At 32.7% G+C, this 72089-nt stretch overlaps 2 protein-coding genes across 2 annotated transcripts; one reads left to right on the top strand and one right to left on the bottom strand.

Moving 5' to 3' along the window:
* The first annotated feature begins 5821 nt into the window (after positions 1-5821).
* Positions 5822-10118, top strand: LOC127708903 (uncharacterized). The gene is made up of 2 exons (XM_052214060.1): positions 5822-9168; positions 9624-10118. Exons 1-2 carry the CDS (start codon positions 5822-5824, stop codon positions 9652-9654), a joined length of 3378 nt encoding a protein of 1125 aa, XP_052070020.1. The 3' UTR covers positions 9655-10118.
* Positions 10119-12345: 2227 nt separating this feature from the next.
* Positions 12346-59875, bottom strand: LOC127708901 (multidrug resistance-associated protein 1-like). Its single transcript, XM_052214057.1, has 32 exons — positions 59717-59875; positions 58291-58410; positions 56635-56775; positions 53431-53553; positions 52384-52454; positions 51741-51872; positions 50920-51072; positions 49369-49549; positions 44982-45150; positions 43805-43890; positions 40908-40973; positions 39913-40050; positions 38365-38511; positions 37100-37184; positions 35408-35474; positions 33186-33312; positions 32284-32460; positions 31718-31885; positions 30292-30484; positions 26897-26963; positions 26195-26584; positions 23463-23574; positions 22807-23017; positions 22170-22480; positions 20808-21007; positions 18497-18623; positions 17709-17810; positions 15291-15437; positions 14627-14785; positions 13952-14118; positions 13551-13745; positions 12346-12589 (listed from the first exon to the last, which is right to left on the bottom strand). The coding sequence occupies exons 1-32, from the start codon at positions 59855-59857 to the stop codon at positions 12475-12477; spliced, it is 4788 nt and encodes a 1595-aa protein (XP_052070017.1). The 5' UTR covers positions 59858-59875; the 3' UTR covers positions 12346-12474.
* Positions 59876-72089: the final 12214 nt, after the last annotated feature.

The raw sequence follows: 72089 nt of genomic DNA on the forward strand, positions 1-72089 counted from the left end.
TTTTTGTTCATTTTTTGTACATAAATTAGGCCGTTAGTTTTTCTCGTTTTAATTGATTTACATTTGTTATTTCGGGACCTTTTATAGCTGACTATGCGATATGGGCTTTGCTCATTGTTGAAGGCCGTACGGTGACCTATAGTTAATTTCTGTGTCATTTGGTCTCTTGTGGAGAGTTGTGTTTTGGCAATCATACCACACCTTCTTTTTTATATTTGATGGTTTTTTTTTACAAATTGTGACTTGGTTGAAGGGTTGTCTCATTGGCACTCATACCACATCTTCTTATATCTAAAAATCAAATATCAACTCCTCACTACCCATGCTACCGTATAATTCAAATATTTATTGATAATAAATCACGATCATATTGTTTATAGTGGGGACCAGAATCTGTCAAACGCATTTGCTCTTTTATTTTTGTTTGCAATATAAAACTCATTAGATTGGTATGGTTTTATTCTGAATTTAAGTCCTAGTGCATGTGGTTTTAATCTATAATAATTCACAAACTCTAAACAAACTCTAAATACATTCCAACAACTTTCTGTCTTACTGATGCTGAATTGCTCATCAAATGATTAGATTGTCTGTAAAAATGACAACCAAAATTTGTAGGTAACGTTACACATATTACAATAATAAAATGTTTGGTTTTTTTTTTTTTGTGGTGTTTGATCCAATATCCACACAATGTGGTAGTGCTACGTTGGTAGTGTTAACGTTTATTCAACACCGAGTTTATTAGATGATGCCTTTATCGTAGGAAATCGTATATTATTTGGAAATATAAAAATGTCAAAATATAATTATTTTAAGAGTCACATTATCAAATAGAAAGTGATACAAAATATTTTTCATCACTAGTTGGTAGAATGTTATGGGCAATATGTGCATTGGATGACCAGGGTTATGTAACCACAATCCTGTCCTTTTTCCTCGAATGGGACATCACAAAATCCGACTTATCATCAGATTGGGCCTCACATTAGCAACACGAAGGATATTTCATATGGAATATGATCTGTTTATCCTTCTGCGGCTGCTGATATTAACCCCAGTTAGGTAGGGATCCATGGTGTTGTGTCTTGAGTTTTCTGTGTATTTTTTTTTACTGCTGTGTGTTTCGAATTTATAATAAAATCGTATAATACATCCTCTAATGTCAGCTTGAGAGTATCATCATTTTAGATTGTTTCTAATTTTAATTGATACGATTTCATACCCCCTGTGATGCTGTTTAAATTGGACCGATCAAAAGTAACGCCGAAATTTTTTTTTTAATTTATTTATTTAACTTTTTAGTAACGTCTTTGTGAGAATTATTTGCAAGTATGTTTGGTTGTTTTATTTCAGTTGTGTTGTATGTCTGTGAGGTTTGTTTACGCAGATTAGGTTCCTTGGTCCAATTATTGTCCCATTATCACATTAAACACTTATGTTTGTTTTGGGCGGTCTCCCAATATTGTCAAAAAAGCGGAGCTATAAATAACAGTTTAACAGATGAGAGCAATAAAACACAGCTAAACCTTTTTTCTTCGGAATATGCTGGTAGCAAGACCGGACGCTGACATATTGGTTTTCCAGTTGTTCGTTGATATAGTCTTACGTTTGATTCTTTCAGTTTTTTATAGACTTCCCCTTAGTCATAACAGTCCTTATTTGATTCATTTCATAGTTTGAAGGTTTGTTTATTAATATTACTATAATTTTACTACTTGACAGTTTCATGATATTTGTCTTTATCTATATCATATTTTTATTGACCATATTAATAACTTTTCATTCTCATGGAACTCAACTGTGCTCCTCTTCTTGCCAACTTGTTTCTTCATACATATGAGGCTCACTCCATCCATAAGCTTGAAATATTGAACATTGTAAATACGTTAGTGACACATCTCCATTAATCCCGATATACTGTATAGTCTAGCCCCAAAAATCTCACTAGTTACTAGGGAGTATCAGATTTCTAAAATTTGTTATGGTTATTAGCAGACAGTTTCTGCAAATTGTTATCTGTAGCACCCCACTGAGCTTGTAGTATGTATAAGAGTGTCAGTGTCAAATATAATCTAACGGTTGTTTTGACCTGATATTATTATAAAGAAAAAGAAAGAGAAAGAGAAAGGCAGATACAAGGAGAAATTAATGATACAGGTTTAAAGACAGTTATTAATTGGTATGTATTGATTTAAATTTCATATACATGAATTATGAATGAATATATTCTGATGAAAAAATTAATAAAATTATATTTTATGGTACATCTACTTTACTTTTAGAGGAATATATATATATGTAAAAATATATTTTCTGTTAATTTTTTTACTGATATATTTTTGCGGTAATTTGGATTTTTTTTTGTTTTTGGTATTTTTTAAAACAATTAAAGAAAGAAGTTGGATAGGTGCTACTAAATATATAAACTATGTGATGTTATTTAATCATTTCGAATTAAACATCTATTGATAAAATATGACTGTTTCATCAATGTATACCTTAAATAAAGGGGGAGAGAAGGTGTAAATTTTTTAATTGAATCACAAAATATTTATTAGACATTACATGTGTGTTTAGTCATTGTTATTCTGTACTATTTTTTTTTATTGTAGTTGATATTGTTCATAGTTCCAAATATTATCTAACTTCGGAGCCAAAAAAGACCATGCAGATGTTACATGTAAGTATTTTTTCTTCTTTTTATTGATGAATTATCGGGCATATAGATGTATAGAATTTCAAACACTTTTTCTGTAAAGTGACACAAGTATTAAATCCAGTTTTAAATTATTCAATAAGGAACAAAAATTCCTATTCCTTTTATGTCACTCAGATTCTATACAAGATATGAATAAATACAACCTAAACAATAACCCTTAAACGTACAAACTAAATTGATTGAACTAAAAAAAAGGGGGGTTGCACTAGTTTATCTTTGCCAAATGTTACTGAAACTCTTAAGTCTGTGCTTATTGTAACACTTTGCGGGGGACATTGAAATACAGGGGCATCCATCCGTTCCCCCGTATGTCCGTCCGTCTGTCCGGCCAGTCTTGTTAGCGCTATCACGGGAACAATTCTTGTCAGATTTTCATAAAACTTATACAATAGGTTAATATCAGCAATATCTCTATATTTATATCATGAATGTATTTTTTATTGTGTTTAAACTCAATCTTTTCCCGACTAGGAAAGATATATATAAAAACTACACAATAAATATCAAACAAGAAAAAAGGTCACAATTCAATTTTGAATGTATGTCATAATACGGCAGAAATAAAGACGTATATTGTAAACAAAACAACGAATTAATAGTTATTTTTGGGGGCAACTAAAACAAGCTCAACGTGCATAATTTGTTTTATATCAGGACTCTAGAGTAAATACATGTAGCACAGTTATATAAGGAAAGCTGTGTTTAGTGAAATTTTAATGATACAAATGCTGAAGTTTCCCATACACTTGAATAGTTTTTAAACTTTAATTCAATGAGTGTTTAATCAAATTATTATCAGACACAAAAATAAAAAAAATTAACAATGAGTTTTTTTAATTACATTACAGAATGTCGTCTGTGATTGTTCCAACATTAAAAGGTCTTGCATTTACTGAGGAGGAAGATAAAATTCTGTTGTTGCTCTCTGATTTCATTGGGTTTCTTCGTAGTAAAAGAGAGGAAGGGGATAAAAGCGTACGCCCAGATAATTTAAAAGTGGAACTATCAAAGAGGAATCTTTTGAGGACAAGTAATGGTCAAGTTTATGTAACATTTCAAGGTATTCTTTTATATACTGCAAATCATATCAACGACTTTGCCGTTTGTAATAATGTTATTGGAGAAATTTCAAACATTCTCTGCACCAAAAGTAAAAAAGAAGACAATATTTCAACACTAGACTTGTACAGAGAAATTTCTGAGCTGAATATATTTGGATCATATAAATATTTTCCAAATGAAAAAGCCATTCAAACTCTTTACGTAAACTATAAAACAGTATTTACTAATGAAGAATGGAGCAAAATAACAATATTTGAACATCAGTTTTGGAAGAACAATGGAACTGAATTAGAGTATGAAGAATCTTTAAGGAGAAAAAAACTTTTTTTGCTGAAACTAAAACAGGCTGCAGATGTCGGAAAAAAACTCTCATTTGATGGTTCACGCTTAATCTATGAAAATCAGAGACGCAGAGAAGCATCGGAGGTTATCAATGGAGAGACCTTAACACTGCATGGTATTACACATACTTATGATGGAATCACAAAGATTGATTTTAACGATATTATATCTAATGAGTATACAGTTGTCGCTGCAGAGTGTATCGAGTCTTTATGCATTGACCATAGTCATGGAATTCATATTTTTGTTGAGGTAGAATCAGCAACAGATTTTCAGACATACGATGACCATGCAACACTTTTAAGATCAAATATGCATAAAAAACATGGAGTTGTTGTTCCAGAAATTATATTTATGGAGGAAAATACACTTTCAGCATACAATTGTAAGAATTGCTCACTCAGCGCAGTACATAAGTTTCACATACGTGATGATTACTTTTCAAAAAAATTAGGAGACAAAGTACTTTATGTATCTAGAGAACTTGAAGAGAGTTATACAGACATCTTTACCCCTGACACAATTGATTGTAATGATTTAATCTATTGTGAACATTGTTTTAGAGGTATTGCAGGATACATTGACAGGCCTTTGAACTGGCGACAATTTGATTTACTTAAAGAATGGTATGTAGAAGTGCCATTGGAATTTCAAATTATTTTAGGCAGTTTGTTTATAAATAAGGAGAGTCTCCGGAGATCAGATGAAGGTGACAACTATTTATACAGTAAAATTGGACGTTTGTATGCTCTTCTTGATTCCGGACTGAACATTCTAAACAGAAATTATAATGGCATTGTACAGCAGCTTAACACTGAAGAACTTATTGTAAATTATCATTCAATATCAACTGTTTTCTCTGTAACTGGACAAAGTGGTACAACTAGAAGTTTAAAGTCAGCATCACGATGGCTTCAATCATTGGCTGATGTAGACAAAAGATACTATGAAACATTCCTCAAGAAGTACTCTTTACAGTATACCACCATAAACGATGAACTTTCAACAAGAAAAGTTTGCATGAGAGACTGTCATGCCATTTTATACTTGGACAATCTTGTTAGATTAAGTGTACATGCTGATCCAGATCCTGGTAAGAATCGAACAAGTCAAATTTGCACTCTGCCGATCACTATAAAAGGGTTACCTAAGGATTCTTGGATTGTAGAAACATGGCACGAGAAAGACTGCACAGGCGGTAATGACTGTCCATGTTTTGAAAGAAAACAACTAGACAAAGATGACCACAACCTTCTTTTCAACTGCACCAAAGATGAACAGATTGCTCTGTACAGATTAAATGTTCAAACAAGTTTTGGTCCTGCCATGCAAATTCCAAACATAGAGAAACTGATAGAAGACTGTTCACAATACTTGGACATGAGCTTTCACATTGCTGACAAAGAATCTAGTGACATAACTATTGATGATTTAAACAAATCCTTGCAAGCAATTTTCCTGCATGAAGAACAATTTGCTGATGAAAATGAAAGCGAAGATGAAGATAATGCTATGGAAAAATCAATGAATGATTTAGATGTATCAATGATGTCTGTTCTCTTACAAGACCATTTAGAACAGGAGGAGGCTGATTTTTTGCCAACACTGTCAGATAACTATGAGTCTGACAATGAAAAGGATGAATATTTGGCAGAAGATGAATATTTGGCTGAACTTTAACCAGAAGATGAATTTATGGATGGCATCAAACCGTTAGACATTTCTTTTGAGGAAGCTGATATTTCCACAATCTCAAAAATACCTCAAACACCAATGAATGTAACTGAAATGGAAACTGTCCAATCACCGTCAGTTGAAAAGAAACCAGCAGATCAAAATAACATGTCAGCACTTTCAGATGAAACAAACTTGAAACTTTATGAACTGGATGAAGTAAGCTTAAAATTTCAAAAATTTATGGTCCCACCTCTACTTTGCAAGCATCCTACGCCAGCACAAGGAAGAGATGACGATATAGCTCACCTGAAAGAAATCCTTCTTGATATTTTGGTGAAACTGGGGCGATATCCAGGAAATTTCTTCAAAGACAGAATTCTTTTTGCACCTGACCACAAAATTGCAAAGAACCTACTGACTCTACTGAATAAAGATCCAGTGTTTCGGCAATTCTTACCAGAGTTCCCAGTTCTCCATCTAAAAAAGTCCAAAATCACTAATTTGTTCTCTGGATACAAAGATGCAGGAATACTTCACCTCATGAAATACATGAAAGATACAGATAAAGAAGCTGACTGGGTAGATTTATTATCGTCAAATATTGAAACAGCAGCCCGATATATAAAACGACTTGCACTTGCAATACATCTAGCATTTTTCCTGAAATTTGTGTCAACGTTAACAAAGCAAGAAGCCAACAACTTAATACAAGACATCAAATCAACTGACCTGAATAATCTGCGAACGCAATGGTATGACCGTCTCAGCTCTTTTATGGCAAAGGGGCGGGAAAATAATGCCACATTTGCTTTGCATGATGATTTAATGCGGCATTGTGAAGAAGTTTTTGGAATAAGCATTGCAGAGCGAATGGGGGGATCCAGTGGTTACAACCTTCTTCTTGGATGTGTGAAATCTTCATTGCCATTTTCGTTCTTAAATGGTGCCACATCATATGCCTCTTTTTGTACTGATTTACTCCATGTTCACTACACAGCTGGAACGTTTCACCAAAATATGAAGCAATCCTTGTTTTCAACACCACACAAGGACAGTGATGTCAACTTTGCCTTAGATACACAAAGAGAAATGGACCATCAGGATGCAAGCAAGGGTTTCAGACCTAGATCAACTATAGAATCAGTCATACCAAGAATGGCTATAGTAGATCATTTTACTGATGTGCAGTCCGCAAGGAGAGGTTTGAATACATCTCAATTAAACACAACAGCCATTAATGAACAAGAGGAGGACATTTCTTTTGCTTCTACATCTGAAGAACAAAAACAGCTTAACTTCAATATCACGGAAAAAGACCTGAAATTCATTGTACCTGTTGCTAAACTGATATTAAGAGTTGGAGCACTAAGTTTAGAAAAAGATTCAATTCCTAAAAATGTCTATGGACAAACAAAGCGAATTTTATCTGATGCTATTTTAGACAAGGAGTCATATAGTGCTGGAAAGTACATGGTCAAGAAGTATGCCTGTCAACAAAAATTGTTTAATTTAACTACTGATGATCTTCCTAATTTAACAACTGTCAAGGGACCAGCATCTCTTCTTCAAAGATTGAAAACATCTAAAGGAGTCACTATCAGAAGAGCAAATATAAAGACAAAAATATTATCAGAAGCTCAGAAGAAGGAAGCAAAAAGAACAGCATTTGTTAAGAGACAAAAAACAATAGCTGACTGCATCAGTTCTGAGATGAATACATGCCAGGCTATAGTCAATCCAGACTGTTCAAAATCTACCATTCAGAAATCTCCAAGTATCAAGAGAGCACTGCAAAAAGTATTGTCATTATGCATACCTTGTATTGAACCGCACAAATTAGAGGAATACCTTGCAAGTAATGACATTATTTTACTTAATGTTACAGAAATACCAGCCCAAATACAACAAAACATCAAATATGCAACTGTAGAATTTGCAGGGGTAAAATTTAAGACAACTGCAACATCAGGTGATGAATATTTATCTCATGTTGAGAATGGAATAGTTAAACGTTTTCTGAATGCCAACAATTTCCCAAACTTGCAGAGAATAGTAATATGTGAAGAAAAGTACAGCTTTACTCCAGATGACTTCAAGGCAGCAACTAGACAAAAAAGGCAAACCATATCATCTTCAACCATTTCACATCTAAAAATTGGATCAGAAATGATATCTGAGCATAAGCTTTCAAAGTCAGCTGTTATACAAACAGATCTTGGAAAAAGGCTAATAAGTAACTATCTTGCCCGAAATGTTAAGAACCTGAACATTACAAAAGATGTTGTTTTGGATATAGATAGTGAATTATTCCTAGAAACTTGTACTAAACACAAGATTGATGAATGCTCTTGTCCATACAAGTTACACACAACTCCTGTACGAGCATACTTTTCAAAATCAGGCTTCATAAGACATGAAATGTTAAACCATATTAAACAAAGAAAAGGAGAAGCAGAAATGGCACAGGTTGATTGGTTGTCTGATATGAACGAAAAGTTAAAAGAAAATGAAGCAGTTGTCAGCATCGTAACATCAGCAGATGTTGACAGTCTTATAATTCATTTATTTGCATTGTCCATTCACTGGACGAGACGAAGTGACGGTTCATTCAGAAACAAAGTTTATGTTTATCTTCAGAAACAAAAATCTGAACTGTACTGCATAACTACTATCCTAGAGATTCTAGAGGCACGATTTAGACGACAGTATGTCTTAACGCTAGTGATTGCACTATGCATTGGTGGAAATGATTTTCTTCCAAAATTTCAAGGCATTTCCCACGAGAAATGGATATCTGCAATCTTTGAAACACCAGAAGCTCTTGAAAAATTGGTTGCATTCAACAATGATCCAGGTTCAATGCAACCAATTTCTGCTGCACTTAATGAGGAGGTGTACTTTGAAATAGTCAAAAGGTTGTATGCTACAGCTAGCATTAAATCCGAACAATTGAGTTTTGAAGCTATTCGTCAAATGTCGATTAAACCACCAGGAAAGCAACAAAAACATCCCAAATTTTGGATGCCACCAAAATCTGCACTTATAAAAGTTACAAAATTAATAAACTGTCAAATCAAATACTTATTCACAGTTTGGACTCATGATGCTGTGTTGCCAAATTTTCTTGCTGAAGGTTGTTTGAAAAAGGACACCACAGGAAGTATACAATATGACTTTGGTGATGAAATACAAATTAAGAATATCGAGACTACCTTCACCATTCAAGATGGCGAACTAAAAAGACTGATTGATGCTGCTTCTATTTCTAGAAAAAGGGAAAAGAAAACAAAAAGAGTCAGGTCCATTGAATCAACACCAGTGAAGCCAGAGCAAATAAAGAAAAAGCCGATTATGTCAACTCCCATGTAAGTATTAAAGAATGTCTTATTTTTTTTTAATTAATATGTTTATATATAAGTGTTTTATTAATAAAACATGGACATAAGATGGCATAACAAACAGTGATAGCTGGTGTACACAAAAAAAAAATCTGTAGAATATCGTTTTAATAAAATACTAATCCATACGGACTGAAAAAAAATTCTCAGACATGCATACTATACAATTATAGACAGACACTAATATCTACATATGCCCCCTTTTTATAAGAAAAAATATTCTTTTTGGGGTATACATTCATAAATTATACTTGACAGTAATTTTGTACCATTTTGTACAAATACCCCCCTTTTTTCCCCCATAGAATCCTAAATATGCCCCTGGAATACTTATACCCGTTTTTACTTTTTAACATTTATATGATTTATTCCTAATGCGATACAAAATGTGTATATATAGATATTTCGGTTTTTATTTTCAGAAAAATGAAACTACAAAAGAAAGATGTGTGATTTTCAAAGGAAGATACAATTCATTATGAACTTTGAATCAGAGACAACATCAATTAAAATATCAAATCATTAGCATTTTATTAATGATTGCAGTATTTGATTTATTTATATTCATAACAAAATTTTAGCAAAATTATTTGTAATATTTCAAGCTTTCAAACCTTTTTTTTAAACTATTGTTGATAGATCATTTCTAATATTCTTCATGTATATTTGTGTAAGCATAAAATTAGGAAAATAATAGAGAGAAAACAATTTTTTATCTTTGTTTATATAATTATTAATGAAATGTAACTAAACATGTTTTTGTGTGTTTGAAAAGAGACATGTTTGTGAAAAATCAAATGTACATTGTAGTATATAGTAATATACAATTTGGAAAAGTGATATTTAAGAAGTTAAATTTTAAATAAACATTATTTAATATAATGATATCTTTTCTACAAAAAATTATATTTGAAGTTATGTTACTTTTAAATATTGACCTGTATATAAATATTTGCTTATGAATGTGTTCATCACTTTCAACATGTGTTTGTCATATAATCAGTAGATAATCTTAACTTTATCTACAAGGTATCCCACTGTGCCACTGACCATAAATTGTTTACAGAATTCATTAAGCAATTATTTATAACAGTAATTAATGTCATAGTTCTCCAGTACAGATAAAACCAATCCAGGGCTTGTCCTATAAGTAGATAGGGAGTGTACACGGATTCCACTGTACCCTCGCAGCTCTCGAGGGATCTACGTACATACAAACATACATGAGCTTCATTAGTAGAATTATAAGATGCACGCAAGTACCCATTAACTGACATTGTAGTAGAATAGAGAATGTACACGAGGAATGTGTAAAAGAGACAACAACCTGACCAAAGAGCAGACAACAGTTAAAGGCCAACAATCAACGCCATTAATCCTTCTATCACATGTGCCAATTAATTCGTTGCTCTACAAGAGATTCCCAAGCCTGCGAGGGCAATCTGATATTGGAACTCTGCCATAGGTTTACATGTTTTCGATGCCAATCTGACATTGTTATATCGCAACATATCTACATGTCCACGATGTCATTCTGACAAAGTTACTTACTTTAATTTACATCATCTAAAGACTAAATGAGTTTTTTTCTAATATATTCAGGAAAAGAAAGCATCAGTTGGAATCAGAATGATTTTATGTATTGTATTTACCAAGGTTTTTTCTACTATTTAACAAAGTGACAGCCTATTTATAAGAAAGGTACATAGAGACCATCTATCTTTTGGAAGGCATTTACCTTTCAAATAGTTGCTGTATTTGCCAAATATACAAACAAACAAACAGAATAAAAAGCAAATCAAAAATGTAAACAAAGTGGATATCACCCCTGGTGGTAATTGTGTTACTCAGTCTCTATTTTGTTATGCTGTGCTTTGTAAACTGGTTGTCTTTTAATCGTGTTTTGTCTTTTTGCAATGGCACTGCCAGTTTGTTTTCGACCTATAAGTTTAACTTTTCCTTTGGTAACTTGCGCATCTTTTTAAGTTGGTATTTTCTACCCGCTATTCAAAAGCAAAAGATAAAAGTTTAAGTTTCTGTTCGTAGGTAGGGCAAAATCTTTCTTTGAAAAAAAAACCTCTGTGATTCAAACAAAATATTCTCTGAAACTGACATTATTAAGAAGTTTGATGTCTTGATTGACAACATATTTGTCACGTTTGGAGGACGTGTTTTTTCAATCCCATGGAATTCAACTGTAGTCCTCTTCTGGTGATTTGTTCCTTTTTTCATATGAGTCAGACTTCATATAGAAATTTCTTGGGAAAAATGAAAAGTAGTTAGCAGTTGCCGCTATAAAGATGATGTGCTTTCGCGTAATAATTCAAAATTCAAATTTGGTGACTATGTTGAACTCATCTATCCCATCGAACTTATGATAAACGATACATCAGATAAAGTTAAGTCGGCCTTATATCTTGACTTACATCTAGAAATTGACAATGAGGGTCGGTTGAAAACAAAACTTTAAGACAAAAGAGATGATTCCAGCTTCCTAATTGTGAACTTCTAATTTTTATGTAGCAGAATTCCAGCAGCACCTGCATACGGAGTATATATCTCCAAGTTGATACGATATTCACGGGCTTGTATTTCCTATCATGATTTCCTTGATAGAAGGTTACTGCTCACTACATGCACTAGGAAGCTATTAAACTGAGAGTTGCAATTGGTGAAGTTGAAATCGTCCCTCGTAAATTTTACAGACGCCATAACGGGGTGATTGACAGTTATGAAATATCCGATTCACAGACGACAACAGATATGCTCCAAATGTCGTAACTACAATCCCGTCCCCTTTTCCCGGAATGTAACCTACCGAATTGGACTTATCACCGGGTTTGTACTAACATGAGCAACATGACGGGTGCCACATGTGGAGCCGAATCTGCTTACCCTTCCGGAGCACCTAGGATCACTCTCATTTTTTGTGGGGTTTGTGTTGTTCAGTCTTTAGTTTTATATGTTGTCTTTTGTGTACTGGTGTTTATTTGTCTTTTCCTTATAAGCCATGGCGTTGTCAGTTTATTTTTGACCTTTCAGTTTGAATGTCCCTGTGGTATCCTTCGCCTTTCTTTCACATAAATCAACTAATGGCAGCAGTTGATATGATAGTCCAAATTATTCATAATGTAAACGTTTAAAATGAATCCACACGATGACATTTATTATGCATGATTCATGCAATCAATTAGAAATTATGCAATAAATGCATCTGTTTTATATTTGACGTCAAATATGAATGCTTTCTACAATTTGAACTCTTCTCAAATTTCATTTTACCAGTCCAGCATTTTTCGCCATACTGTAGAAGACGCTGTCTTTGTTCTGTAGTAAATTGGTGGGGGAATCAAACTCCTTTATTCTTCCAGTTTCAAGTACCATAACTCTGGAATAATCAAATACATGAACATGTAAAGATTCAATATGACAAAAATATAAAAGCAACTTTTGTAAATGCGCTTGACTAAATCAAGTAGCCATTTTATCTTAAAGTCAAAACTAAAGTAACTACCATAAATATAATGCCATCATAACAGGAAAAGAAGAATAGTACGAGGAATATCTGATAAAACAAATCGTGAAGAAATAAGTTTAAACACATCTGATTACAGGTTTTTTTTTACAGAAAGAGCCTACACTCGACTGAACCATTAAAAGAATTATAAAACTTATAAAATACCAGTTTTGAAATGACACTTATTTACGTTGTTTATGGATGTTAACCGTTTGTCAAGGGATAACGGTGACAACGGTATATACAGTGGTTAATGCTTCATCGAAAATGACTTGCATTTGCAAATACTAGATTGTTGTGTTAATTTTGTTTATTAACGGAACATTATATTCTATTCTGACCCTCAGGAATGTATTCATTAGTTTTTATACATTTATTTTTAGGCGAAGCTTTCCATAGTTATAGCAAAATTGGTATAGTGTCTGAAAAGTTCAAATTTATTAATCAATCGAACAAAAGAATTAAGGTTGTGTATCATTTGGACAAAGGTAATCTTTAAAGCTTTGTTTAAGAGCTTTTTAAGGTTCATACTCTCAACTGGTTAACATTTGTGGCTTTCAAATATTTGTGTTTACTTAATACCATGAATCAAGTGTATAGGTAAGACATGTGTCAGGTGCACGTTACACGATACGATTGAAAATCAGTTACATATAAGTATAACAGTTTTTTTTTTCATTTCATAAAACTTTCATAATAGAATTTAAATTAATTTCTACTGTATTGACCATCAAAAAATTCAGTTATCATCCTGCAACTTCTCATATCGCTTCGAGCTGATGTATGCATATTAAAAGTGAACAATCAATGGGCATCCTTATAAATTCCTCACCTGGTGTAATCCATAATTGTGTTTAATCTGTGCGCTATGGTCAATACTGTACAATCAGCAAACTCTGTTCTAATTGTGTTTTGTATAAGTTCATCTGTTTTTAAATCAACGGCAGCAGTTGCTTCATCTAGCACCAAGATTTTTGTCTTCCGTAGTAAGGCTCTTGCCAAGCACACCAACTGGCGCTGACCAACACTGTAACATGTGTTAATGAAACTAGGTTGTATCATGTAAAGGCAATATATAATGAACATTAAGACTTAAAAGAATATTTCTTTAACTTTTGACGAAATTTTAAACATCCGCTTATCAATTACGCCTGTAGAAAGTATAAGGCATTTGATTCATGTTTGTTTTCAAGTAAAAACTGTTCCAACATTGAAAGATTATTGTTGTCGTACCTTAGGTTTTCCCCGCCTTCAGAACATTGGTGATCCATACCGTCTTCCAGTCCTTGGACGAAATCTTTTAAATGGGCATGTTCTAGTGCTCTCCAAATGTTTTCAGTCGAGAAAACGTCAAACGGGTCCAAATTCATCCTGATGCTTCCACAGAAAAGAACTGGATCCTATGTATAAATAGATAACGGGAATAATATGATGTCCATATCATTAAATAAATGAACATGTTTTTGGCAGGAAATTCATAAGGTATGCCTACGGAAAACGTCAAGATAATCGTTGTGATTATGGAAACAACAGTTTATGAATTTTCTCCGCTCGAAGCTTGTATTTTTTTTTATTTTTCTTAATTGAACTTCATCAGGAAATATCAAAGTCTAAATTTTAAAACTTACAAAACAATTAACCTCAATAAAACTCGAGAAGCTTTTATGAATTAAAGAAATTTAAAAAGAAAAGTCACATCCATATGAGGTCTGCTTTGCCTGAGAGATTCTAACCACAAGTTTCTTTCTAATTTAGTTTTTTAGGAAATAATTTAACAAATGTTTATCAGAAATCATATCATGCATATCTGTAGTGGAACGCTGGCTACTGAGAGGAGTAATATGAAAGTTGAAATTATGATTATGGATCATCAGATGATTCCTGGTCTTATTTATAATAAACTCTCACCTGTGGTATGATTGTGATCTTTGATCTTAAATCGTGAAGCCCAATTGTGGAAATATCGACACCATCGATAATTATATTGCCTTGTGCTGGTTCAAGTATTCTAAAGAGGGCCATTGTCAATGACGACTTTCCTGCTCCAGTCCTTCCAACTATCCCAATCTTCAGTCAAGTAAAAATAAAAATATTTTAGAGTAAAAGAAGAATTGACTTTTATACTACACTCGTGTGTAGGATGTTAGGCCAGAAAATGAGTTTTTTTTTCAAATCCCAAGCGTGTTGTTGTTTCAAAATTTAAACGTGCATTTTATACTTAAAAAGTTCATCATGGAAGCCAAGCTTAAACTTTAATATGCTATAAAAGCGTTGCGTCTACATTATTCATATCAGCGGCACTCAATTTACAATTTGAAATGCAAACTAGAATGCAAACATACACTTAACATTATATACATGTAACACTCAATATGCAAATGCAAAACATTGTCAAATTAAATATCATATGCAATCTTAAAATATAAAACCACATTATGAAACAAAGAGGTGGCATTGCAAAGGTTTGATTTATTTCAATTCAAGTCTAGCAAAACATAGGATATTGACACCATATACATGCAACTAGAAATATCTAATAATGACAAAAATGCATACAATAAGCAGTTCCTACCTTTTCACAGGGCAGTATTTTACTGGTTATTCCTTTTAATACTAAATCAAGGTCCTCTCTGTAGCGAACACCATAGTCGTTCATCTCTACACGACCTTCATCTGGCCATGTTGGTTTTGGCTTTGTTTCTTGAATCCTCCATAACGCCTACATATTATCAGATTGTTTGAGATAACTTGTACACAATAACATAATACCACAAAATATATATTAGATAAAATTATTTTTTTCACAAGAAAATATTTGAAGAGAAATGGTTGCTTTTACTGATAGGAATCCTTAATATATCATCTAATTTCATATGTTTGTAAGTTTGTGTATGTGTTTGTTTGTTTGTTTGTTGGTCTATAAAGCTAATCTTGAGAACTTTGACAGCAAGGTATGTTGGTGAGGAAGATGAAGTACCTACAAAACTAACAATCCTTGATAATAAAGATCACAGTCGAATACAACTCGCGACGAGTGGTGTTCGAACTTACAAACTCAGATGTGACAGGTTTGTGTACACTAACCACTAAAGATGAACATCTAAGATCGTTTGGCTCTTAGTGTGCGTGCGACTGATAGGATGTGTATTTTTTTTAAGTCAACTGGGTTCAAAGACAGTACGGCTATGTTTTGTTGCAAAATTTAGTCCATAGATGATTAGCAAAAGTATGAAACTTGGAAATATTGTTGAGATGTTATAATGCATTCCTTCCCGTACGAAATTATAAGGCTTATTACGCCTGGAAATCTGACGTAAACCAGGCGTAAGTGGTAGTTACGTGTCCGGATCCAGGCGTAATGGAGCAGGAAACGTAAATTTGTAGCATTTACAGGCGTAGAAAAAAGTGGAAAACCTGGCGTAAATTGAAATAAGCCAGGCGTAAATTTTCCTAAGGGCGTAAAACTGTTGGAAGGGCGTAAATCATAATACCCATAATGCTTTGTTAAAAGGATCATGGGAAATTTTTCAAAATTTGGCTCTCTGGTATTAGCTTGCAAGTTGGACATATGGCAGCTTCATATATATTCAGGGGAAATTAACTTTTTTTGTGCTTTTTGAAAAAACTTGAAATTGTAACTATGGAATCAAATTGATGAATGAAAATTGTGAAATGAAAGGAAAGTAGTATACATGGCCATGGTAACTAATAATTATGTGAGTAACTAAGTTATTGATTTTTTATTTTTTACCATTAATTTCTAATCTGGAAACCCTCATCCTTGGATAATAACATTTAAATCTTTCACAAGTTTGATTACAGTATTATCATTGATTTTTTTAGTTTAAATGACATTAATTTTCAAAACAACTTAGTCAAAATGCTAGTTTTATGTCAAGAAAAACTAATCGTCATAATTCTTATTTAAACTTAAACTTATTTGAGACATTGTCTGTATAATATGTATTTATTTATATAGCTTCTTCAATGGTTAATATTTCAAGTTTTATGTCAAACAGTGAGAACTTTAAGCAACAGTACAAGTTTGTATCTAATACACAAAGTACACAGCTAGGATAACACACTGATTTAAATTAAGTGTAGTATTATGTAAGGACATTACGCCTGGTTTATTTATTGACCAGGCGTACTCATTTGCATATTACGCCTGATTTTCTGTCAACCAGGCGTACTCATTTAAATATTACGCCTAATTTTACGCCTGGTTTCCGCCTCAGTTACGCTTGGTTTCCGCCTGGTTTACGCCTGGTTGACGCCTGGACATGCATTCCTTAAACACTGCAATGACGCCAGGATAAAGTATGATTTCTACGCCTGGTTTCCGTGTCATTTACAGGCGTCACATATTGTACAGGTTATTGTCAAAACTTGAAATGTAATCAAACAGACATTCCTTAACCGTGCAATATAAGCATCCCACTGAAGAAAGATTCAAAACACATTTGTGTTACGCACTTTTTGAAAAAGTTGCATATTTATTTTTAACAATTGTGGTATAACTGGTAATCAAACACCAAGTTAAAACTACAATGATGTAAATGTTAACAACTTATAAAATAGAAAAAACAAAGGATATTGGGTAACCATCCTTGACACAAAATCAGTACATGCACAGATAAAAAAAACACAAAAAGCAAAGGAACAGCGCTTTTTTTTTGCTGTTCTTCATCTCAAAGTCACAGTGAGGCCTTCAGCAGGAATCACACAAACAAACAGTAACATCCGGTTTTTATTCGGGTTCTCATTAGTCAGTCTATAGTTTCTTATGTATTGGTTTGTGGAATCTAGTTGTGTCTTTTGTCATTTTTCATTTGTTGTGTTCGCTTCGACTTAAGAGTTTTGATAAAACATTTTGGTAAATTAATATTTTGTTCTGGTTTAAAGGCAAACGAATAAGAAGATGAAAACGAAAATTTGTTTTGTAATTCTCTCTAATATCAATACAAAATTTCAATAAATCTAAATATACCTCTTTTGGAGTTTCAATGAATTCAGTGACTCTTTCTATACTAACAATGTTGGTTTCAAAATTGGCGTAATTCATCATAAACCATCGAATAAGATCCTTCATCTAAAAATATGAAAAGTTGTTATTGCGCTTGAAGTCAACATTGAGTTTTAAAAAACATGTCAGAATATGTGAGTAACAAAAAACACTCATGTTAAATGGCAAATAAAACATCATTATTTAAACGCTAGTAGATGTACAGGCATATGTATAAAGAATAACGCAAAATCAATAACAGAAATACATGTAATATATAAACCAACAATACAAAATAATCGATAAAAAACATCAGGAAAATCAGTAACAATGAGAATTGGGCATGAACATATACCCACAAGAAAATTAACTTATGTGTATCAACAATGTAAAATGAAGGACAATCGAAGTGCAACAGGACCAGCTCACTTATTCAGCACAGCACATTTCTTTTTTTGTATTTGGGTTCGCTTTGCTCAATACTTATAAGTCTGTGACGAGTGTAATTTTGGACTATTGTTTGTTTTTAAGTTATTTTGGTCGTTCTGTTCATCTACTACTCCCTTTGTTGTGTTGTTTTTTGTACGGTTCACTGTGTTGTGCTGTTTTTGAGTAAGACTTGACAAAATAGTTTATTTAGGTAACATTGACGTGCTGCCTAAAGGTCTTTTGCTTTTGATTCCTTTTCTGTATAGGGCAACTAAAAATTCAAGATAAGATATTGTAGTGCAAATTTAATTTCAAATTTAGCTATTTATTATAGTCATTCTTACTTTATAGGCATATGTAAATGTCAAAGCGACAATCCCTACAGTGAGATGATCTTTACCAATCAGTGAAAACATACAGGCACAAAATACTACAATCGCTCCAAGGAAATCATTTCTGATATGTGTCCATCTAGAAGAAAGATCACATTTACATAATGAAAATATTGTCAATTAATGTAGATCAAATATATACAGAGATATATCCTGCCGAATTGACTTTAAATAAATCTAATACTAACAATGAACACTGCCCTTCCTGAATCTTGATATCTTTATCTTTAACGGGAAGCTTAATACCAAAATTTATGATAAAAGAGATGATTTTTCATTTCCTATTGTTAATTATCCATTTTTAGATGGTGACGTTCCCTTGTCGCCATCTTATGGTGTTTATATATCTCAACTTGTTCGATTCGTTCGTGTTTGTAACAACGTATTTGATTTCAACGAAAGAAATCTCTGTATAACTGAAAAATTATTACACCAGGGTTTTCGATATCACAAACTAGTCAAAACATTTACTAAATTTTATCATCGGTACAAGGACATCATTCGTAAATATAAATCAACACGCAGACATCTTATACGTTCAGGTATTTCACATCCAATATTTTATGGTAATATTCTTTACAAAGCACAAAAATGTCGGCATTCACCTCAAAAGCTAACCAAACCTTTAAACAGACTTATTCGGAAAGGATATAGTTACGATACTGTTGTCAAGTCATTAAGGATTGCATATTTTGGTATTAATGTTGATTCACTCATAGGGTCTTTGCATCGGAAATAAACACATTTATTCTAAAACCAGTTGTTGGTATGATACGGGTTATGTTCTTCTCATATATTTTATGATGGTATGATACTAAACCCCTAAATGGAGGGATTGTACTTGATTTTCATATGATGAAGACATAATCTTTCAATCAGTTTAATTGAGTTTTGGAGCCGGCATGTCAGTAACTGCTAGTAGTCCTTTGTTCATTTATGGTTCATTGTCATTTTGCTTAATATCTTTTGTTACCTATTCTGACATCGGACTCGGATTTTTTTTGAACTGAGTTTTACTGTGCGTATTGATATGTGTTTCTTTATTCTACATTGGCTAGAGGTATAGGGGAGGGTTGAGATCTCACAAATCATGCTTAACCCCGCCGCATTTTTGCGCCTGTCCCAAGTCAGGAGCCTCTGGTCTTTGTTAGTCTAGTATGTTTAACTTAAGTTCATTTATATGTTTTGGAATTTAGTGTGACGTTCATTTTCACTGAACTAGCACACAATTTTATTTAGGGGCCAGCTGAGGACCACCTCCGGGTGCGGGATTTTCTCGCTGCATTGAAGACCAATTGGTGGCCTTCGGCTGTTGTGTGCTCTTTGGTCGGGTTGTTGTCTCTTTGACATATTCCCCATTTCCATTCTCAATTTTATGTATAGAAGAATTATGTTCTCTAACGATTCCCTTGTAACACAGATTCCATAACATTAAATTGGTCGCTTGTATAAAGAACTGTTCATAATTTATGACTACTGATTTTTTCTCTTTATTAGATAGTTATTCTAATCATGCAAGATGTGCAAGTTATTTCTAAACAATGTATTCATAAAACTATCATTTTCAAATTATGACAGTGAACGTTAAGCAACCAACAATCAACCAATCAAAATTATGGTAGTTCAAAAGTATTATGCAATTCTTATGATTCCCTAGTTTGTGAACTCTGAGATCAAAAGTTCAAAACCTTGCTTTGGCCAAGCGCATTTGACTGTAATCTTATTATTGATCACTATCATGTCAACTCAAGATATTTGCTTTGGCCATGTGAATTTGACTCCGATCTTATCATTGATCACTATCTTTCCAACTCTAATAATGTACGTTCAAAATCTCACTTTGGCCAGGAGTATTCGACTCCAATCTTATCGGTGATCATTAGCCTGTCAACTCCGAGATTGTAAGTTCAAAACCTAATTTCGGCTACATGCATCCGACTTCAATCTTAATAGGATATTGATTAAATTTCCAATTATCCTGTCGAAGGTTTGTTCTCTCCTGGTATTCTACAGATGACTACATCTATAAAACTGGTCATTCTGTAAGTGGCGTTAAACACAAACGATCAATTAACGCATCAGTTGTTTTTATAGACTACAAAAGTTGAAGAAGATTCCTTATAAAATCGGGACTGAAACTGTCCTATTGTATTTGACTGTGATGTTAGGCAAAAAAAGGGTTAACGATATTTAAAAGTTATTGCAAGTTACAAATACTTTAGCCTAAAAAGTAATATAAAATTATGCAAATATATTAACTCACTTTCCTGTTGACCAAATAAGATTAATACAATTACTATAATCATCGCATCGATTTATCAACTCTTGGATAAATCTACTCTCCTGTTGGTATGCTCGTATGGTTGAACACCCTGATATGGTTTCACCCATATGGGAGTAAATTGGTGATCGCGCAGCTGAACTTAGTCTTTGCAATTGCCGTCGGGTTGGTACTGTTGTTTGCTGGATAAAAGAAGGGAGATAACAAAACATGTACTATAATTCATTGTTTTTATGATTAATTGTGACAAATCTTAAACATTGCTAAAGTTGAACAAAAAAAATGTTCATGTTTAAAAAAATTCTTGCCTAAGCCTTTCTTTGTGTTCTACACTTATAAAAAGTAGACAGAATTCTTTGTTACAAATTTAGGTAAACAAACAAAAATTGACTTCATTTTTCTTTTAATAGGAAAATGATGATATTTCTTTGACATGATTGGTTTTTTTTTGTTATGATCAACTGGTGGTTCGCCGTGACTTCGGATTTGTTCCGTTGACCGTTCATGCAATCTCATCTTCCTTCCTGTGATTATTACTGAACTACCTGTTATGATCAACACGATATATGGCACTTCTACTGATAATCCCTCCACAGTAGGTCAACCCAAATTTTAGTTGGGTTTGTGCAGTTCAGTTTTTTTTTTTGTAATTCTGTGCATTTTTTTGCTCCATGATAGTGGCAAGTCTTAGTGGGTTTTTTTTCTTTAAAGGTCATGATTTTGACAGAATTGATCATCCTATCTACGTTTTTTTCATTCCCCCTATGTAACTCTTTTACGTTTTACGTATAATATGACATATTAAATTAGAATTTGTTTACAGTGAACTCAATCGAGAACATATGTTGTAAATAAACAAAAAACAAAAAAAAAACTAATACATTGTGTGCAAACGCTTTTTCTGACTTACATTAATCAGGTAAAATTACAAATTTATCATTGGATAATTTAAGAACGGCATGTCCTATGCATGTCAGAGTTGCTACATGTACGGACTTATGAACCGATGATACCAACGAGAACTAGTAATCTAAAGTTTAAGAAGAATAAATCGTTACTCTAGTTAACCTTTTTTGTCATTTGGTTTCTGGTGGAGAATTATCTCATTGGCTATCATACCACGTCTTCTTATATTTTTTTTTTATCATACTAGAAAAACTAAGGATATTGGTATCAATCCATGACACAAAATCAGTACATGCACAGCAAAAAACACACAAAAAATAAGGACCAGCACTTTATCTGTTTACTTTTGTAGTCGGGTGCATTCATTTGTGAACACGTTTAGACAAACTATGTAGAAATCATTTATAAAATTATGTTAAAATGTATAAAAGCACTTACCTGGATGTACCAAAAAGCCATACTTATTGGTACCACGACCAAAATCATATGAGGTGTCCCACTGCACATGGCCATTACAGACATGATAAAATAGAAACCGCTGACTACTACATCTTTGAACATAAATACAATGTCTTCATCAATAGACTCAATATCTTTTGAAAATCTGTTGATGATTCTACCAAGTGGAGTTGAATCAAAAAAGCTCATCGGTGACATGAGAACGTTGTTTAGTAAGCTAGTATGGAGCTTTCTAGCTCCATTTATCATAGCGATTTCTACCAATTGTTCTGTTATCAGGATAAGTATGCCTAAAATTATTAAATGTAACGTTCAAGGTTTAAAGTTATATTTTTACATGTATATTTCAAATCACTAAAAACAGGTACGACCGAATATTTGTTATCATTATCACAAATAAGAAATTACACTTCAGGTTTGCTTTCGAAGGGCTTTTCTGAAATAGTCTCTTTCAGGTAAATTAAAAAACCAAATATTTTGGAAACTTAAAACAAACTTCAAGAAATACCCAAAATATCTACCCAAGTCAACAATGTATGAGAAAGTGTAATAGCTTTATGATATAACCAAATGAAACAGTATGCAAATCTTGTTTTTCATTTATGTTTAAACTTGCCTCTTATTAAGCCTATGGCTCCATACACACCAACTCTCATTTTGATAGATGGTCGGTCCTTTTCGTCAGAACTAGCATCATCAGTGATTTTACTTAGCCACACGTCCAAATATATTTCCGCTACGTAATGTGCCATATTGAATGCTAATGCAATTATACACAACTTAATACCAATAGCTCGCACGTAGGACATTATAACACTGACCTTCACCTATTGAAAACAAAAGTATTTTTATTTATGCATTTATGTCAATACAACGTTTTTAAAGCAATGATAGTTAATTTGATTTTTTTTATTCACTCTTAACCACAGAGTTTTTTTAAGTTAAGTCTTTAACAAACTTATGCAATGTTTTTTATGTTGCTTTTTGAAGATATTTATGTTGACAAAATCTTACAAAGAAATATGAAAAAGTTGAATCTTGGGGAAGTAAATCCATGAAGGATAACTAAACTGTTTAACGCAATGTTTATAAAAGAAAGAAATTTTGTGAATTAGTGGTCATAGTTTAAACTGACAATGTTGGATAAGTTGAAATATACGAGTGTTCTTGTCGTGCTGTATTATCAATGAGCAGTGAATGATATTTTATTTGTTTTGAAGAATTAATTAAATTAAAAATGTTCATTGACATATTTTAAGATAAATATGATACCGTTCCTGATTCAATGGTTTCATCTTCTATCAGTGTTGCTTTGGTGCATTTTTCATTATCATTTGTGATAATACACTTTGATGCTTGTCTTGACAAACAACGTGAGGATTGTCTGCAAAATAAAAATAAAATAACAAAATACCAAACTCCAAGGAAAATTCAAATGGAAGGATACTCAAAAGCTCAAACACATCAAACATGTCATATGAATGAAAAATCACTGTCATATTTCTGACTTGGTACAGGCATTTCCTTAGGTAGAAATTGGCAGATTAATCCTGCTTTTATAGCTAGCTAAATCTCTCACTTCGTATATAATTCAATATTGCGTCCTTTTAATTTTACTCATAGTGTCAGAATGTACAGTGCGATTGAATATGCTATTGAATGAATCTTGCCTGTCATAAAATACTACCTACATGAAAACGATATGATCGAGATGAACGACTGTTATGTAATAATGATATCTTTTGTCGAAATGTTTAGTGAATACAATACAATTGTGTGTGCATTGACCATTTTCACAATTTCAAAAATGTAGTATTTATAATGTAGAACTGGTCATGAATTTTTTCAGCAAATCAATGTAATTTTTTTTTATCGCTATTTACATGTAGTATGTTTTTCCTTTGATCTTTTTCGGGATAATTTTGCAGATCATACTACTCGCTTAAAATAGAAAATTATCGTCTGAGACTAAAGGCTCACTTGTCGTTGTTAGGTAAACATCAACGACGTCATAGGCTAAATAGCGATAAACAGATCATCAATGATGGCCTTTCAAACTCGAAGGTTTTTCTCGACTACATCTCATCTCAAGGCTGAGATCTTATAAATACTAGTCAATAAAAACAGAATCAGATAATCTGAAATTTTAAAATAAAGTCAACAGACCTCGTTCCTTTGAAGTTGATGCAATTTTGTTTTGTTTTTGTTGATTTGTATCTGCTAAATGAATTAATAAGATTTGACAAGTGCTACATGCGGAGTTAGATCTGGTTACCCTTCCGGAGCTCCTAAAGATCAACATCGATTTTTAGGGGAATTCGTGTTGCTCAGTTATTAGTTTTCTATGTTGTGTTTTGTATACCATGTATACTGTAACGTTTGTCTTTTGATCCATAATTCTTTTACCATGGCGTTGTAAGTTTATTTTCGACCAATGAGTTTGAATATCCCTTCGGTACAATGTATCTTTAGCCTATTTTTGAACCTTGCTAAACAATTGTTGCCTCTTATTTACTATTTAGCAACACGACGGGTTCAACAAGTAGAGCCAGATCAGCTTACCCTTCCAGAGCACATGAGATCACCTCAGTTTTTGATTGGGTTCGTGTTGATCAGTCGTTGGTTTTCTATGTTGTGTTTTGTGTACTGTTGTTGGTATGTTTGTCTTTTTCTTTTTTAGTCATGGCGTTGTCAGTTTTTTTTCGACTTAAGGTTTGAATGTCCCTTTGGTATCCTTTATTTCCATACAAACTGTATAGTGCCTCTGTATTTTAAGTAAGTTTTTTTTCATAATCATAATAATTAATTCTTAGTTTGTAAAAAATGACTATTTTAATATAAAAACAAGAATGTACACGGATGCCCCATTCGCACGATTATTTTCTATGTTCAGTGGACTGTGCAATTGGGATCAAAACTCTAATTTGGCATTAAAATTAGAAAGATCATATCATAGGGAACATTTGTACTACGTTTCAAGTTGATTGGACTTCAACTTCATCAAAAACTACCTTGACCAAAAACTTTAACCTGAAGCGGGACAGACGGGCGGAAGAACGGACGAACGAATGAACAAACGAACGAACGGACGCACAGACCGAAAAAAAATTATCGAATTATCTGTATAGATGCAATGAAAGTCTCTATTTTCACTTCCGAATTCATCGATTTTTGATTTCTTTAGTAATTAAAAAATAAACACAAAAAGCCTCTTTTTTTGTCAAATTAACCTATGTTCAAAAACATACACGATACACCGTATCTTATAAGTCTACCACTAACATTTGATATGAAAGCCATCCCATGATGTCAAATTGATCAACACGAATGAAACATGTGAAACAAGTGAATCTGTGAGCTACTGCTCACTAATGATACCCCCGCCCGCTAAAAGTATAAGGTAAACAGGAAGTTGTTGAGGGATGAATCTGAAAACGCATCACACGGTATAGCTGACTTATGTAAACCCTGAAACCAAATTTCAGAAATCCTTGTATTGTAGTTCCTGAGAAAAATGTGACGAAAATTTTCAACTTGGCTATCATGTGTAAAATGAAACAAGTGTTCGATTAACAGAAAGTTGTTGAGTGATTAATCTGAAAACGCCTCACACGGTATACCTGACTTATATTAACCCTGAAACAAAATATAAGAAATCCTTGTATTGTAGTTCCTGAGAAAGATGCGACGAAAAATATTCATGGGACTGACGGACGGGCTGACGGACTGACGAATGGACAGGCAGAGGTAAAACAGTATACCCCCACTTTTTTAAAGCGGGGGTATAATGACCAACATTTCACAGTCAACCAATAGTGACATCGACAGAGGGATAAAAATGTTATGTATAAACAATCAAAATTACAAGAATAGTTAAACGAATACATTGAATAGTGTATACCGATGTCAAGTCAGCTACAAATATTCGATTATTCAAGAGTATTTACAATATGTTTTGTAGGGTGCCTCTGTGTAAACAGCTCATTGTGTATAGAAAATCTTACCTATTCATAATACTGTGTTCACTTTCGTCTTCAACGCATATATCGTTTATAATATCATCTAAGGGGTCAGGGTTGTATATGTTTCTATCTTCTAACCACTGCAAATGTTGATTGGAAGTATGATGCAATTTTTCATGCAAGGAACTATTCAAATATTTTGTGGTAGAATGAATATCTGCTGACTGTTGTCTCAGAAAATTTTTCTTCAACACAAATTTTTCTACCGTTTCATTTTCTAATCCATATTCAATCGTCTTTTTATATATTTCAGAGTGACGTCTAAGTAATGTGGGTCTTTCAGAATGACGACTTAGTAATGAGGGTCTAGACTTGTATGATTCATCCTCGCTTGATTCCATTCTTTTCAATTGTGCTATCTCTGACAGCTGTCTATAAAGAATATTAACATTGATTAACTATATACTAAACACTTCAACTTTATGATATATTTATATAATATGATAAAGTTGAAAAAAAAAATTATGCATGTATTTAATGGCCATGAAAAGCGCATTTTAAATCGCAGTTTATTCATATCTTGTTTGGTTATTAACATAACTTTGTTTGTAAATGGTTAGTTATTGCAGCACAAATCCCTTTTTGAATGATATCATAGTTATATTGGAATTAAAACTAAAATAATTTAAAAAAAAAAAGGAAACAATGTTAACAATGACAATTACATTAATAAAAAATATAAACCTCATTAGAACTGATGAACTTCCACTTCTCTCTAGTTCGGATGCAACTTCTTCTGTTAATGCAAGAGCTGTAAAAATTGAAAAATACTCATTACTAAAAAATATAAACAGATAGCGTTAAAAGAAATATTAAAGGGTATGCATTTATATGAAAATAAATAAGCTTTAAAGAGATGCTGGTTAATTTCAGAGCAACTATATCATAGATTAGACGACAAAAAAATCTACAGTCAACCTCTTCCTTAAAGGACGGGCAGACAGCTGTAACACAGTGTATTCCTCTCCCATGCTACAATTAATAGCCCACAAAAAATATAAGAATTAGAAAAACCTAAACAATCAAATGTATGATATATGTAACAATGAATGTATGTCCATTGATCAATTACAAAACACATGACGATTTTAATGTTTTCAAAATAATTGCTTCAGCCCTAGAATGTTAAAACCTTCCCAACGAAATTCGTATGGTGTAATGGTTTAATGCGTATGATTGAATGGTTTAAGATGTATGGTGTTAAGGTTTAAGGTTTAAGGTGTATGGTGTGATGGTTTATGGTTTATGGTATAATGGTTTAATTTGTATTGTAAAATGGTTATAAGTGCATGGTAAAATGGTTGAATAGGTATGGTATAAAAGTTTTAAGTTGTATGGTGTAATGGTTTTAAGTGCATTCTATTATTGCTTAATGCGCATGGTGTTATGGCATTAACTGTATGGTGTAATTGTGTAAGGTATATGGTGTATGTGGTGGTGGTATGCCGTAAATACTACACGGACGTTCTTAAGAATGACATTTTAAATTCACCTACATTCAAGTCCGTGCGCTCCACAGAGAGTCATATAGTAAACAAACATATCATAACCACATCATAGCTTAAGGCTTCTTCTGAACATTTGTAGGTTCCAACTATGTATTGGTAACCTATACTACACAAAAAACAGTTAAATATCGTTTCATCTCGGCCTCTAGTAAGTGTTCTACAACTGATCTTTCAGTGCTTTTAACAAGTTCATTAACTACATGTACTATCAAAAAACTTACTATAAACTATTGTAATAAAATATATGAAAATAGTGGAATTAACTTTTTTTGGAGTGTAAAAAATTGTTTGGATGTTTTAGATAAATTAAGTGCTTTTGATGGTCCTTTTGATTCTGGTCACAGTTTTAACTTTTCTACTCTTTACACTACACTTCCTCACAATCTTATCTCAAAAGTTTTCCTATTTAATTAAATGATCGTTTGGTAAATCTGAATGCAAATATATTTGCTGCAATTCATTTAATGCCTTCTTCTCTAATGAGAAAAGTAAATATGCTAGATATACTTACTGGGGGTGTGATGAGATGATTGAAGCTGTTAATTTTCTCCTTGATAATAATTATGGACGTTTCGACAACAAAGTTAATCGACAGTTTGTAAATATTCCAATGGGCACTATTTGCGCCCCTTTAATAACAGATTTGTTTGTGTACTGTTATGAATCACAGTTTATGACCAAACTCAGTAAAGACCCGTCTATTTTGCATTCAATTGATAAATAAACAACACTTACCGTTATCTTGATGATATTTTTTCGTTAAATAATCAAGAATTTTCTAAATATACTGCCGAAATTTACCAAAAGGAACTTACTTTGAATAAATCAAATTTAAACGGTAATAACTGTCCTTTCCTAGATTTAGATATTTCGGTTTTAAACGGGAATCTCCACACTAAAATTTACGACAAAAGGGAAGATTTTTCGTTCCTTATTGTTGATTTACCCTTTTTGGATGGTGATGTTCCTTTGGCACCATCTTACAGTGTTTATATTTCACAACTAGTTCGCTATGCCCGTGTCTGTTGTGACGTTTTTGATTTTAACGAACGTAATCTATGTATTACTGGTAAATTATTAAGCCAAGGATTTCGTTACCACAAATTACTTAAAACCTTTACTAAATTCTTCCATAAATATAAAGATTTGGTTTTGAAGTTTGGTTGTACCTGTAGAAAACTTATTTCAAACGGGATAGCACATCCTCATATTTACGGAAATGTTGTTAACTGTTCCCGGAAATTCATAACCGATCCTGGTAAACTTATCGATCCTTTAAATAAACTTATTCTAAAAGGTTACCAATTCAACACTGTAATAAGATCATTGAATATTGTTTTTATTGGTATTAATATTGATTTTGTTATCAGTAAATTAAAAGGATACTAAATATTATTCTTATATACATATACACATTTATGGATCTACAATCTGTCGATACCTGTATCTTGGCATTGCACAAGGTCATGTTTTTCTCTGACTGTTTATGACGTCTTTACACTAAATCCTTTGGATGTTGGATGTGTACTGATTGATAATTTAGACTTAGATGCATGATTTTTTTTATTAGTTGTTAGTGGCTTTGAACTAGCTGTCAGTAACTGCGCGTACTCTCAGATCAGTATTTAGTGTCTTTTTGTTGTTGGGATATACAAGTACCCGGCCACGTCCACTCTGTGTTTTTGTTAGATGTATTTCTATTTGTATCCATCTGATGAGTTAAGCCTTTTTTCAACTGATTTTTATAGTTCGTACTTATGTTGTACTGTTACACCACTTTCCAAGGTTAGGGAGAGGGTTGGGATCCCGCTAACATGTTTAACCACGCCACATTCTGTATGTATGCGCCTGTCCCAAGTCAGGAGCCTGTAATTCAGTGGTTGTCGTTTGTTGATGTGTTATATATTTGTTTTTTGTTCATTTTTGTACATAAATTAGGCCGTTAGTTTTCTCCTTTGAATGGTGTTACATTTGTCATTTCGGGGCCTTTATAGCCGACTATGCGGTATGGGCTTTGTTCATTGTTGAAGGCCGTACGATGACCTATAGTTGTTAATTTCTGTGTCATTTGATCTCTTGTAGAGAGTTGTCTCATTGGCAATCATACCTCATCTTATTTTTTATAATGGTGTAATGGTTCAAGGTGTATTGTGTAATAGTGTTAGTTGTATGGTGTAATGTGGTAATGTTTTAAGGTGTAATTGTGTAATGGTCTAAGGTGTATGGTGTAATGGATTAAGGGGCATGGTTTATGTTGTATGGTACATTGTACATTGTAATTGGGGAATACTATATCATTTTTAAATGTTAGTCCATTTTAGAAAAACATATAATGAAGCATGCAATTTCTTGACTCACACTAATTTTTGGGCAATTTTGAACGATGCGAATCTATTGTGATTCAAAATTCTGAAAGGGGATAGATGAAAGGGTTTTTGGAATTTTTTTTGGTGTAATTTTGTATGATGAAACTGTATCGTATAAATTTTGAAGTTTACTCCATTCAGGGAGTTTATGACCTTTATTTCCGATTTACAAAGTATGAAATAAATCTTATGAACAGAAGTATACCTTCTTGTTCTTCTTCAGGTTCTCCACATGTCAGTTCTTCTATCATATATATTTTCAAAAATTTTGCAAAAGCGCCATCATGTCCAATGAGTTCAGTAAATGATCCTATTTCTCCTACTTTACCATCAACTAGTGTGATTATCATATCCATATTTCTAAGAAAGCTAAGTCCGTGTGTTACAAGTATTCTTGTCTGTAATTATATATATCATGTATATAAACACTTTACATATTAAAATACTGATTTATCAATTAGCTTGAATAATAGTATTTGATCAAACAAATGAGAAGTATCAACACCATGTGTCATAAAAGTATATCATACCAAGTGTCATAAAAGTATATCATACAAAGTATTGCATCTGAATTGACACACATTAAGCAATATGTGTTTGCTTAACTTCATAAGCACTTCTGTGTTGACATGAATTATCATTGATATGGTCATAATTATAAATTAACATTTTACAAAATTTGGAATTTTTGAAACACTTAGACTTTTCTACCTCAGGAGTAGATTAATTTAGCCGTATTAGGCAAATTTTCATGAATTTTTGGTCCTCAATGCTCTTCAACTTCATATTTATTTGGCCTTTTTAATATTTTTCAATTGAAGCGACACTGATGAGACTTTTGTAGAAAAAATGCGCCTCTTGCGCAAATATAAAATTTTAATCCTGGTACATGTATCTATGATGAGTTTATTTAAATATTAGTCAGATATTCGAAATCAACTGGTTTTTTTTTTATATGTTATGCCTTCAGATATTTTGCCCACTTACCCCCTACTTTCCCTTCCCATTATTATTTTATAAATAGCTAAAAAGAAAGTTTCAAAATGTTATAAAACTCTTATTTTTTTTTTTCTATATTTTTTTAAAAACAAAGTGTGCAAATGATAAAAGCACGAACAATCTAGATAGAATCATTTCACGACAAATTATCAACGTCAAATTTCTCCAAAAAAGGGACCATTCATTTTCTTTCTGTGTAATAAGTTCCGGTATTTAGCATATTTAGCTACTACAAAAATGTCAATAAAGAAGGAACGTGCCTATTGCCAATTGCTGACCTACTATATTTGATGAGCTGCCGGTTAAATTAATCTTTAGACCCTAAGAGTACTACCAGACCAGTATGTACCGAATCTTTGTTGACATATAACATCCTGTGGTCATAATTATGTTTTTAACATAATTTTGATATATATATGAAACACTAAAGATTTTCTACTGGTATGTTAAGGTGTCCTTTGCTGTATTAGGTATACTCATTTCTAATTATTGGTGTTAAGTGCTGTTTCACTTCGTACTTGATTTTGATTTCTAACTATTTGTATTCGATAGCCTCTTTCATGATGAAAGCACGTCTGGCAAATCAAAACAAATAAGCTTTGTATCACGGATGAGTGTTAACTGATACATACCTTGTCCTTCAAAATACCACTTGGACCTATAACTGAATCGAAAATATGTTTACCAACGTGTGAATCTACAGCACTTAGAGGGTCGTCAAGGAGATATATATCCGCGTCTTTATACAATGCTCGTGCTAAGCTTACTCTTTGTTTCTGTCCTCCACTCAAATTGATGCCCTGTGTAGTTGAATATGTATTCTTAATCATGATATCAATATGCATTTTAAGGAGTATCTGTATTTATTAGCAGTTGCGATTTATATACGTATGGTATATATCTGGTATTTTAATGACAACTTAGATATAAAAGGCTGTAAGAGGTGCTGAAAATTGAAACTTATAATAAACAGAAAACTGAAATACATAGAATACAGATTTATATATCCTGTCTTAATTTATAATCAAAATCTTCAATTCAAAGGTTTGTGCAATACACACGCAACAAACGACAACATTTCTTCTTTCTTTCATTTTTACTAAATGCGCCAATATTTCATGTATTACTGCAAAAAAAAAATAAATGTTTTTAGAAATTATTGATCTTAAAAACAAGAGATAATAACTGCATATTTTACCTTTTCACCAATTTCAGTTTGATCACCAGCTGCAAACATTTCTAAGTCTTTTCTTAGAGATGTTGCATCAATTATTTGCTCATATGTCTTTTGCTTCAGTTTATCGCCGAATAACACATTGTCTTGTAATGTTGCATTCATTATCCATGCTTGCTGAGCAACATATGCAACCGAACCCTGTAGAGAGACATGATATTGAAATATATGAGGGAGTTTATAATGTAAGTGACCCCATCCTTTTATACAAAGTAATTCCGCCAAATATAAAACTAAGGAGATATCGTATGATAACCATTTAAACAAATATCCACCAAAGTTCAAATGAAGTGTCTGTAAATACTGGAAAATAGAGTATAAGAAAAACAGAAATCCGTGCTGGAACTTTGGGAAAGCAACAAAAAGGAAACAGCACTGGTGTCAACTGCTCTTCATCTTGAAAGCACTGAAACCTTTAGCACGGAGTATGAAATCACACTTCACGTATTAATACTCAACATACAATTGTTGAGGGTTGACTGAAGAGCCTAGAATTTTATAAAATGTATAATCAAAATAAGCTTCACTTCCGGCCATCTAAAGAGGAGACAATATTGTTTATTTCTTATCATTTCATTGATTTTCTGAACGGGCATGCTGTCAGTTTTGCTTACTTTAAAACAAACTATCAACCAAACATAATTGCTGAAAAATCTATATCTATCTTAACGCTAAACCAGAAAAAAACAAATATAAATCAACAAAAAATATCAACTGTACATGAATGATAACACGTGTTTAATATCTGTGGAAATGAATTTATTTTAATTATTGAAGACTTCTTACGTACTTTTACATTTATGTTTGACGTATCCGTCTCCAATTCACCAAGAAGTGACGTTACAAATGAAGATTTTCCTACGTACCTTTACATTAATGTTTGCCGTATCCGTTTCCATTTCACCAAGAAGTGAAGTAAGAAATGAAGATTTTCCAGATCCTACAGATCCAACTACTGCAATAAGTGATCCTTCTGGTATCTTCAGATTGATGCTATAATTACATTAATTAATTGAAAAGATATTCAATGAGAGATATACACATATTTTCTTGTTGGTATGTATTTTATACAGCTGATCGATTAAAAGCTCATTAGAGCTTATGATATGTCTTGGTTTTCCTTCTTTACCGAATCTAATTATAATAAAACTTATTTATTCATAAGCCTTTAAAGTTATCTTGCGATTCCTACAGTCTTGTATATCACGGTGTCTCGATAATCAAATACGATCAGGGTTTCTAAACGACCGGTAACCTCCGTTCTAATGCAAGTGATACGATGTTTATAATTGCAGTATGAGTTTCTATTCATAGAAAAAAAATGGTCCAAAAAACAACCAAAATTCACCACCAATAGATATAGGAAGATGTGGTATGAGTGCCAATGAGACACCAATGTTTATTCTACTAACGAATCAGTACTGCTAATTGCCTTTACGCAGATGAAATCAGACCGAATTCTCACTGTTGGAAAAGGTATTGTGTATACTACACTGCTACTTTTGTGTCGCAGGAAAAATGGGACACCAATAATACATCGACTTGGGATGAGGAATAAGTCACCATAAACCCATAAACTTGTCGTGGTAATGCGTGTGGGCAATTTCTGCATTAAATGAGTCGTCCAATTTATATATACTTTATTATATAATCTGCAGCGGTGACTTTAGTCTGCCGCCTCCCCGATTGTAATAATGACCAGTGACTAACTCGAAAAGTGAAATTGTGTTAATATATATATGGTTAGTATTGCCGCGCTTTGAGCTCATGCATAACTCATGCTATTTGAATATAAATATATATCATTTAAATAATAATATAGAATCGCTTTACCTTTCTATTGTACTAATTTAAATATTCGGTACGCAAAGCAAAACATAGCGTACAAAGCTATAGTTTATTTCAAAATATGCAGCGCAAAACTATTTTCGTCAATCGTCAAGAATCAAGAATATGAAATATGAATATGATATGAATGGGAAACATACAACACTGAAAACACAAATAATATGAAATGCTTTATAATGAACAATAGTACATAGGTACTATTTCTGTACTAAAAATCTGTAGTACTGGAAATTTACTTTTAATATTAAGTACTATTTCTTTACTTTAAAATTCTTGTAATATTTAGGTACCTGTACTTTACAGTACATGATTTAAATTTGTACTTGAAATTTTTGGTACAGAAGTAAAACCAACAGTGATAACAATATTCCATGTTTGAAAATCATAACTTTAAGAGATTTGAAATAGACAAACTTTCAAAATGCTAAAAATGTAACGGTGTACCCAAAATTTCGTAGTACTTAAATTTCAAGTACATATCAAGTACTGTAAAATACATGTATCTAAATATTACAATAATTTTAAAGTAACAAAATAGTACTGAATATTAAAAGTAGATTTCCAGTACTATACATTTCTGGTACAGAAATAATACCCATGCAAAAGTAGCTGTGTAAGGATCATCTTAACTACTAGCGTTTTGGTTTGGAGGGTTAACCATTGCATAGTTTCAAGTTTTTAATGCATAGTATTGTGTTTTTTGAATGTTCAACGATGCTGTCTATTTTTCTGAAACTTACGGTTTTAGACTGCAGTTTTGTAATTTAAATACGAATATGAAGGGGAAACAACTACCAAACAATTTATTTTTCATGAAACATTGTAAATGCATTTGAATCAAAGTTATTTGATGTTCCTTTGTATCATAACTTCCACAGATTATATAGTTGTAACTGACAAATAACAATAATTATCTATTTAGCTGATGCCACTTGCTAGAGTCTGAGGTGTGAATATAAAATAGAATTTTGAAGAACCAGCACGATTGCAAACAACCTTAAGCAACTATTGCATTGAAATATTTTATATGTCTAAGTATTTAATGAGATTGTTTCCTTCCGGTTTACTTGAGGTTAACTCGTGTGCTTAGTTTTATTTTGTGGTGTTATGTTTGTAGACTGTTCTTTGCTTTTGTAGGCATTTAGCAATTTGACCATATGCTATTGTCTTGTGTTCTTCTGTTTTATTTAATTAAATTCATATGCTTACATTTTTCTTTTTAAAAGCAGTAAATACTTACTCTTTCAATATTGTTTCTGCCGTTTTATCCCACTTGAAATTTCCATCATTTAATGTAATTCCATATTCTGCATATAAATAAGAAATAATAAATCCTCTTTCTTAATTCAAAAATAGAAATATCTTAATTTGTTTGCCAGCATCGAATGTCAACAATTGTGACTTTCCTAATAAACCTTATTGATATCATATGGAATTTTGTGTGCAGTCATGGAGACCTGCTTATGGTGCTGTAAGTATGAATTGTGCATGACATGTATGATGTGATGTGGAACGAATTATGGTACAATTGAGAATCTTGTATATAATGTAACATATACAAGAAATTTAAGTAATTGGAATTGGTGCATGATGGCATAGGTTAAATGATTAAAAAAGTAAAATAACAAAAATACCGAACTCAAATGAAAATTCAAGAGGGAAGTCCCTTCTCAAATGGCAAAATCAAAAGCTTAAGGTGGTATTTACCACTACAGGGAGATAACTCTGTAAAAATCAGATAAACGTTTTAATTACGTTGTATTGTTAAGGAAATATTAAGCTTCTCAATGATCAAAATTAGTGTTTGTCAAACTGCTATATAACCAAAGAAATTTTTCTGATAAAGTGGTTGGTTCAAATTTTTTGAAATTTTTATATTTTTGTCAAAGGGTCAAAGTAAACATTTTGTCAAAATTTTATGAAAATTAAACGAGCCAAATTAATATTAGTCAAGGTGTTGGGTACCACCTTAAACACATCAAACTACTGAAAACTACTGTCATATTCCTGACTTAGTGCAAACATTTACTTATGTAGTAAATGCTTGATTACACTTGGTTTTATAGCTAGCTTGACCTCTCACTTGTATGACAGTCGCATAAAATTCCAATATATTGACAACAATGTGTGAACAATACAAACAGATATAAAAGGTAAAAATGTAAAAAAAAAAGAGGGGGTACATAGAAAACTTATTGAACTCAGTTAAAATGATTACTAAAATAATGGTTACAGTAATGAAACTAGTTTCTTAATTTTTAAATGATAATTAAAAATCGATTTACTCAGCGCAACTATCAGTAGTCTCATAAGCGTTTCTTTTAATATCACATGCTAATTACAGAGTTTTGTTTTTTTTTTGTTTTTTTTTGTTTTTTTTTTACTTAAGGAAATAAGAGCTTAGACAATATAAAATATTTACTTTTTTATTTCAGATAAGTGTCATAATTACTGTAATGCTTCATTCATATCATTTATTTATGGTCTAAGACTGTCAATTAACCTTGAAATGTGGTCATTTTGTTTCGTCATAGGGGTGCTTATCAGCGGCGTTTACCCAAAATATCCTTCTATTTTATTCATATTAATTATCAACTATGGCCTTTTGACGAGGTCAATACATTATATATGAACCTGTTCAGATTATATTGACCGAGGACGAAGTCCGAGGTTCAATATAAAATTACAGGTCAATATATACGTATTGACTGAGTAAAAGTCCTTAATTTATATATAGAAAATGATATTGACTCGATTTTACTATATTTAGTAACATAGAGTCAATATCTCTTTTAAAAATAGTAACTGGAGTCAATATGTCAAAATACTGAAAAAAATACAAAATCTATTAATTCGGAAACACGTGATCAAATAAACCAATAAGAAACAGGAAAAATCTAACCATATGTAATATAGACAAATAACTACTCACTTGTCTCTTTACTCCGTGTTATAAAATCGTCATCTATTTCCTCATTGTTAAGAAAATTCTCGATTCGTTGGTACGATACGTAAGCCTAAAACAGAAATGTTGCAAAAAAGATGTCAAGTTTTATTGCATTCTGTAGCGTACAAAAGGCTTGAAAGTGCCTAGTGTTAGAGTTTAACGTAAGAACAGGGTATATGACGTCGAACTGCTATGTGCAAAAGACTAGATCAATGATTTGTTGAATTTGTGATTTAAAACAAGAGAGCTTTAACTATAAAAGAAATAGTTTCAACAACTAGAGAGAATTGGATATAGTTACATATAAACTCTCGATATTTGATTTACTTATCAATAATAAACTCGACGATCGAAGGCTCTTTTATTAATCTATTGAAATTAAACACCTCGAGTTTATATCAAGCGATATTCAATTCTCGTTCGTTATGAAACCTATAATTTGCAACTAAAAACCCAACATTTTTTATCACAATACTTTGCTTTTTCTATTATCATCTCCTGGATAGATGGTTGTTGCTTACAATGAAGTTATTTAATTCACAATTTCTAGTGTTAAAATTGACGTCAACCCTTAAAAATGTTTACAAAAGACACTATGATATGTTTTGGCCGTAATGGAATATTTGTCACAGACATTTTGCAATCATAAACACAATGTTATCGTCTTTGTCTTGAGTGTGACACAGTGTTACCGATTGAGATTTATCACTTATTGTACTTGTTATGAACAACATCACGAGTGCCACATATGATGCAGGATCTCCTTATTTCTTCCCGATGGTCTGGGAGTCCATCCTGGTTTCAGGAGTGAATTGTGTTGCTCAGTATTTTGTAGGCATTTGTTTCTCTTTTTTGTCGTTTGCAATTTTCTTTCCATAATCTTGTCGATTTTTCTTTCATTTATTATGTCTGATAGTCGCTGTGGTATATTCATTTTTTAAGCATTCCTACTGTGGATTGGTAAAACCAAAGCTAGGTATTAGCGATTTTATTTTGGATTTTTCATTCATCATGAAATGGCTATGTTTATTTCTCGTTCTTACGTTCAAATATTTCAACGTTAATGACCCTATTTTACCAAACTTAGAATCTCAGTAGTTCATTAGAGAAAACCATAGTTTTACCGATTTTCAAATCTCATAACTAAATCAAATGTGCAAAACGAAGTAGAAAATAAACAGGTTATTTCTCTTGCAATGCACGCATCAAGCGCAAAGCGAAACATGTTTCCTGTTGTTCTTGACACTCACCTGATTAAAATTGTTGATAGTATGTGTAACGGCATGCAAAGCCCAATGAAGATTTCTAAACATCCAGGTAAATAAGAATATTTTCTCTGCTGACATAGCATCGTTTGGGTACAAGAACACATACGAACCAAAAGTACAAAATGATATCTGAAAAACAATTCAGGTTGTAATTAATAAAGAACTTTATTGTATGGCATAACATTGCACCTTGTTTGTCTCTCGTTAGTATATATGTCATTATCATGATTACGCTATTGTTCTTTTTTTACATGCTCAATGATTGATTGATTCATTCATTGATAAATTGATTTGTGTTTGATGGCAACTTCGAAATTTTTAAGCTATTTCATGTCATACATCTTGTTTTTCTATGTCTATTGTTGGCGACTTTACACTAAATTTTGGATGTGTACTGATTGATATTTATGTCTGGGAACCATGATTTATATATCAGTTGTTATTGCCTTCGACTAGCGCTCAGTAACTTCGAGTACTCTGATCTTCGCTTAATGTATTTTTTTGTTATTTGTTTCTGTGCTTTGCGCCAATCTGAAATATTAATCCCTGTTCAATAAATGTTTACAGTTTGTTCTTAATGTGTGTTGTTAAACCAGTGTCAAATGATATGAGAGGTTGGGTCGCTTATTAAACAACGCTACCTTTTTGTGTGTGCCTGTCCCAAGTCAGGAACAAATAATTCAGTGGTTGTCGTTGTTTATTGTCTTTCATATTTGGTTTTTTTTTCCTTGTTTATTTTACTTATATCAGGTCTATGGGGTCGTTGGTTTTGGTTTGTTAGTTGGTCTCTTGTAGATTGTCTGTTGACGTATAAGCAATCATTTCACATATCTTTATTTTTATTTATCATAAATAATATATGTCATCTCGAATTTAAACCTCTAATTACCATAAGTGTCGTATGATCTCTTAATTAACCGATCGCTTATTGTGACATTTTAATTGTATTGAGGATTTGTATGTCTGTTGATGCATGCATAGTAGAAACGTACCTTACAACAGTGTGTCAAACGATTCCTACATTTCAGTTGTTATTTATGTTTTGATGTTTATATCCAAAACAGATGTGCATGAGTTAATTCCGGTTATAACAGTGCTTACGTTGTTGAATAGTTTTGGGGTTTTTATTGTTTATTGTGTTGTTTGCTGTTGTTTATGTTTTGGTGGATTTTCTTTTTATTTATGGTTCTGTTTGTTTCGACACTTTTCTTAATTTTTAAATTGCCCCATAGTACCCCTAATTGTCTTTATACAGGCATAGGGAATGGAGTTGTTTAACCAGTTGAACGTACGCAAAAACCTCTCCTTTTGAAGAGTTGTTCCTACGTCTCAAACGTCAACCATAAGATATATAAAAACCTGTATTTTCCAGATACATATATCAACGCAACAAAATATCCGTTTGAAACTTGGACGAGCTATGGTAGAAACAACTTTTTTTTTTCACTACAACCGACGTGAAAAAACGCCATAAAAGACGTAGAGGTGATTGAAGTTTCATAAAGATTGATTGGCTGCTAAAATATTTACCATAAAAGGCGTTGATGATGACAATGCGTGCTGGAATGTTTCCATTCTTTTAGTTTTTTGTCTCATATTTAATTCTTTATCGCGTATTTCTGTAATACGTTGCATAAAAGACTCTTCCCATGCATACATCTTCATAACCTTCAACAAATTCAAAATAAACATGGCGTTATCATATTTTTAAAAGAAACAGAAGACACATGTACCTTGTACCCAAACTTTCCACGTTCTATATGTGTATGTCCCAACGACAACCAGTGAATTACAGGCGCCTGACTTAGTTGCGGTATATCATATTTGTTTTTCGTTCATTGTTTGTACATAAATTAGGCAGTTAGTTTTTTCGTTTGAATTGTTTTGCATTTGTTATTTCGGAACCTTTTATAGCTTACTATGCGGTATGGGTTTTGCAATTGTTGAAGGCCGTACGGTTACTATAAATGTTAACGTCTATGTCATTTGGTATCTGATGGATAGTTGTCTCATTGGCAATCATACCACATCTTCTTGTTTTAATATTACTAAAATGAAATGAATTTGTTATTAAGTATTACAATTTAATTTCAGTAAAGGGCCACACAGTGTTTCATTGTCAGGAAAGTTGTTTTAAATTCCAGTCAGCTGTTAACATTGAAATGTCTTGTTATAAAAAAAACTAGATGAATCTAAGTTTCAAGGAGGCTAGTTCCTCATTCAAATAGTTTGTAAAATACAATTCAATAACAACTTAAAAATCAAAATTAAAAATAGGCTGCCAACAATGGACAGGATCTATAATAATATAAACGATATAAATTTTACTGCACCAGAAGCGCATTTCGACAAGTAATGTCTCTTCGGTGATGCTCTTGGTCAAAATACTTGAAAGTCTTAAACCTAATACAAACGTTGAAGAGCTGATTACCTTAAGGAACCTAAAGCTAAGCCAAAACCGGCTCTAATTCTATAAAGGTGGAAAAATCACTCAAGTTTACCAAATTGATCACAAAGCTACTTACGCGTATCCCATTTAAAATCTCATTCATCATTTTGATTCTTGCATCAGTGAAACTCTTCTTTAAAACCTGTTAAAAAGTATTATTAACATGAAGTTGTCAAACATTCATATCAGTTATTTGAACATTTGTTGATACCGATTGTAAGTTAATCAATTTACTGTATCAACAGGTATTGAATGATTTTAACCGTATTTTGGGAATTGGTGGTCGCAATTGCAGAAGACAGTGTAACTGGTGACGCAGCGCATTACAATTATTGCTTCTGCTGGGGTTGAAAAGAGTATGAAATCTAAATAAATTAGTAATCGTATTCAGTTTGCTGCATTTCCGTTATATACCGTTACATGTTAATCAAGCAAGGTATACCTGCCCATTAGGACCCCAATAGTAGTCTCTAGTTTTGTTATCTGTGACTGTCTTAGAATAACATAAATAAAATGTATATGTTGTTGAAAGTTTTTTAATATCCCTTTTACATACATGCCCTTTTTTATTGATCATGCTGTTTGATTTTTCATCTTACTCTGCATTGACAGATCTTTGATATAATCACTTTGTCAGGATACATGTATTCACCAATAAGATAATAAATGAACATAAGAGACCATATTAAAAAATACACAGGTCTTTGGTGGTTTATTACATATTTAATATATATATATATATATCTTGTTATTCACTCTCTTAGAATTGATGTAGAAAAGAAAAAGTTTAATTCATCATAACATGATTGTATTATTTGCAGATTCGAATACATTGTTGCTATGGCAACCAAATTAAAATTCTTCAGTTATTTCGTTGGCAGGGGCGTAGCTACCCGGAGGCACGGCAGCACGTGCATCCACGTCGTTTTCACACAAAAAAAAACAAAAAACAAAAACAAAAAAAACAGAGAGATTTAGGGACAAAGTTAACATATAGGAATTGGTCTTTCTATGTATGCATTTTAAAAACTACATAAAGAATAAAAGTAAGAAGAATACACATGCAGCGGAATTTTTAATCCTGTAAGACATGTATGTGTACGATAAATACATACAACTGGGGTAAACGTAGTGGAACTTTTTATATTACAGGCATTGTTTAGAAAATACCAGCCACATAGTTGTCGGTACCACAACCATACCGTATACTCGCTTTGAGTGCAAAAAAAACATAATCCCTTTAGGGTTAAACAAAAAACTTGAAAATAATTATTTTCCGCTTTGCCAAAAGCACACATCTTACTAGAACGAAGACTATTCAACTCGTATCGATTCGGGAATAATGACTGTTACCCTGTGAACTAGTTCAAAATGGACTAAGTATGTAGGTCTTGACAACACGAATAGTTTCATTTTCACATCACGTCAACGTATTCTCGTCCTGTGTGCATGTAATATTTGCTACCGGACATTAATAACCATTCAATCAATCAATAGTTTCTGTATACTAGTAGATGAGAAGTTGGAACTGCTGTTATTATAAAAAAAGTACACATTTTCCAGTACATGTTTTACGTTTTTATTTATTTTACTAAAAAAAAACACATCTTGTATATAGATTCGATAATTCGAAGTCATTTCTATATGGGCCGGCTATACGAATGGTTGATTGTAAAAGCATTTAAATAAATTGTTAATTCTAACTCGTTTTACTGGACTATTAGGTCATTCAATTTTAAAAAGAATTTTCTGTCCGAGTCGGACACTAAACTGCTGATTCTTATTCGAAAGATACACCAAACTTTTAATACACGTATCTTCACTGTTATCATCTAGATATTACCACAAAATTGGTCGAACGCATATGTATTTGTTAATTAGCTGGCTAATTAACAAACGCAGATCATGAAAAAGAGTACCATTCCCTCTGAAAAGTTCATTAATTTCAACTTCGAAAATTCCTAACTGCGTAAAATTAGAAATTTCCATCTCTCTCTTGTAGAGTTTACCCACAAAATTTTTAAACATCTAAATACATATGTTAAGCAAAATATTGGAGAATGTGTCCACCAAGTATTTGGTATCCAATGATGTTTATGTTACAGAACCTCTAGTCCAAATAGTTATGACGTCTTGAAATGCTATTATATTTTTTTTCTTTGACGCCTTAGAAAGGCGTCAAAGCCTAAGGCGTCAAGGCAAAACTTTTAAATAGCCTTCCAAGACGTCATAATTATTTGGACTACAGAAACTCCACATATAGTATTGTGTTTATGTTTATTGTTTGTTTTTTAAAATCTACTTTGCTCAATACAAATACTAGCATATGGAACAAATCTCCGTGATTTTAAAAGCTTTCAGTAAAAAAACGCAAACGACAGTATTGAGTCTTCATTCGACTCGAAGTTAAACAAATAGTTGATTAAAAAACCACAACAAAAATGTCCAAGTTTAATTTCGGTTGTGATTGTTTTGAAACGCTATATATGCGGAGCTTTGCCCTGGACCTACTGGGGGCCTTAGGCAGCCCCCAGACCCCTCGCCCTTTAGTTTGTGATTCCACTTCATTAAGAAGGTAGCTACGCCCCTGGTTGGTAAAGCTACCATTGCATTTTAATTAATTGAGAAAGTCTTGAACCCCACACACACACACCCAAAACAAACTATAATAGATAAGTATACATGTGAAAACAAATATAAAAAAAAAGAATGAAAATTTTTGATAAAATCGAAACTAACAAAAATGACCATAATTCTGTTATTTTGAAGAATCTAGCAAAATAACTTGTCAGGGTATTTCTAATCTATGTATACTTCATTTAAATGCAAATAAAACTTATTTTGATCCTGGTCCCTCGCTGTCTGGGAAATTCTCTTGAAGTTCGTGTCCGTCGGTACATTTTTACATATCATTAGTCTTTAGTTGCGGCTTTGTTTACTTAAGTGTGAACAATAATTATCATTTATACTTACGTGAAAAGCATGTGATTTCTTTATGAATATTGAAAATATAGGCATAAGAACCACCAAGGCACCAACACCTATCACTACTGCATTTCCTGTTGAAAGAAATGTATTCTATAATGTTAATGATGCAAAGTGTTATAAATAATAATCTAAATATTTAACAAACAAACTTATTTGAACTTCATCTATCATGCACTATACAATTATAGAGGAAGATAATACTTCCTTACAATTCACATTGTAATCTTTACAACGGTGCAAACGATTAAAATACATCCGTTAAAATTTCACTAACGGTACGTGAATTGAAGAATGTGTTGACGATGTTCAAGGTGCTGTATATTTAAGCAAAGCAAACCTGCTGCGGGAACATAAAGAGGTAAAGCTGTGCATTGTCTTTCTGACTATTTTTTGTGGGTTCTTCAAAGGATCGGAAAGAACGGAGTATGATATGAACCAATATTTTTTTCCACTAAAATTACAAAAGTATAACAATTGTCAAAGGATTTGAAATTGTGTAATACTATTGATTTTTTAATAAATAGAATGTTGACCAATATCCACATATTGATGAATGTTGTCTTGTAGCAAAATATGTTTTGGTAGACCTCACTCAACTCAATCATTATTATTTATGACAATCGCAGGTTTTTTAACTGATAATTTGTATTAGATGTAAGACTCTCATATCTAAGGGGAGTCAGTCCCTCATTAGAGTTCTGAAATAAATATTTGATTTTTTCTTTTGAGCTAAAAAGTGCAAGTTGTTCTGATATAATAGAAAAAGTGTCATTATGTAAAATTTTCCAAAAGCAGTAACACTTTCAGATAATGTTTTTGTAGTTATTGATTAGGAATGGAATTTTAATTACGTCAGTCATCATATTGATCCGATACCTTACCACTGCTTTTGTATGGAAATATAAATCGCTGTACTATCTTGTATTTTCCTGGTTTAATTGCAAAATCTTAGCTTCTTACAGATAAATGATGACGCTTGCATTTAAGTTGTTATGTTTTTGGTCTTTGATTTTTTTCTACATGTACATACAATACAGAAGTTTAAAGCACTAAACTTAATATAATTCAAAAGTATGGATAATGATTTATTTCCCCGTTGTCAAATCCCTTCATGCATCGTATAGAGCTTTACAAAATTTTGCAAATATATAGCTATATATACCTAGCGTTCTCCATGTGATATAAAAGCAGGTACAGAAAACCAATGGAACTGCCCATACATCATTTATACTCCACATACATGCTCCTATTTTCCCGGCATCAACCGACAATAGATTTATTATCTCTCCTACTGTAGAAGATTTTCTTGATGTATTTGATAGTCTTAGTATCTGCAAAAATACATAAGTATATAAATACACTCTGTGGAAGAGACAATAATATAAGTGTACCGCTGTTCAAATCTCATAAATCCATACGAGCATACAACTTAAGGTAATACACACAACTGATGGAATCGCAGGAACTCCAAAAGCAGCGAGACTGGATGCGTTGACATGACGATAGGGTATGCGTCTCCTATTATGCATGTATCACCCGCAATACAAATCAGGCATTAGAAATGGGACAACTCATCAAATTGACAGCTCAAACGACTATTAAAGATATATGACCGTAAAAACATGTCTCTATAAGCTGAAACACAGACATATCGTAACAGTCAACCAATTCGTGATCACGTGTTCGTGATGGTGACCGTAAATCGTGCGTAGTGTCAATTTCAGTAGTCCTTTCTCATAACTCTGTTAGAGGTTTTTTTAAGGAGCACACCTCTGTTGATAAAGTCGGAATAGTGTGAATATGCACGAGAGTAACGTATCAATCAACAGTGGCGGATCCAGAAGGGGCGGGGGGGATGAGGGGGGCAGGGGGGGCAGGGGGTTGGAACCCCCCTTTTTTTCTTGAAGATCAATGCATTTGAATGGTGAATTGGGTCATATAGTTGGAACCCCCCCCCCCCTTTTTATCCTGGGTTTGGACCCCTCCCTTTTAAAAATGGCTGGATCCGCCCCTGAATTAAGATATGTAAACGCAAATACGATAGAGCAGATTGTATGTTACTGCTGAGCAATGGGAAGTTGATAATTGAAAAGTAGAGATCATAACATTAGCTTTGTGTTGGATTCTATATTGCAGTCAGTGGCGTAGCTTGACCACTGTTACGTGTACGCCCGAACCTCCGCGAACCAACGGTTCGAGGGCAGAGGACCTCTTGGTAGTGGGTTCGAGGGACGTTATCGAGAAAAAGATACAATCATGCTTTAGAGTCTACATTTTAGTTTTATGTTCAATTCATTTATTGTGTTTATGTGGAATATAATGATCATTGATCTTCGGGAAAATGTCCAAAAACCAGTTACTGTAAAATATATCAATGTTGTCGTTAAATTAATTATTTTGACTTCATCTATTTTTTTCCTATTTGTATGCGCAAATTCCGTTAATGAATACATGAGAAATAGTTAATTATCATAGATTGTCAGGTATAATATGAAAATTCAAAAGGGATTCGTGGAACCCTGTATCTGGCTTGGGACTGCTGCTGTCCGTTTTAAAGTGTAATGTTGACTGTAAAAAGAATACTGCAGTCAAATACAGGATTTTAGAAAAAAAATTTATTTAGATGCTTTTTCTTGTTCTTGATCATGCCAATTAGATTATTTACAAGTTTCATACTAACAATCTATGAAGGTTTACACATTTTATTATGTAAAAAAAAAATAATCCCAGACCGTTTGTTAATTGCAAAAATTCGTAAGGGTTCCGCGGAACCCAGTGTCTCGCCTACTTTTGCTGTTAATCACAGGCTCAACAAAAATGAGGAAAAAAATTAATAAAAATATTCCTCTCTATAATATCTTTTGATTGTAAGTAGCTTCTGTCCAAGTTTGGTAAAAATCCAGGATAGTTTATGAATCTAATAAATGTTTTAAAAACTTAAACTGCAGACTGTATGTAATGTTAACTGGAAAAAAAACTAAGTCCATTTATAAGTAAAACACGGAAAAAAATGGAACAAAATTTTAACAAAATTTCCTTCTAGATACTAGCTTTTAATCATAAACAAGCTTCTGTCCAAGTTTGGTACAAATCCAGGATAGTTTAAGAAAGTTGTTAAAATTTTAAAAACTTTAACCACAGAGTGAATGTAATGTTAACTGGCAGAAAAACTAAGTCCATTTATAAGTAAAATACGGAAAAAATGGATTTTTTTTTTTACAAAATTTACTTCTGGATACTATCTTATGATCATAAACAAGCTTCTGTCCAAGTTTGGTAGAAATCCAGGATAGTTTAAGAAAGTTATTAAAATTTCAAAAACTTTAACCACAGAGTGAATATTTGTGGACGCCGCCGACGACGACGACGACGACGACGCCGACGGAATGTTAAGGATCGCTATGTGTCGCTTTTTCGACAAAAGTCGAAGGCTCGACAAAAAGTCAATAAAATACTTTCAAAATAAAAAAAACAAAACAAAAAAAACAAATACATGTTCTTTCCAAATTTTGCTTCTGACATTATCTCCTTATCATAAAAATGCTTCTGAAAAAGTTTCATTCAATTCGATGAAGGTTTTGACAAAGTAGTTGATGGGTAACAATCTTTAACATTAGACTGTTACTATACTTTTTAACTATAAAGCAACAAAATACGGAAAAAAGTAGAAATATATTTCCATTATGCTCTGGATACTGACTTTTAGTTATTGAGTATAAAAAAGCTTGTGTCCTATTTCCGTAAAATTCCATGAAGGTTTGAAAAGTTATTGATGTCTGAAAAATTAAACATTAACCTACTTTAAGACTGTGTCCAAATATCAACTGTAAAAAAATCCGTTCATTTATCAGTTAAATAAAAATATATATATTTTAAAAATTTAGCTACTGTCTTTAAATTGATCATAAAAAGCTACTGTCCAAATTTCGTAAAATTCCCGGAAGTTTTGACAATGTTTTTAATGTTTTAAAACAAACTTTAACCACAGACTGAACCTAAATGTTGATAATGCGGACGGAATCTAGAATCGCTCAGACTCGTTTCGCAACATGAATGACGCATGCTCGACAAAAATGGAAACCGCATATTGTACCTCAACATATAATAAATTGCTTTTTACAATAGGATACGAAGTAGAATTCACAGTAGATTTAGACTATAACTGACAATAAACAAATACATAACATACCATTTGATTAAAAGTAAATTTTGTCACTTTTATCTCCAATTACAAGCCATTAAAGAAAGAAGTACAAGATGCACGTGCTTTTCACCAGTTCTTTAAATTTATTTAGATTAAATTATTTTTATCTTCTAAATTCATGTGTACGCCCGGGCGTTTTGACGTAAACGTAGATACGCGCCTGGCAGTTGTCCACCTGAGTCAATATAAAAAAAAAAAAAGTTCACTGGGCTATATAAGATGGAAGCAATTACTAAAAGTTGTGTACTTAAGTAACGTAAGTGAATAATTTATCAAAGTAACAATAAAAATTTTAAAAAATAACAATATAACTATATTATTTTTTTAATATTTTTAAATTATAACCATGATAACTGCGTGTCCGACTAAATGTTTTTACAATCATATATTTTCAACTGCTTTGTGTATGTTAATTCACCTTGTTCTTTTGCATATTACATAAATATAATTTAAGCAAATATGTCTGAGTTAAATAAATTATATAATTAAATTGTATTATTATAAGACGTGTACAGCACTTTGAAATTCCCGCACAAAGTGTTGTAGGTTGCACGTTTTGGTTTTCTCTTTATTAAGAAAAGCAATTTGTTTTCGTGATCAATAAAACAGAAAGCTAAAATAACATTACTGTACAGGCAAATAATCTAATTTTGGATGTAACGCGTCTTCTGATTGGCTGACAGTGTTTTGTCTATCAGCTCATATACATAATTTTGTCATGTGACCGTGACGTCATCTACGTTTTTTCGTGATTTACTCCGGCTTAAAATTGAATTAAGTAATAAATTATAAGGAATGACTGTAATATTTTTTCTGTCTATTCGAAATAACATAAAAAATGTGGTTCACACTTTAAAATAACCTGCTACGCGGGTTATTTGTGCACCACATTTTTTATGATATTTCTTCATAGACAGAAAAAAACTTAAATGTAAAATTAAGCGAGGAAATCGAGGTAAATGAAAAGAAAAATACGTAGATTTAAAGACACGCTATACGTGTAAGGCGACCGAAGAGCTTTTCTGGATTTACCATTGTCAGGAAAACTCAAAGCCGAATATTTGAAAGCCAAGAATGTTTATGAACCGAAACTGTTGAAGAGCTGTATAACCAAAAAGGACCTTTAAAAATAGCCAAAATCCAGTTAAGGCCTATTTTGCCTAAGGAAGTTGAAACCTTACAAATGTAAGTTTCTTCACAATTTCAAAATTTAAAAACGGACAATTTTGAAGAGACTTGTTTTAACAATTTAAACAAATTTTCCCTTTCAATTAATCTTTAATTAGTCTCATGTCAAAACTGTTCATCAAATCACAAAGAGCTTAATATATACATGTATTTGTACCTTCTTGTAAATTGCTACTGTAAGTGCCAGTTCATTCTTTCTCCCTGCTTCCTGAGTCATGTGTATATGATGCATCACAGCAAAGATTCTAATCAGTTCGATTCCAAAGATACAAAAGGCATACATGTAGCCTTTCTGTGTCTCTTCGGGTGACTCTGACGATATACAAGCTAACAACAATCTATGAATAACAAGCATTATGTGAGTATTGCATGGCAATACATAGTCCCCTACCGGTTACAAATTCATTGTAATGGAACGAAATTCTAACTTGATCTATAACTTGTCATGGTGTAAACTACATAAAAATATCAAGTCAAAATCTTCAAGCTTGACGAAAAAAACTGTTAAAAACTGATTATTTAAGTGAATTTTCTATGTCCAAAGACCATAACTCTGCAAAAATTTTTATCAGACTGGAACAATATTCCAACTTGATCTGTAACTTGTCATGAAAAAACTATATACTAATTATCAAATCAATATCTTCAAGAATGACAAACAAACCTACCACTAAATTCTTCAAACAATTTACAAAAGAAAAGGAAAAAAATCCAAAATGTCATTTTGTCTATTCAAAGTCTTTTAAAAAATGAGTTATTTCCCTTTGAACAGAAATCTACTTATTAATAAGTATTTCATCAAAAATTTAATTCTAGGGAAAGGGCTTTAACTGAACAAAATCGTGAAAAATTGAACTTGACCTGTAACTTGTCATGATAAATCAATAAACCAAATATCAAATCAATATCTTCAAGCACGGAGTAAAAAAGTCTGGAAAACTGATTTGCCGGACTGACAGATGGACAGACAGGCAGACGGACAGACAGACAGACAGACACACGGGCAGACAGACAGACGGACGGAGTGCAAACCTAAAGTCCTCTTCGACTTCGTCGGTAGATGACTAAAAACAACAAGATGAATTATGAGCTATAGCATCACAAAGCATTCTCACTTGAGACTTGATACCAAATTTTGGGAAACTCCTCTGATTCACAGTTTAAAATGCGACAAGTATATCATAGGTTGACAAGAGGTTGCCTAGTATGCTCTTCTTCGGAGAGAGAGTTTAAATGCATCACACAAAAATTATATTTATTAAAATGTAGGTAGTGTATAATAATGAATTATATAATTAAATGTTTTTGAAAAGAAAACGGTACCCAGTACGCCGGAAACATTGAATCGAATATTAAATAATTAGTATGATATATATATATAGAAACCAAGTATATGTCTATCTTTTGGAGGAGCAATCTTCATCAGATTCGTCATGTTTACACAGAAGCTTCTAGTGAAAAATAATAAGAAGCTAAAAATGTTCTTTGTTTTCCGTTATAGATGGTGTTTCTAATTGAATTAATGCACACGTTTAATACACTTTGGCCCTTTTTTCAAATGATAACTTTTATCTACTTCAATGAATAGTTAATCGTTATACAAGTAGTATTTTCCATATATGCCAATCTTTGACTGAAAATGATTGACCAAGTTTTGATTAAATTCGTGTAAAAAGTGTGTTGATACATGATTATATTCGAAACTTACGTCAAGGTGAATGGATGTGCGATATCTGTTCCATGTGTAATTAATTTGTTCAATGCAGACAGTAGTAATTGTGGTCCTGATGCCTTACAAATACAAGTCAGTAACCTGGCTTTTGGAATTTTCGTCTTGTCCAAGTGCTTGTCCTTTTTCTCACTATCACAAATATAAAAATATTATATTGTTTTAATGTTTTCCTGTTGATTGACAGTTAAATGTTATATGAACCTATGAATGACGTCATTTGCGGCTTGCCATATTTGAAATGAGACATGTGATACCTGGTGAGCTGCCGATGCATATTGGTGCAAAATGGAAAAGACTATCTATGTTGAAAAACTTTTATCTGATATTTTTGTCATTGATTTTGAACAATAACGTAGGTTTAAACTTATTTTTATGTTTTTACTTATCATCAGACTGTGTTTTGGTATAAGATAGTATATACAAAGAGGGAAACCGTATGCTAGCTGTTCAGACAAAATATCGCTGGAAATCTTATGTTCCTTTATGATGTATAATGGAAATAGAAAGGAAAGACAAAATTCTTTTTTAAATTATAATATTTCTGATGTCAGGAATTATCTCCCGCGTGCTTGCATGTGACTCTGATTCCTTGTCTAGAGTATTATGTTAATGGTCCCTTTTTGTTTGATCAACCCTTCAGTATATGTAGTGGGTTTTATATTTCCAAATATTTTGGATAAGTGCATCACTGAAGAGATATTAGCAGTCGAAATGCGCATCGAACGCAGTAAATTGGTGCCGTTAAAATGATAAATATTATTGTATAAGAGAGATAACCATGTGCTACATATATATACCTGTGAGCTCGGGTTACTTCTTTTGTCCAATATTTTTCGAAGTTTGCCATGCATGTTTTTGTTGTACTGGATGGTGCAAATGGTGGCAAATCAGTTAGTTTTAAGCTGTTATCACGTCCTTTTCTAAACAGTCTGAATGTACAATGTTCAACTTGAAAGTAACATGTCGTCGTGTAAATCTTATAATGGAGTATTTCACATTTGGCAATATTGTGGTTAAAATCTAACTTAACGGTTAAAAGCACAATGTCATTAAAATTTGACTGAGTCATTAAAACTTATATATAGGAATCGAATTCACGTACATGAAGAGAAACTCTATGTTCGATTGTTTATTTAATTGACAAGATTTTAAGATAAATAAACATCCCCTTTTCTGGAGATATAACACTTCACTACAAACAATGCTGTTTTAGAAATGTATCCCTATATTTAAATTGGAGACAGATCATAATTGTTTAGCTGTATAATATCCCCAGTTCTGGACTTCTGGATTCGCTAAGAATTGCTCATAGATTGAGTTAAAACCATGCAAACATTTTAAGCATACAACTAGTAAGATGATTTTGAAAACAATTATTTTACAGCAAAAATACATGAAAAATAATGGTAATGCAGCACTATAAAGATATTTTCAACTTACGGCTCTACCCAGCTAAACGTAAGTGACGATAAAACAGATATATCGGTTTTGCTAAAATCATCTTCAGGAACCTAAAATAAACACCACAATATCTGTGAATCTATAGCCAGGTATCTATGATGATGAGTTTATTGTAACAGTACATAGTGTTGTTTTTTTATATGTTTTTATGTCTGTTTGTCTGCTTTTCAGAGGAGTCGGGAGTTGTTTTTTAATGTAATTTGTTGTATTGTGTAGTATTTTCCTTGCGATCGGTTATCTCTTTTTTCCCTATCAGTCACCACATACATTATCAGCGTTCACAACCCCATATGTCAAACATTAGGACTAACAGTTATTTCCAAAATAGCATACGCTGATCTTTGTATAGGACATGCATTCATGTAGGTAACTATTTAAACTGAACCACGAGGTGTATTTGACTGTGGCAAAGTTTTGTGATTCAGAACAAATGTAAAGAATCACATATATAGCGTCTTTTGGGTAAAATGCTTAATTTCTAACAACACCATACACTCTTATTTCTTCTTCAACACTTTTTTAATAGGATGAACCTACTATCCTACAAATAATCAAAATAATCTAATAGCATCCGAAATTCTGTGAGATTACATCTATTTCATACCCTGGGTGATATTCAAAAGCGTACCGAATAAGTTTTGATTGAATAACTACGTCCTTTAAAATGAAAAGTCAAACAATGGCGTGCCTGAATTTTTATATTTATAGGTACGAATATCTAATTCGGTTGGTTCCCCCCGTAAGTATTAAGTTTGCCTTTGAGATATACTAATATCGGACGGGACCCTTATAATGGAGTTACCCGTTGTCTTTTTAATTCCGAAACTGCGAATTATATGCGCCTCAGCATGAATTTACAACTGGCTGTCATGCACCTCAGCATTGATTTACAACTTGCTGTAGGATGTTACAGCGTCGATTTTTGATACGTTAATCATTATAAGGCGGGGTTAATTCGCAGTTGTGGCGTAGTATTCTACTGCCAAAAAAGTATTACAAATTATATATTACTGATGTAATTGTCACCTGGTTTCCTGAAGAAGAATCCACAATATTACTGTTGTAAAACAATGACTCAACCAGGCGAATCAATACAAGTACACAATATAACAAAAGGATACTGCTTTGTAAAAAATCATAGGTTCCATTCTGAAAAAATAGAAAATGTTCTTTATTCAAATTGAACTGAACATTTTTAAATATTTTTTTTTATTGTTTTGTAGTACCAGTTCTTCTCTAGATCGTATATTGATTGTGTCATTGATGGAGTTTAACGCCACTTTCAACACTATTTTGATATTTCGTGGATGTCAGTTCTTATTTGTGGTGGAAGCCGGAGTACTCGGAGAGAACCACCGAACTACAGTAGGAAAACTTACAATCATAAGATTGGAGTCGAGTGGACTAGCCACGTGCTCACCAGGATTCGAACTCACAACCGCAGTTTTCACAAGTTAGCGATACAGTAGTTCGAATTCTAAGACCACTCGGCCACCGAGGCCCCATCTTGATCATATAAACATTGAAACAAAAGTAGAGTATAGTATTTACTAAATAGCATATAGTTTTCTGAGGTAAAATAAAATTATCAACTCGAGTTATTGACAATTTTATCATTATTAATGAAATGACATAACGATAGATAATATCAACCGATATCTAATTCCATGCGCGGATCAAGCCATTTTAAAAATGAGGGGGTAACACCATGAAACCCTCAAATAATTTTAAAAAGATAAAAATAATAAATATTTTTTTAAAAATCGAAATAAAGGGGCTTCCAAACCCCGGAACAACCCCTTGGATCCGCCAATGAATTCACACTACATAGCTAGTGACTAAACATCTTTCTCTCAATGTAAACATTATGTTTGTCCTCAAATTCTACTTCACAAGCATTGCTTTAAATATAAATCCGCTAACATGCTAAGAACTTTTGTTATGCTATAGAATGGAAATAATTTCTACAAATAGAATATTTCTGGGTGACAAATGTGACTGCTTGTATGCCACAATTTGAAATAAAAAATCTCTTTTGTCAGGATGATACTAATCTTTACAAGTCAACACTGACCTAACGAATAGCCAATAGAACGTTCCCAATTTCGTACCACATTGCAGTATGAGCCAATCAAAATAACGTGTTTTTCATATCACTTTTTTATATCGCACTCTATTCGGTGTGATACTAAAAGAATCTGATCATGCGGGAAATAGATGACAGACCGCAACCATAATAAAATGTAGGATACGAAGCTTGCAAAATCATAAAAACAAAAAGCTATCTATTAAACACGATAACTCAGTAATTCAAACTGTCATTCTTTTTGCACCAAGTCAGGATTATGACAGTTGTTTCCAATCGTTCTGTCGGTTGATATAGTTTAGCGTTTGGTTTTTATGGACTTCCACTTTTTAAATGTACCTTAGATTTCGATATTTTTCTTACTAGATTTGTTAGATATATTTTGCCATACAGATCCTCCAACATGTAATATCCCCTACTTTCAAATTGTTGGTTTTGATCATTCCTGAAGAAGTTAACCCAGGAAAGCTGTACAAAAGCACCAAAATGTGCAAAGAGTTGTTCTCATTCAAAATCAAAATCCCAAGTAGTTGACCCGATCAAAATTGAACCACGGGCATCTAAAAATTAAATTTTAAAAACGAAAACTGCCAGCCAAAGTGGGTTACGTACTATAATGATTATGATGGATGGCTATTTATCGTCCACTAGAAATTTTTTCATGCATATTTAGAACAATAAAACTTTTATTCAATACGAAGGTTGAGCGCTCTCAAACATGTTTAGTCCCGTCACATTCTGTATGTGCCTGTCCCAAGTCAGTAGCCTGTAATTCATTGGTTGTCTTTGGTCATCTCTGTAACATTTGTTTTTCGTATACTATTGTTATAATTAGGCCGTTAGTTTTTTCCATTGAATTGTTTCATGTTTTTCATGTCGGGGCTTTTTATAGTCAACTATACGGTATGGGTTTCTCTCATTGTTGAAGGCGGTACGATTGCTCATTATTGCTTACATCCACTTCATTTGAACTTTGGTAGATATTTGTCTCATTGGCAATCATGCCAGATCTCCTTATTTGTACTTGATTGAACTTGACCTACATGCTACTTCAAAATGTACTTTACACTACTCTTACTACAAATTGCCGCCAACTAAACGGAAAAGCAGCTACCACGGTACCAATTTGAAGGTCTTAGTTTTGACCCGATCGGGTATTATTAATTAACTAAGAACTAAGGGAACGACCATTTAACTTCAAGAAGTGGGGTTATGGTTTTTTCCAAAAAAATATTCTGATCCAAAATGTCTGACTCAGACAAAAAACCAGAACCCCCATCCCCCCCTTTTGAAGTTAAATGGTTGCTCCCTAAATTCTAATTAATATTTGTTGAATGTGTCTATTTTCGCATAATAAACTACTTATTTTATTTATGTTATATGTTATTGTAGTTGCACTAATGGCTTACCTTGACTACCCATGAAGGTCGCACGGTCGAAGTGTAATTGCATACATCAGTTATTGGACGTTTCGCTAATATATAATATATTGCACATGGTCTACACCTTTGTGCAATGAGGAAAAAAAAATTTTGTTGTTGCTGGTTATTGAATATTCAATCTTGCGTCAGCGTTCGATCCGAATACGCTACAACGATACCGCCTCGCCTCGGTTGATTAAAATTTATTCTTCAATCGTCCTTTCTACTACAATGTACTAGTATACAAATACAGGTGTACAGATAACACGAAGCGATAAAAGTATACTATATAGTCTCCTGTTATCCTGCTTCTGTTGCGAGCGAACGGTTATGTTTTTTTTTCAATAATTTCTGTTTGTTTTACACCAGAGTTCAATTTGGGTCATCATGGAAGTCCGCGTTTAAGTCATGTCGATTTCATTAGAAAAATCCATCGACGGAAGAAAAAAACTATACGTTTAAGTTCAATGCTAAATTGCAGTATAAACCCAATATTTGTACAGTGTCTGAAAAAATAAATCGTACTTGTACTGTCTACGAAACAGGAGAAAAGCTCAGCAAGCCTCGCCTTTTTTTCTCTATTTTTAAAGCTCGTCAAATAAATTTAATATTTTCCTACACTGTACGAATATTATACATACAATAAACAGATATATACTGGACACAAGCATGAAGATTTATTATTTTTTTTTAGATTGACTGAAAATTTCAAAATATACTTACACGGAAAGTTACACCTACATGTAAACTGCTAAAACACAGTCTCAGAAAAACTGACAAGAACAGCATCAGTAGTAACAGTGAAGAAAGTTTTGAACGAGGCCGTGATATCTTCTTTGTTCGAGATAAATATGCTTCCAATGCCTGAAAAATAATGAAAAATACTTGAATTCCACTCCTTTGATTTAAATGATTAATTAATATTTCTTAAATTATTCAACAAAATCAGGCATGCCATAATCAAAGTACCTAATTACTAAATAAAAACATATATGAAATACTAAGTAATTCATCCTGATTATACAAGCAAAGAAGATATTTCATATTCTAATATAAAGGTTGACTACGTTAAGTAACTTTAAGTACAAAAGTATAATCTTCCAATTACTTAGTAAATGTAACAATTCATTCAGAGTAAGTAATAATTATCTGTAATCATCCCAAGTAAATTATTTTCTTACTTTAAGTAAAAAAATATAAATATTAAGTAAATTATATATATTATGGCGCATCCGGGGGAGGAGGGGTCTAGGGATTGGAACCCCCCTTTTTTCCTTTTTATGTGAAAGTATCATGGTATTCTGGGGGATGGAAACAATCCCCCCCCCTTTTTTTTAAATGGCTGGATCTGTGCCTGTGTATGGTGACAGGTTAAGTACTTTGAGCTATCTTTCAGTAACTGCGAGTATTCTTTTATTTATTTTGTGATTATGTTATCTTACTTTTCTATTATAGCTAAGTGCTTTTCGTGTACTCTATGTTATTGTGTGATCTTTTACGTACGGTTGGACAGTCTAATGATTGAGATTTAAAAAAATGGAGAATGGTTGAGATCTCTTTAAACTAGTGTAACCCCGCTACATTGCCATGTGTCTTTCGTCCAAAGTTTTTCTAACTGATGTATAAATTCATTTTTTTATGTTATTTTGGGGGAGGGGGATTTGGTGTTAATAATATAATCAAATCATCTTTGATTATTTCTGCTAAGTTTAATCACCATTTGCGTAGAATCAGGACAATTTATATTTATAGCGTGGTATATTGTATATATATAGACGCATGTCTATTGTTAAAGACTGTGTGTTTTCTTCTACATTTCTTTTGGAAATTTTTTTGTTGAGTTGCTGTCTCGATGACATAAACTTCACATCGTCTTCTATTTATAGACATCCGGATACCATTTGCTTTTATACTTACTATCATATCTACAGAAACGGAAATATCACAGGTATCCGGTCAATTAGGAACGACATTTTATTGAACTTTGTTTCATTTTCTCAGTACACCACGTTTAACAATAGCATTGCCAGATACTTATAGCTAGATTGTATTATTTAACAAAAACACTGAACAACGTTCATCGTTTTTTTAACTGGTTGGCATAAAGGTGTCATATCGGGACAAATGAGCTGGGAAATTGGTGTGATTTCTGTCATACATCAACCAACATCACACATGCATAAGACTTACTATTTAAGCAGTGGCATAAAGTACAATACGCATGGATTTGTCACCGAATAATTAACTTTTATTCAATGGTACATTAAAACAAAGTGTATTTCAAATCATGCTTGAATGTAAAACAGTTTCAAAGGCCTGAGTGTATGAATAATATTGAAATGTGCAATAGGCATTTTTAAAGAATATATGTAATATTACCATTGTTATAATGACAAGCACTGGAAACAATTCCGTCAGTGATGGATCACCCGCCAGAAAGCCATGTATATTAAGTGCTAACACACCCAATGTTAAAACAGCAATTAAAACTGTCAAAATCTGCAATGAAAAATACGATTAATTGTAAAAGGTTCATGTTATTTATAGAATAAAATATTAAGCGGAGTGATTTTTGTTACACTGCATGACGTACATCTGTTCATTATTTTCATCAAATTTTTTTATGATTGTTGTGCCTCTTGTTCTTTTACATTTGTCTGTGGCTGGTATGCATACAACACATTCCCGGCTTTGCCAATCCAAAGAAAGAAAAAAAAAACAATAGACCAAACCAACAAACAACTCCTCCGAAACAATACATCACAGAATCAAACTAACAAATCGTGTCCACCTCTCATATCATATGGTTATCAAAAATATATACCTGCCAATATCTTCACGGAGAAGGGATTTCATTTCTGACCAACAGACTAAAATCATGTATGATTTCCTTTATTAAATGCATTGTGTATCATGGTGTATTGTCTGCAAGTGTTGACTTAATTTTACTACATCGTTATAAACTCATGTTCGTTTAGATTTTATATATCTTTATAATAGCAAAGGGTCTCTGTGGCGGCCTTGTTGGTCGAGTGGTCTTTGTAGTCTTACTGCTGTTTAGCTAGCATGTCGACGCTAAGGTTGTGAGTTCGAATCCCGCACGTGGCAGGAGCGCTCGACTCCGATCTTAATTGACAAGGGTTGTCAGTTCTCCTTTCTCTCTTCGGGCACTCCGGTTCCTCCACTAATAACATCTGACCACCACGAAATAGCACAATAGTGCTGAAAGTGGCGTTAAACACCAATCATTCAATCAAGCACTCATTTTAATAACAGTTAAAACATAAGTTGCATTTGACTTTTTGTCTGAAGACAGTCTTTTTGCGGCAACATTTATTTAGCATTTAGGACAATCTCCATCAAAATATTAAAAAAGAAATTCTAAATATTTAATTTCAAGAAACAGTAAGAGGAACAAATAATAAATGTTTTACTGTGAGTCAATTCATTATGTGCATGGCCAAAAGATTCATTTAGATAATACATACTTTTCTAAGCATTTAGGAGTAAGAACGCGGACAGGTCGACTCTTAGACAGACTAATGTGTATTGTGAACTGGCACGTTTAGATCCGGCCCAGTTTGCCGATATTGTGCAAAGCATGGTTCTCTTTCATATCACAATAACATGTTTTCGTCCTGATATGTATGTACTATTTGCCACTGGACGTTAGATACTAAACCAACAGCATAAGCATCATGCAATTACATTTAAAACGCCTGTCTTGCTATGATTTACTACTTCTATCGTTGTATTTCGTTCCCATTATATGACTAATTATGTTTGTAATTATAATGATACTTACAGTTCCGAGAGTATTTATCCGTTTTGGAGAATTTCTCCAACCAAAATGAAAAACTCGTAGTGGTGCTCCAAGTAAAAGGAGAAAACATGGGGAAGACTGAAGCAAAGACTTCTCAAAAAGAGACAGGTATGCTGAATCCATCGTATTCTCTGATGAGAAAAAATCCTATAAATTGTAAAATGCAAATATTGGTATATTTAGAAACCCTCACACCAAAAGCCGAAACTTCTAATTATAAATTGTCTTGTTACGCTACTAGTTGTCTATGGTTCTCATCAATATATGGATTTTTGCATATTAAAAAGGGTATGACTGTGTCCGCAGATTGTAATAAGTGGCAAATAAGAGTATTATTTTTGTAGTTATATTGTGAAATTAGTTGTAAATAAGAGCTATCTTGCCGCCGTTTTGTAGTAATAAGTATATCATTTTGTTTTTCTTTGTTGACATATTTGTTTGTTTTATAGTGAATAAGATTATAACACAATGTTGACTGTTGTACCCCTATTTTTTTGCATTTTTATCTATTATGTCTGTTTGTTTTGTTCACACATAGCTGTCAATATAAATTAATGGAATTTTTATGCGACTGTCATACAAATGAAAGGTTTAGCTAGCTATAAAACCAGGTTTAATCCACCACTTTCTACATAGGGAAATGCCTGTACCAAGTTAGGAAATTGACAGTTGTTTTCCATTCGTTAGATGTGTTTGAGCTTTTGATTTTGCCGTTTGATGGGGCACTTTCCGTTTTATATTTTCCTTGGAATTCGGTATTTTTGTTATTTTTACTTAATGCAATTATGAGCATTATTCTGCCTGTAGTTGTTATAGTAACACGTGGCAAATATGAGAACTCTGTATGCAGTTTTTCTGTAAAAATACTTTATAGTCTTCTTTATCAGTTTTTGTAGTAATAGGTGGCTAATTCAAGTATTGTGTCTGCAGTTTTTTTTTTGCTAATAAATGGCTAATGAGAGTATAACGATTATATCCGCATTTGTTTTGTAGTGATAAATGACAAATAAGATCATGATGTCCGCAATTTTTTAAGTAATTAATTGCGAATAGGAGTTACCTTACCGTAGTTTTTTTTAGTAATAAGTTGCAAATATGAGCATTCTGTCTGCAGTATTTGTAGTAATAAGTTGCAAATTTTACAGTAACTGTTTTTTGTAGTTATTACAGGGGAGGATCCAGGATTTTCGGACGAGGAAGGGGTGGGGGGGGGGGGGGGGGGGACGTAATTCCACAAAACTGCATGAAGACATATCGCTAAGAGTAGCGAGGCCAACATTTTTTTTTTACCTTTCTATGTTAGACAATGATATATTTTTCAATCAAAAGGGGGCGTACGCCCTCTACGCCCTCTACTCTTGAATCCACTACTTTATAAGTGGAAAATAAGATAATTCCATAGGCAGTGATCGTTGTTTAGTACTTAGTAATAAGAAATGTAGTAATCAGTAACAAATAATAGTATTCTGTTCGCCGTTTGGAAAGACGTCATTCGAACCCCTCCCCCTTTTTTTCTTTGTTTCTGTTGACGGAAAAAAAGTATAGATAGACATGAAGGGTTCAATTGGTCAAAGCGCTCCAAACTGCGGACAAACTATATATATATATATATATATGTAATGTTTCATGGAAATTATCTTCCAAATAAGTCATATTAACTCTTTTAAGTTATAATAGCCAAAATGGAATATAAATTTTCAGTGCAAATATCTTTATTTTAGAAATTAGCAAACATTTTGAAGAGTATATTTGTTTAGGTCAATAGTAGCAACTTTTGGTCAGCGACTGTTCCAGCTAGAAAATTAAAAAAGATGCTCGATTGATTGCTCCCTCTGAAAAGTTGACAACCAAAGTTGATGAGTTTTATGTAATCATATGCACTTTGCATTATTTGACCTTGAATAGAGCAAACTTTTGCACAGTAAAATTCAGTAAAATCATATCCCATTTGGGGTAATACATGTATATTCTAAAAGAAATATTATTACCCATTCGGGAGATAATCCCCAACCTGTTGTATTTAAAATACGAAGCGTGAAATTCTTTAAACAAAGGCATATATTATTAGCTCAACAAAAATGTAAAGTAATTCAATTAATCTTATCTATTTATAAATTTTACAAATCATACCTGCATTTTCACAATCCACAGACAGAAATGGACAACACGGCCGATAGACGAACTAAAAACTATCTACCATAACCTGCTACTAGCTATATATATATATAGATAGATCGACCAAACATGAACACTAGCTGACAGTCGAAATTTTAATTCCAAAATATACAAAGAACGCCAATTTAAACGACCATAGCAATGTTATGTTGATTTTTTACTTTCATGTTATAATGTACATGGAACAGGTCAAGAATTAAGGACATGAACAATATTGATTATTTGTGGATTTAAATATACTGAGAATCCAATAAAACACAACACCAACTTTCTGTTTGATAAAATTTGTTTTCAACAATATGTAAATCAGGTGTCTTTTATATTTTCTTTTGTATCTTTGATTTGCTGATTCGTTGAAATTTTCTTGTATTATGAATAAACAAATATATTAACTATTACTTTCCACAATTACTGTTTTGAACACTGCAATAAAGCACAATGATTTGTTTTTCTTGTAAAGTTTTCGTTAAACAAAGTCCTATGTTCGTTACAAATGTCCCTTCCGAAACATTAAACAGTTAAATAAATTGTACACGCTATATTTATCTAACACATTATATGTGTTATTTCATTGTCTAAAAAAAGTGACATTTTTCATATGTTCAGTATACTAGTATACAATGCCATTTAATACACATTGATGTCCATTTAAAGGATTATGTAATACACACCCACAATAGGTTAAAGTGTTAAGAATGGTTATTACCCTTATATTTACTGTAGTAAAAACGAATTCTTTAATTTCGAAATCGCACTTCTTCAGCCTTTAATTAAAGCCTTTCACATCTCCTGCATGGATCTATCGGTATGATAATGGGAATTCCCTTATCAACAATATTTTTAATATTACGTGTATTTTTACGGGTTTTTTTTTCTGACAGAAACATTTTAGGATCACTGGTGTTGATAACAAAGAAAAACAGGTTGATTAACAATTCTATAATAATGTCACCAAGTCAGGAACCTCTGGCCTTTGTTAGTCTTGTATGTTTTTTTTTTAAATTTTGGCTCACTTATATGTTTCGGAGTTTAGTGTGACGTCCATTTTCGCTGAACTAGTATACATTATTGTTTAGGGGCCAGCTGACGCCCGCCTCCGGGTGAGGTATTTTCTTGCTTTGTTGAAGATCCATTGGTGGCATTGGGCTCTTTTCTGCTCTTTGATCTGGTTGTTGTCTCTTTGACACATTCCCCGTTTCAATTCTCAATTTTATCACTATAATAATGTTACATGTAAGCATGCATTGAATAGCTAGTTTTTTCCTATGCATGATCATAATAGAAAGTCCGCGGATCATAAGATTTGTCTCAATTATCAGGTGTTTTGCATAAAATTGTAAAACATCTAGTGCGAGTCCTAAAATGAGTAGTTTTTAATTTTCGAATAACTTAAAGGCAAGTGACCAAGTTCAAAAGACTTCTCATTGTGCCGACTCTAAGGGTGACTGTAGAAATATGGTCATTTTTGGACTTCTATCGACCGAGAGTAAAACTCTTGCTTAAGCGGGGCATCCGTTTGACTGTGGGTTGTACGAATACGCAGCCACGTCGTGTCAGAATGTGGACGTTAATTCCGATGCCTCGTGAAGAGGGTACCACGATCTCTGAAAGTTGAGAACCATTACAACAATTCTTTGAGGCCAGGGGTTTGAAGATGGCCTGTTGCAATTCTAAATTTCTAAATCTGTCCTTATCCAATATCGCCTCATTTTCTAGCAGCATTACTTATTATTTACCACCATTCAATCTTGTCGACCTCTATTACAGGACCTACCTATTCATTTTATTGTTAATTTGATCTCTTTCTGAACATGCATGAAATGCTTGCCACTGGACGTAAAGCAAACAACGATTAATATCCATGATTATAAAATTTTTAATATTTTCCGGAAATCTGCTACATGTATTTGATTTATCTCATTGTAGTTGTGTGGTTTTCATGAACAAATTAAATTTGTCTTGTTTTACAAGCTAACCGGGAAAGGACTTTATAACTTGGGACAGACTTAATGTCTAGGCGGACATCAAAATCGAGAAATATGGGACTTAAGAGCTGTTCAGGGTGTTGTCAAAATATCGGTCACAACTTCTTGTCTCAATTTTTGTACGTGCGACTATTACTTTCATTGCATCATATGATTTTACAATGGTTCTGTTTTTATATCTGGATAACTCAGTCTATTATCAATTCTATTTTGACGTTCTTCTTTCGCTTTGGAAACAAAGCCATGTTGTAATTCGAATAATGAGATCAAAATGGACATTTGTGTTGGTGTCGCTCGATTGGAAATTAAATAAAATCATTCTAAAAGTAAGTTCACATGTTCATTTTTTATCGTGAAACGGTTGATTTTCTATATTGTTTTTGAATTCGTGAAATCAAAATGACTGCCTTTCGAACGTATTGTGTATTATAGGTCCGCTTCAGAAGATGAAAGTTCTAAATTTTCCTATTAGAATCGAAATAACGCTCGATATAAAGATATTGACAAATATAATGCCTATCCATGTTAAAACGAGCATAGAGCATGGCATGAAAGAATTATTTCTTAAATCTAAACTTTGAACTCACTTTCATGAAGAGCAAGTATTCACGACCTAATGCAGTTTAAATCCAGTGTAACCCCATTCATATTGTATAATTCTGTTTATTCGAATTCTCAGCGTCAAGTTGAATGTTTGTCTCCCTTTAAACGATCTCCAATAAAGAATGTATATATTATATATTGGAAAGGAGAAAAATTCAATAAATACAACTTAATTTCAAGCCAACTAGCATGGGTTATGTATTGGATTTGCTCATTGTTGCAGGCCGTACGTTGACTTATAGTCGTTAACCTCTGCGTCATTTGGTCTCTGCATAGTGGAAAATTGTCTCACTGGCTATCATACCACAGCTTCTTCTTTTTATAATAGAAAACTTACATGTCATGAAGGACCCCGCTTGTACATTTTTGTATGAGGCACAGAAATTATTAATTAATACTGATGCAAACAAAGCAAAAAATTTCAATGCGTAGTGTAGAGGCTGCTACGCTCTCTGAAATTAAAAACCCTTACAGCAACTCTGAGGGGTTCGTAGGTGGCCTGTTGCAATGCTAAACTTCTGTCCCTATCTAATGTCGCCTCATTTTTAGCTGCAGTCCAAATTTCACAACATTTAAACGCGGTCGACCCCCATTACAGTACCTACCTATTGAATTTATTGTTAATTTGATCTCGACCTGAAGATGCATGAGATGTTTGTCACTGGACGTAAAGCAAACAACGATCAATCATTTTCATAATTAGAAATCTGCTACATTTATCGATTTATCGATCTCATTGTCGTTTTGTGGTTTTCTTGAACAAATTGATTTGTCTTGTTTTACAAGCTAACCTGGAAGGGACTTTATACCTTTGAACATAATGTCGAGTCAGACATTTTGACGTCAAAGAAAAGATCTGGTCAAAATCGTGATATGGTCAGGTTGGTGACAAAATATCGGTCACAACTTCTTGTCTCAATGTTTTTCGTCCGACTATACTTTCATTGCATCATATGATTTTACAATGGTTCTGTTTGTATATCTTAAATCCGCTGGAATGGGAGTTTTCTTATGGATAACTCAGTCTATTATCAAATAATGTCAAATAACGTTGTACTTTGACCTATAATGGTTTACTTTTACAAATAGTGACTTAGATGGAGAATTGTCTCATTGGCACTCATACCACATCTTCTTATATCTATTGAACTCACTTTTATGAAGAGGAAGTATTCAAGCTAATGCACTCTATACATGTACGCTGTTCAATTGTAGGATGCGTTTTAAACCCCACTATAATCCCATTCATACTGTATAATTCTGTTTATTTGGCATCTCTCCCTTTACACGATCTCCAATAAAGAATGCATATATATATATATATATAGAGCCTAGGTGGTCGAGTGGTCTAGCGCGTCGGGCATAGAGCAAAGCGATTTGGTGCCACGATATCTCAGTAGCATGAGTTCGAATCCCAGCCAGGGAAGAACAAAAAATTTGCTTCCGCAAATTTACAGATCTAACATTGTTGGGCTGTTGTTTAGACGAATTATATATATATAACAACAAATCGAGATATATATATAAGCAAGTCTAAATTGAAAACAACGTTCAAACCTATGATTGCGTTGGATAAAAACCGCAATTTTTATACGTGTGCATGCAAAACAAATTTCTTTCCATAATATATATATATATATATATTATGGAAAGAAAGAAAATTAGAAAAAAAACCGCATTTAAATTTTAAGCCAACTAGTATGGGTATTGGTTTTGCTCATTGTTGCAGGCCGTACGGGGACCTATAGTCGTTAACTCCTACGTCATTTGATATCTGCATGGTGGAGAGTTGTCTCATTGACAATCATACCACATCTTCCTATTTTTATATAGCAAACGATCATGTCATGAAGGAAACCGCTTGCACATCTTTGTATGTTGCACAGAAATAATTTATTAATACCAAAGCAATACATGCACATGAGGTAGTAATATTGATTTTGTTATCAGTAAATTAAAACCAAAATAAATATTATTTTTATTTACATATGCACATTCATGGCTCTATAATCTGTCGACACCTGTATCTTGGCATTGCACAAGGTCATGTTTTTCTATGACTGTTGACGACGTCTTTACACTAAATCTATTGGAGGTTGGATGTAAACTGATTGATATTTTAGTCTTAGATGCATGATTTTTATTTGTTAGTTGTTATTGGTTTTGAACTAGCTGTCAGTAACTGCGAGTTCTCCATAGGCCGTACGGTGACCTAATGGCTGTTAATTTCTGTGCTATTTGGCCGCTTGTGGAGAGTTGTCTTATTGGCAATCATACCCAATCTTCATATCTTTATATTGATCATTTTAATAGACCAACAGTCTAAATTTTAAATGTAAAGATAGTCAGTAATTCCATATAGGGGGATCTTACCCTATATGAAATTGACCCTACCCGTATATATTATTAGTTACACGGTGTGTTAGTGACCTAATACGATATATATGGGGTCAGTAAATTCCATATGGGGTGAGAGCGAAGCTCGAATCCCCATATGGAATTTACTGACCCCATATATATCGTATTAGGTCACTAGCACACCGTGTAACGAATTTATTTTGCCGACTATCTTCACATGTAGTATTTAGACTAGCGGCCTATCAAAGTGATTAAGTCTTCAATACTTAGTATTTAGAACCTACCTCCATTTGTCTATACAAATATAAATGGCAACAATAACAACTTGTTACCTTTAAATGTGTTTTATGAATTTATTTCAATCGTTTATCATCAATTTCTTCGTCTGTTGAAACCTTTCAGATTTTTCCTCAACACCGTGTTATTTTTATAAAGGGACGTAACACCACTACTAACCGTGTATAGAAATAAGCCCCGCCTGCTAACCTAATATGAAATATACACGGTCTCCGCGCGGTTTTTTTTAACCAATCATATTCCTAGAAATGTATAGGAGGTAAGATAAATATATAGTATTAGGTTACTAGCACACTTGTCTGTGTAACTAATGATCCATTATTTTATTGTAGTAGTATTTTTGGATGGATATACTTTTTTATGGTCCTGGGTGGCCGAGTGGCTTTCTGTTGCCGGGTGTTACCTTTCCTCGTCAGTTTTTATACGCCCGTCAAATTTTTGACGGGACATATTATGGTATACAAATGTCCGGCGTCCGTCCGTCTGTCTGTCCGTCTGTCCGTCTGTCTGTCCGTCTGTCTGTCCGTCTGTCCGTCTGTCTGTCCGGCGTAAACATGTCGCACCGTAACTTGAGAATGACTTATCCAAATTTCATGAAACTTAACATAATAGTTGTTTCTTATGATGGTCAAACGATCTGTATACTTTTTGGTGAAAATAAGATTAAAACTTTTTGAGTTACGGGACTAAGTAAGTAAAACAGGTGTGTGTTTTTTTTTCACATGTCGCGCCGTATCTCAAAAACAATTTATGATTATTGCTTAAAACTTTACACACTTCTTAGTTATATTAATTTTAATTAAAGATCTGTATACTTTTTGGTGATGATTCAAAATTTTATTTTAGAGATATTGAGTATTTTGTTAAAAAAGGGGGAAGGGTTTTTCACATGTCGCGCCGTATCTCAAAAACAGTTTATGATTATTGCTTAAAACTTTACACACTTCTTAGTTATATTAACCTTAAGATCTGTATACTTTTTGGTGATGATTCAAAATTTTATTTTTGAGTTATTGAGTATTTTGTAAAAAAAGGGGGAGGGGTTTTTCACATGTCGCGCCGTATCTCAAAAACGATTTATGATTATTGCTTAAAATTTTTACACACTTCTTAGATATATTAATCTTAAGATCTGTATACTTTTTGGTTTTGATTCAAAATTTTATTTTAGAGATATTGAGTTTTTTGTAAAAAAAAAAAGGGGGGGTTTTCGCATGTCACGCCGTATGTCAGAAACTATTTATGCTTATTGCACACACAAGACGACGGGCATATCATGCGCTCATGGCGCAGCTGTTTATTATCTAGCGTCGTAACACAGTGTACAATGTACATGGTATATAAGGCATGAAGGAATATTACAGATCAGCTGAATTATCTATCGTAGAGGATCTTACAAATTAATGAAGGATGCAGTCACAGAAATAATTATATTATAAGTACGTCTGAACCAGTGACAACTCTACGACAGATTTTATCCAGCGGATCACCAGTGATGAATATACAAGGCCGAAAACACATTCTGTATACATATTTCGTCTAAATAGCAGACCAACAATGTTAGATCTGTAAATTTGCGGAAAGCAATTTTTTTGTTCTTCCCTGGCCGGGATTCGAACTCATGCATGCTACTGAGATATCGTGGCACCAAATCGCCTTGCATTATGCCTATATATATATAAATATATATACAATTATAAATAAAAAAAAAACGTTCAAACCTATGATTGCTTTGGACAAAAACCGCAATTTTTATACGTGTGCATGCAAAACAAATTTCTTGGTAGAGGGGTCTAAATACAGCACAAACAACATTTTCAAAAAGACCATAAAGTGAAAAAGTAAATTTCAACAAAACGCATTTGATATATATTTATATGCTAGACTCAGATCGACGTCCGATTCTCAAATCGACGTCCAAATCTGACGTCACATTCTCAAATCAGTGTCCAATATTTTGACCCTCTAATTGACGTCCAATGTGACGTGATATATTGCCAAAATGACGTCCGATCAATTGTAGTTTCTCTAATCGATGTCCAATATCAATAAATGATAAATGACTGCACGTATACATGTACATGTACATGTATAATGTACATGTATAAGACTTTGGTTGATTTTCGAACAAATACGAAATAAAAGATGAAGTTTGGTCTGTTTTGTAGGGTTCTTATAACATGTTATACAACTCAATTTTCAAACAGTTACAGATTTCCCATAGAGATTTTTTCAACCCGAAAAAGGTTCCAGATGTATTGATATTCCTTTGCATGAGGTCGATTTCTATCCGACGCAGCATTATTGTTATTAGATTGATCTCTATTTATATCATCTGTATCGTTTTGTCTTTATGTAAAGCTGTTTTAAGAAACTTATTGTCTTTATACATTACAAATCGTAATGACATAGTAGACGTACAGAATGAGAAGGAACAACACAGTCAGTTACATCTCTTCCCAAAGAATCAACTAAACAAAATAAAAGGACTAACATCGATAAATGACAAGACAACCAACGACATCTTATAACATATACATGTATATTAATATTTATCTTGATTGAAACTAATCCAATCGATCTACGTTGTCGAAAGTCATTCATATTCATATTGATTAATGACATGTGAGTATACGTCAATGAGAAAACAAACCAACGACAAAGAAAACCAAACGACATATAAAGGGCAACATTCAGTATTCAACAATGGACAAAATAAAGAAGTACAGCCAACCGTTTTAAGAGTACTATAATTCGGACTCTGTAAGATATTTTTCAACAAATTTCTGACCTTTACACCGGTACCTGAAGTCAAACATATACAAAATAAATTGGCATTTGGTTTTATGTTTGTTCCAAGGTTAGGGGAGGGTTACGCGTTCACAAACATGTTTAACCACGCCAAATTCTTTATGAGTCTGTAGTCCAGTGGTTGTCGTTGGTTTATGTCTGTCATATTTGTTTTTCGGAATTGTTTTGAAACAAAAGTTATAAAAAAGACCGTTAGCTTTCTAGTTTGAATTGTTTACATTTTTCATGTCGTGGCCTTTTATAGCCGACTTTGCAGTATGAGTTTTTACTGAGACTAAGGTTTTTATCATTGTTGAAGGCTATAGTATATAGACTATAATTGCTTACATCCACTTCATTTGAACTCTATTGGATATCTCTCCATTTGCAATCATACCACATCTACTTATTTTATATAATTGATTAGATTTTAAAATTGATATCACAACCTGTTTACATCGGTCTTTTAATAAAGTTATGACGTCATTGCGGCAAATCCATAAAACGGACGTCGATTAGGGAAGCCAAAAATTGGACGTCGATTTGAGAACAACAAAAAAGACGTCGATTAGAGGGGTATAGAATTGGCCGTCGATTTTGGAATCTTTTATTGTGATGACAGATTTGGACGTCGATTTGAGGAACGGACGTCAATTAGAGACCGGACGTCGATCTGAGTCATGAGTGATGTTTCATGGAAATTATCTTCCAAATAAGTCATATTAACTCTTTTAATTTATTATAGCCCAAATGGGATATAATGCTCAGTGCAAATATCTTTATTTTAGAAATTAGCAAAAATTTTGAAGAGAATATTTGTTTAGGTCAATAGTAGCAACTTTTGGTCAGCGACTGTTCCAGCTAGAAAATTAAAAAAGATGCTCGATTGATTGCTCCCTCTGAAAAGTTGACAACCAAAGTTGATGCGTTTTATGTTATCCTTTGCACTTTGCATTATTTGACCTTGAATAAAACAAAATTTGTAAAATTCAGTAAAATCATATCCCATTTAGGGTAATACATGTATATTCCAAAAGAAATATTATTACCCATTCGGGAGATAATCCCCAACCTGTTGTATTTAAAATACGAAGCGTGAAAATCTATAAACAAAGACATATATTATTTGCTAAAAAAAAAGTAAAGTGATTTAATGTTCAATTAATCTTAGCTATTTATAAATTTAACAAATCATACCTGCATTTTCACAATCCACAGACAGAAATGGACAACGCGGCCGATAGACGAACTAAAAATTATCTACCATAACCTGCTACTAGCTATATATAGATCATTTAAACATGAGCACTAGCCGACAGTCGAAATTTTAATTCCAAAATATACAAACTGAAAAAACGTCAAATTGACCATAGTATTGTAATGATGACCAATATTGATTCTTTCAGGATTTAAATATACTGGGCATCCAATAAAACATAACACCAACTTTCTGTTTGATAAAATTTGTTTTCAATAATAGGTAATTCAGGTGTCTTTTATGCTTAATTTGGATCGTTGGTTTATTTTAAAGCTGATTCGTTGACATTTTCTTGAATTATAAATAAGCAAATATATTAACATAACAGTTTCCACATTTACTGTTTTGAACACTGCAAAAAAGTTCAATGATTGTTTTTCTTGCTGTATAAAGTTGTTGTTAAACAAAGTCCTAATATGCTCGCTACAACTCACTCCTCCGAAACATTAAACAGTTGAAAAAATTGTACGCGCAATATTTATCTAACACATTATATTTTTTATTTCAATGTCTACTGAAAAGGTGACATTTTTCATATGTTCAGTATATACAATGCCATTTAATACACATTGATGTCCATTTAACAGGGTATTGAAACGAAATTGTATTTAGGTATACTTCGCTGCGTGATTATGCAATACACACCTACAATAGATTAAAGTATAAGAATGGTTATTACCCTTATATTTACTGTAGTAAAAACGAATGCTTTGATTTCGAAATTGCACTTCTTCAGTCTTTGATTAAAGCTTTCCACATGTTAACATAAACTCTATTGGTATATTTAGGGGAATTCCCTTAACAAAAATATTTTTAATATTATGTGTATTTTTACGGTTATTTTTTTTCTGACAGATACATTTTAGGATCACTGATGTTGATAGCAAAG

The sequence above is a fragment of the Mytilus californianus genome, unplaced genomic scaffold, assembly GCF_021869535.1.
Source record: "Mytilus californianus isolate M0D057914Y unplaced genomic scaffold, xbMytCali1.0.p SCAF_7, whole genome shotgun sequence".
NCBI classification, from domain to species: domain Eukaryota; kingdom Metazoa; phylum Mollusca; class Bivalvia; order Mytilida; family Mytilidae; genus Mytilus; species Mytilus californianus.

Bases quoted from the DNA above. Each gene is read 5' to 3' on its own strand.
- LOC127708901 (XM_052214057.1), bottom strand. From the start codon at position 59,857: ATGGATTCAGCATACCTGTCTCTTTTTGAGAAGTCTTTGCTTCAGTCT. The intron at 58,411-59,716 runs GTAAGTATCATT...TTTTCATTGCAG, and splicing joins GGATAAATACTCTCGGAACT to ATTTTGACAGTTTTAATTGC. The intron at 22,481-22,806 runs GCAAGTTTAAAC...TAATAATTTTAG, and splicing joins AGCCATAGGCTTAATAAGAG to GCATACTTATCCTGATAACA.
- LOC127708903 (XM_052214060.1), top strand. From the start codon at position 5,822: ATGGATGGCATCAAACCGTTAGACATTTCTTTTGAGGAAGCTGATATT. The intron at 9,169-9,623 runs GTAAGTATTAAA...TTTTATTTTCAG, and splicing joins CCGATTATGTCAACTCCCAT to AAAAATGAAACTACAAAAGA.